Source organism: Vigna angularis, chromosome 4, assembly GCF_016808095.1.
Source record: "Vigna angularis cultivar LongXiaoDou No.4 chromosome 4, ASM1680809v1, whole genome shotgun sequence".
NCBI lineage: Eukaryota > Viridiplantae > Streptophyta > Magnoliopsida > Fabales > Fabaceae > Vigna > Vigna angularis.
The window spans coordinates 29,289,385-29,346,853 of NC_068973.1; the positions used below are offsets into that span (position 1 = coordinate 29,289,385).

At 39.9% G+C, this 57,469-nt stretch overlaps 3 protein-coding genes across 3 annotated transcripts; 1 reads left to right on the forward strand and 2 right to left on the reverse strand.

The window, feature by feature from the left end:
• Positions 1–9,433: 9,433 nt before the first annotated feature.
• Positions 9,434–10,163, reverse strand: LOC128196260 (uncharacterized). The gene is made up of 2 exons (XM_052876511.1): positions 10,155–10,163; positions 9,434–10,072 (listed from the first exon to the last, which is right to left on the reverse strand). Exons 1-2 carry the CDS (start codon positions 10,161–10,163, stop codon positions 9,509–9,511), a joined length of 573 nt encoding a protein of 190 aa, XP_052732471.1. The 3' UTR covers positions 9,434–9,508.
• A 1,562-nt stretch (positions 10,164–11,725) lies between these two features.
• Positions 11,726–16,578, forward strand: LOC108332121 (SWI/SNF complex subunit SWI3A). Its single transcript, XM_017567246.2, has 7 exons — positions 11,726–11,940; positions 12,012–12,550; positions 13,137–13,631; positions 13,966–14,093; positions 14,205–14,251; positions 15,932–16,065; positions 16,178–16,578. The coding sequence occupies exons 1-7, from the start codon at positions 11,850–11,852 to the stop codon at positions 16,355–16,357; spliced, it is 1,614 nt and encodes a 537-aa protein (XP_017422735.1). The 5' UTR covers positions 11,726–11,849; the 3' UTR covers positions 16,358–16,578.
• A 1,563-nt stretch (positions 16,579–18,141) lies between these two features.
• On the reverse strand, positions 18,142–20,034 carry LOC108330429 (pentatricopeptide repeat-containing protein At1g43980, mitochondrial). The gene has a single exon (XM_017564913.1). The coding sequence runs from the start codon at positions 20,032–20,034 to the stop codon at positions 18,142–18,144; it is 1,893 nt and encodes a 630-aa protein (XP_017420402.1).
• Positions 20,035–57,469: the final 37,435 nt, after the last annotated feature.

Sequence of the window (57,469 nt, forward strand, 5' to 3'; positions counted from 1 at the left end):
TGTGTTAGGGTGAAGTCGTGTAGGAGGTACGACTTCCTTATGCAAAGTCATTTGGACCCCACGATTTGTCTAAATGTGCAATTTAATTTTTTTTTACCCATATACATAAATCCTATCCCATTTTTGCCTATATATATATATAAAAAAAAAAAACTCATTTTAAGTATAAAACAACTACACATGGCATAATTACACACGTGCCCATTCTTTTCAAATCCTACTTTCATTTACCTCCGAAATCATCTATTTCTTTTATCTATCTTCTTGTATTAAACCCTAAACCCTATTATTTTTTCTTTCATAAACCTACCCTAAACTCGTCTTCATCGTTTGCATCTGATATTCTTCATTTTCAACCTCTCACCTTGTTTCTCTCGATCTCACCATCTTGGATGGCTATTTCTCATTTTTTTTATATTTCAACTAATTTTCATTTTCATATTTGCTATTTCAACTGAACTTACGATTCATTGCGTCAGCATATTTTTTTTATGATTTTTAAGTTTAGGTTTCCATCTGGTTTTCTCAATATCAATCTATCGATCTTTCTATGGGGGTTTAGTTATTTTTCTCCTTTCTTCAATGTTTTTGCTTATACTTGAATTGATACTTGATTTTTTTTACTAACATATGTTTTTTATTACAATTCATTGGTCTGATTTATACTGTGGTGTCATCTTTTGTTCTCGCTCTCCCTTTTCAAATCTTTTTTTTTGTTTTACTCTTTTAGGGTTTATCTGTTGTTAAGTTTTTTTATGCATTGGGTATATTTTTCCTCTTGCTTTTTTATTGGTCTTATTTTTTTTTCTTGATTTTGCATATTAGGGTTTTTAATATGGTCTTTTGTTTTATGGTTTGATTTATCGCTCTCACTCTCTCTATCATTCCACGAGTTTTTGGTTATTTTTTTTATCTCTTTTTTAATTATTTTTATTTATGATTGAACTGGTTGGGTCTATCGAGAATGTATCAATGTGGAAAAGACTCGCCCTTGAAAAGGACATTCTTGAAAATTCAAGTGTAAACCTAAATCCCACATTAAATAGAAATGAGAAAATAAAACGTTATATAAAGATGAAAAATCCATTAATCTCATATCTCATTAGTGTCTCTCGATAAACCTCTTCCATAGACCCAACAAAACTCATTTTATTTTTTTTTGTATGAATTTGGTATATTTTTCTCCGGTTGTGCTTTTACATTGGTCTGACTGCTTTTCATCATATTGAACTATAGGGTCTTCAAGGAGTACTTGGTTGTACTGTTTCATCTATCGTTGTTGATCTCTGCATATTTCCATGGTTATTTTGTTAATTTTTCACAATTTATGATTCTTTTTACTGTTTATGCTTAAACTGAAGTTGATTGTTATCCTTTTTGTTCATTCATTTGACTTCTTCATTCCGGGGTTTATGTTTTTTATTTACTTTTATTATTAATTAAACTGAAGTTTATTGCTATCTATTATTAGTTGTATTTTGTTGGTGTTACATTCTTTTGTTATTGTTAAGTGTTATTTATTTACAGGTCAAAACTTCTTTGTTTCATATAATTATTTTCTTTATTATTTAAAGTTATCCAATTCGCTCTCATTGTTTTTATACTTTATTATTATGTGTTGAGCCATTTCTTCATTCTTTATTAATATGTATCGGCTATCCAATCTTCATTATAATAACATTAACATTTTCCTTTTCATTGCTTAACTACTTTTTATTCCATTCTTCATTGCCTATCCATTTTGTTTCTTTCTTTTGCTCTTTTTTCAAACACGGTTCCATTGTTTGGATTTTAATTTCTTTTCCACATTTGTTGGCTGATTAGGTCTTGATATTATTTTATTGTGTCAATAGAATTTTCATGCCAACACGTAAAAGCAATCATAATTATTGTAGCATAAAACCAATTTATTTAACCTTCATTGGGTCTTTTATTTTTCATGTAAGTATTTACGTAATTGTTTTTTTTTCTTCAAATTTTTTGAACATTTGTATTAAATCATTTTAGTTACAAATCTTCCTTGTTCATGCCTTTCTTTGGCTGATTCATTATGTGTTGACATAATTATAAGATTGTCACTAAAACAAATATCTAGCCTACATTTTGAACATAATTTATAATAAATTTAATTTTCATAATATTAAAAAAATTCTTTATTGTATTTTTTATAGATACATTTTCATATTTTATACTATTAAGAAGTGAATTTTAAATCTAATTCAATCTCACAAAACTTTGTAAGATGAAATTTTATCTCTAATAGATGTGAGATTTTATTATTTTTCAAAATTCATTGATTGATCATTAGTTATTGACATCATTTTATTATCTCAGTAAAACAATCACAATTTAGGAATAAAAGGTCAAATTTTATAGCATTTTATTTTGTTGGTCATACTTTCGATATACATTTTTATTTTATTATTTTATTTCTTTTATTTATACATTATTTGTGTTATTCTTCAATTCCATTTTTCTAGAAATTGTTGTGTGTTTAAGCAATTCTTAGTTGGCTAATTATGTGTTGACATAATGAACAAATTATCAACACTAACAGACAAACAGCCTATATCGTTGTTAATAACTTACTATTTTCTTAAATTATATGTTACTTATGTTTATATACTTATACATATCTTTATATATTTTTATATTTCTATTTATATATTTATACTATTAATTAATATGAATATTATTATTTATATTACTTATGTATTTACATTCATACTTGTACCAGGGAATGCAGGACGCCGTACGGAACGTTCGCCCGAAGTAGAACGTTCGCCCAATGTGGAACGTTCGCCCAATGTGGAACGTTCGCCCGAAGTAGAACGTCCGTCCGAAGTAGAACGTCCGCCCAATGTGGAACGTTCGCCCAATGTGGAACGTCCGCCCAAAGTAGAACGTCCGCCCAATGTGGAACGTCCGCCCAATGTGGAACGTCCGCCCGAAGTAGAACGTCCGCCCAATGTGGAACGTTCGCCGAATGTGGAACGTTCGCCCGAAGTAGAACGTCCGCCCAAAATGGGACGTTCGCCCAAGATGGGACGTTCGCCCAGAGTTGGACGTTCGCCCAAGGATTGGACGTCCGCCCAAGGATTGGACGTCCGCCCAAGGATTTGACGTCCGCCCAAGAGCTGGACGCCCACCTAGGGTAACATCCCTGACCGACCATCATTCCCAACCGACGCACTTTGCTGATTACACGGTTAAATGCTAATGACACGTTAAAGTCCTAAATAAAGATTAAGGCATTATTGGGCCGTTCCCAGGCCCCCAAAAGGTAAAAGCCCATTACAATTCACTATAAATAAAGGTCTCAGGTATGAACTCTGGACTAACTTGAATAACGATGCATACACGCATCACAATCGCTCTGTCATATTACTGACTTGAGCGTCGGAGTGCCTTTAGCAGGTACCCGGCCCCTCCCAAACTGGGAGTGTGGAGCAGCGCTAGGAGAGGGAGGACGCCCGCCCAACTCGGAGCAGAGAGCGAGCGTCTGGATTGGAGGACGTCCGCCCGGTTTGGAGCGAGGAGTAGCGCTCATCCATCTTTGTGCCGCCCGCCAGTGCCGCTTCCTTCGGTTCGTGGGATTCAGCAGGACGTCCGCTCGGTCCGCGCATCTTCGTCGTCTGCCTGTCCGTCTTCAACAGTAAGTTTGTGTGTTTTAACAGGGTCCGCCCGGATCCAGTCGAAACATTTGGCGCCCACCGTGGGGCCGTGTGACTTTACTTACCCGGTGGTGACCACGAGAAATGAGCATCCGGCCCCCATTCACGACCGTCCGACCCCAAGTATTAGCCGTCCGGTACTGTTCAACCTGGGATAAATTTGACATCCGCAGTCCGGCCATTTGGCCGCCAAGGTACGTACTCTAAATTGTACCAATTGGCCTTTCAGACCCGCTGCTTAGCCAAATTTGGCCGTTCGGCCTCAACGTGTTCTCGGCTGTTCGGCCTCTTCTTGGCCGCCCGGCCTCAACTCACTATTGGCCGCTCGGCCTCAACATGTTATCGGCCCGCTCGGCCTCAGCGTATTATTGACCGTTCGGCCTCAACCTATCCTTGGCCGTTCGGCCTCAGCGTGATCGCGGCCGTTCGTCCTCGACATTTAAGAACGTTCGGTCTCAGCATAGTCTCGGCCGTTCGTCCTCAACATTTAAGAACGTTCGGTCTCATCACAGTCTCGGCCGTTCGGCCTCAACCTATTCTCGGCCACTTGGCCATAGCATATTTTCGGCCTTACAAGGTACGGACACATCTTTCTATAAACTTGAAATTCGCTATGTTCCCTTCATAATGCAGGTAACCGTCAACAATGGCGAGAAGGCGAAGGACCGTCCATCCCAATAAGACCAAGCTGGTGAAAAAGAGTGTTCCAACGAGAACAACTCTCAGCTTGGCCGGGCAAGAAAGCGAAGGACCGTCCATCCCAGTAAGACCAAGCTGGCGAAAAAGAGTGTTCCAACGAGAACAACTCTCAGCTTGGCCGGGCAAGAAAGCGAAGGACCGTCCACCCCAGTAAGACCAAGCTGGTGAAAAAGAGTGTTCCAACGAGAACAACTCTCAGCTTGGCCGGGCAAGAAGGCGAAGTACCGTCCATCCCAGTAAGACCAAGCTGGTGAAAAAGAGTGTTCCAACGAGAACAACTCTCAGCTTGGCCGGGCAAGAAAGCGAAGGACCGTCCATCCCAGTAAGACCAAGCTGGTGAAAAAGAGTGTTCCAACGAGAACAACTCTCAGCTTGGCCGGGCAAGAAAGCGAAGGACCGTCCACCCCAGTAAGACCAAGCTGGCGAAAAAGAGTGTTCCAACGAGAACAACTCTCAGCTTGGCCGGGCAAGAAGGCGAAGGACCGTCCATCCCAGTAAGACCAAGCTGGTGAAAAAGAGTGTTCCAACGAGAACAACTCTCAGCTTGGCCGGGCAAGAAAGCGAAGGACCGTCCATCCCAGTAAGACCAAGAAGGTGAAAAAGAGTGTTCCAACGAGAACAACTCTCAGCTTGGCTGGGCAAGAAAGCGAAGGACCGTCCATCCCAGTAAGACCAAGCTGGTGAAAAAGAGTGTTCCAACGAGAACAACTCTCAGCTTGGTTGGGCGACGAAGCAAAGAGCCGGCCGTCCATAACTTAGCCAAATCTGGCATTCAGCGACCAGCCGGCCGTCCATAACTTAGCCAAATCTGGCATTCAGCGACCAGCCGGCCGTCCATAACTTAGCCAAATCTGGCATTCAGCAACCAGCCGGCCGTCCATAACTTAGCCAAATCTGGCATTCAGCGACCAGTCGGCCGTCCATAATTTAGCCAAATTTGGCATTCAGCGACCAGCCGGCCGTCCATAACTTAGCCAAATCTGGCATTCAGCGACCAGCCGGCCGTCCATAACTTAGCCAAATCTGGCATTCAGCGACCAGCCGGCCGTCCATAACTTAGCCAAATCTGGCATTCAGCGACCAGCCGGCCGTCCATAACTTAGCCAAATCTGGCATTCAGCGACCAGCCGGCCGTCCATAACTTAGCCAAATCTGGCATTCAGCAACCAGCCGGCCGTCCATAACTTAGCCAAATCTGGCATTCAGCGACCAGTCGGCCGTCCATAATTTAGCCAAATTTGGCATTCAGCGACCAGCCGGCCGTCCATAACTTAGCCAAATCTGGCATTCAGCGACCAGCCGGCCGTCCATAACTTAGCCAAATCTGGCATTCAGCGACCAGCCGGCCGTCCATAACTTAGCCAAATCTGGCATTCAGCGACCAGCCGGCCGTCCATAACTTAGCCAAATCTGGCATTCAGCGACCAGCCGGCCGTCCATAACTTAGCCAAATCTGGCATTCAGCAACCAGCCGGCCGTCCATAACTTAGCCAAATCTGGCATTCAGCGACCAGCCGGCCGTCCATAACTTAGCCAAATCTGGCATTCAGCGACCAGCCGGCCGTCCATAACTTAGCCAAATCTGGCATTCAACGACCAGCCGGTCGTCCATAACTTAGCCAAATCTGGCATTCAGCGACCAGCCGACCGTCCATAACTTAGCCAAATCTGGCATTCAGCAACCAGCCGGCCGTCCATAACTTAGCCAAATCTGGCATTCAGCAATGACCGGCCGTCCATAACTTAGCCAAATCTGGCATTCAGCATTGACCGGCCGTTCATCACTTAGCCAAATCTGGCATTCAGCAATGACCGGCCGTCTATAACTTAGCCGAATCTGGAATTTATCATCAATCTGAAATAGGAGGACGTCAGTCAACCATCCGGCCATTTGTCCTCCAAGGTACGCCAAGTCGACCTCCAGATGGACCCAGCAATTCGGGGGCCATCTAAAAAATCCCTTCGCACAATAAAATTACGCTCGGGCTTGGGGGGCTTGTGTACTGATAGGTCCTCCCAGCATAGACCGAGCGAACGGTTAACAATGACGCCCTCCAAAATGGCAATCAGGACCAAGGTGTCTAACGAGCGCCACAAGGCCGAGCGTTCACCCTTGTTGAGTACCAAAGTCGAGCGCCCACCCAGGACGTCTATCTAAAGTAACACGTCCGCCCAAGATTGGACGAGCGTCCAATCACTAAAGAAGAGACATCCGTCCAAGATGGCATGTCCGTCCAAGATGACGAGCGTCCACCCGGCATAGGACGAGCGTCCAACCATTCAAGAAGAGACGTTCGTCCAAGATGGCATGTCCGTCCAAGATGATGAGCGTCCACCCGGCATAGGACGAGCGTCCAACCATTCAAGAAGGGACGTCCAAGATGGAACGTCCGTCCAGGATGAAACGTCCGCCCAAGACGGCGAGCGTCCAGCCAACCAAAACCGAACGTCCTCCCAAAGATGGGACGTCCGCCCAAAGATGGCAATCAGGATGAGCGTCCAACCATTTGGACGTCCGCCCAAAGATGGCAATCAGGACGAGCGGCCACCCGTGTCAAGCACCAAAGACCGAACGTCCGCTCAAGATGACGAGCATCTAGCCAACCAAGACAGAACGTACGTACCAGGGAGTGCCGAACGCCGTACGGAAGGACTCCCACGTCATCCAAAGAGCTAAATGCTCGACCGCTCAAATATATACGGATTGAACCTAGACTCCGTATAAACTCTCCTACACTAGCAAGTGCCGGGCGTCGGACGTAAGGACGCCCACGAATAAGGCCGTCCGCCCGTCTCGGTGCCCACGTCGCCCAAAGGGATAAGGGCCCATCCGCCCAAATGGGCAGAACCTCTGTTTGTAAGAGAAACTTTGAAGAACTCACATGGAATTCTATCACCACGGGACAGCCCCACACTCTCTACACTCACAAAAAGTGTTCTACAGGAAAATGCTGAGAGACGAAACGTCTGGAAAATATGTATGACCACGGCGGAAGATCTTCTCTTGTCTTAGATGCTTATTCAAAATCCTACGTACACTACGTGCACTAGGACTTGAGGGGCTTATGTACCAGGGAATGCAGGACGCCGTACGGAACGTTCGCTCGAAGTAGAACGTCCGCCCAATGTGAAACGTTCGCCCAATGTGGAACGTTCGCCCGAAGTAGAACGTCCGCCCGAAGTGGAACGTTCGCCCAATGTGGAACGTTCGCCCAATGTGGAACGTCCGCCCAAAGTAGAACGTCCGCCCAATGTAGAACGTCCGCCCAATGTGGAACGTTCGCCCGAAGTAGAACGTCCGCCCAATGTGGAACGTTCGCCGAATGTGGAACGTTCGCCCGAAGTAGAACGTCCGCCCAAAATGGGACGTTCGCCCAAGATGGGATGTTCGTCCAGAGCTGGACGTTCGCCCAAGGATTGGACGTCCGCCCAAGGATTGGACGTCCGCCCAAGGATTTGACGTCCGCCCAAGAGCTGGACGCCCACCTAGGGTAACATCCCTGACCGACCATCATTCCCAACCGACGCACTTTGCTGATTACACGGTTAAATGCTAATGACACGTTAAAGTCCTAAATAAAGATTAAGGCATTATTGGGCCGTTCCCAGGCCCCCAAAAGGTAAAAGCCCATTACAATTCACTATAAATAAAGGTCTCAGGTATGAACTCTGGACTAACTTGAATAACGATGCATACACGCATCACAATCGCTCTGTCATATTACTGACTTGAGCGTCGGAGTGCCTTTAGCAGGTACCCGGCCCCTCCCCAACTGGGAGTGTGGAGCAGCGCTAGGAGAGAGAGGACGTCCGAAGTAGAACGTCCGCCCAATGTGGAACGTTCGCCCGAAGTAGAATGTCCGCCCAAAGTAGAACGTCCGCCCAATGTGGAACGTCCGCCCAATGTGGAACGTTCGCCCGAAGTAGAACGTCCGCCCAATGTGGAACGTTCGCCGAATGTGGAACGTTCGCCCGAAGTAGAACGTCCGACCAAAATGGGACGTTCGCCCAAGATGGGACGTTCGCCCAGAGCTGGACGTTCGCCCAAGGATTGGACGTCCGCCCAAGGATTGGACGTCCGCCCAAGGATTGGACGTCCGCCCAAGGATTTGACGTCCGCCCAAGAGCTGGACGCCCACCTAGGGTAACATCCCTGACCGACCATCATTCCCAACCGACGCACTTTGCTGATTACACGGTTAAATGCTAATGACATGTTAAAGTCCTAAATAAAGATTAAGGCATTATTGGGCCGTTCCAGGCCCCCAAAAGGTAAAAGCCCATTACAATTCACTATAAATAAAGGTCTCAGGTATGAACTCTGGACTAACTTGAATAACGATGCATACACGCATCACAATCGCTCTGTCATATTACTGACTTGAGCGTCGGAGTGCCTTTAGCAGGTACCCGGCCCCTCCCCAACTGGGAGTGTGGAGCAGCGCTAGGAGAGGGAGGACGCCCACCCAACTCGGAGCAGAGAGCGAGCGTCTGGATTGGAGGACGTCCGCCCGGTTTAGAGCGAGGAGTAGCGCTCGTCCATCTTTGTGCCGCCCGCCAGTGCCGCTTCCTTCGGTTCGTGGGATTCAGCAGGACGTCCGCTCGGTCCGCGCATCTTCGTCGTCTGCCTGTCCGTCTTCAACAGTAAGTTTGTGTGTTTTAACAGGGTCCGCCCGGATCCAGTCGAAACAATACTAATAATTCTATTCTATTTTTTTATATTTATAGATTGGGTTAAATATGTTTTTAGTCCCTAAACTATTGTCGTTTTTGGTTTTCGTCCCTCTTTCAAAATAAGGTACAATTTGGTCCTCATTCTTTTCGAAACTTTGGTTTTAGTCCTCGAAAACTAACACCGTTAAAAATGTGCTAACGTGGCTAACGGTAGACTGACACACAGTATCGTCGGTAGGCACAAAAGAAAAATAATATCACTGTTTGCAATTCTCTGGTTATCTCTTTCCACGAAAAAATATAGCAAGTCCAGAAATTTCAACTTTAGAATATTAATTAAATTATAATTAGACTATAGCAAGAGATAATTAATTTACTAGTTAGGTTGGAGAACTTCAAACAATTATTTACATACAAATCAATAAAATTTTTGAATCAATGAGAAGAGAAAAAAATTATTCTTAGTAAGGATGAACATTCCTGCTCAATTCGTGGGAATTGGCGAAGAACCCGAACAGATCTTGCCGGTACGGTAAGTAGGACTTGCGTTTATCGTTCTCTTTCCTTGCTCTGTTCATCACATAATGTTTCTCGTGCGTAGACGACGCTGTCGTTTTCCCCTTCTTCACCTCAACCTTCTTCACCACCACGTTTCTCGCCTTCTCCGCTGGCTTCGCCGCCGGCGCGTGGTTCAAGAACACGAACGTGTCCTTCCCGTCGCTGTTGCTTCGCAGTTTCACGTCGCGGAATCTCCACAGCTTCGAGAATCCCGTGGAGTTGCTCTTCACTGCAGACTTTGGATTCCATTCGCAGTACGATCCCTTCGGCGGCGGAGCAGCCATAAGTTTGTTCGTCGCCGAAGGCGACGGCAATAGCGACTCTTCCGGATGTTCGACGAATAGAGTTAGCGGAGGGTGGACGCCGCCATCGTAATCATCAGAGAAGAGAAGAACCTGGTTGAAAATAGGAAACAGCGGACGAATCTGGCCGTTGTCGAAGGCGTCGTCGGCGGAGGAAAGAATCCACTACTAACCAAATTCACTAGAAAACCGAACGGTCAAGGACCGTTCAGTAACGTACGTACACTTTCTTAGGGGAATTTCATACCAGGATCATTTATATTCCAACTCATTTCTTAACATATAGTTTCATAACTTTATACATTCATATCAAAATCAATTTGCATACTTCATACAATCCATAACTCAGTAAATAATCATATTCATACTTTATATACATTCAACCACTCAGCAACATGCATTAATTATCAACGAACGTACAACGAACATACAACGAACATACAATTAAATTAAATAAGCTTCCCTTACCTCTGAGTGTGAACGAACGTCCTAGAGACGAAATTTTAGGTTCGCCTGACTACAATTCCTTCTACCCTTACGTTCAACAATCCTTCAAACTAAACCAAGCAACAGAAAACCCACAATGGCTCAGACAAGACTAAACCATGCAACCAAAACTGGGTGTGCATGTACCAGATAACGAACAATTAACGAGAAGAAGGCTTACCAGTTCAGAATCCGAAACCGTTCGGTTCAATCTGAAGCTCTGGACGCCGGAAGTGCTTCTACGGTGCCTGAACGGTGATCGGAGAAGAGAAAGAGTGAGTTTTGGTAGAGAGAAGGGAGAACTTTTAGAGAGAAGAAGGAGAATTTGAGAAACTCAGAGTTTGGAGAAGAAGATGCATGCAGAGAGTGTGATGTAATTTTCCAAAAACTCAGTTTTGCTTAAAACGAACGTCCGCTCCTCTACTGACACCTGCATTTCACTATCTAATTTCTGACTTCCCTCAGTTTGACACCTGACGTCCGTTCAGATGAGTTTTGGGTGCGTTTTTAATGGTTATAACACTTTTCTTTTCTTTTCTTCCTTCAAATCATCAGCTATAATTTAAATTTAGGTATTTTATTATTAGTATAAACTGTATTTCTAGTGATCCATTCATTGCTAACAATTTTTTAAATTTGTTAGTAATATTTTATTTTCTTTTAAATACTTTTTTATTGATGTACGCTACAATAAAAAAATTATATTTTATTAATCCCTAGAATAGTGATTTTTATAGCGCAGTTACTTTATGATGGTTTGAGTAAACCCGATTACTTCTCAGTAATTTTTGAAACATCCATAACTTCTACATAAATTCTGAATTTTTAAACAATAAATTTTAAACATTAAAATTAGTAATTCATTAGCGATCATAAAAATAGACATAATGAAAAATCAAATAACATTTTCTTTGTTTGATGTTGATTATTTATTTTTTTTCATTAAAAACACTGTCTTAATTAATATCGTATAAAAAGTAATGATCATTAATAATATTCCAAGTTTTAGAAGTCATATATTTACATGTTTTAATAACGAAGTCACAGTGAAGAAAATTAATAATGAAGAAAATTAAAAGTCATACATTTACATTTCCTTTTTTTTAAACATGTTTTAGAAGCTAACTCTGTTTAAAATATTAATCAAATAATAAAACTGAATGACAATTTGTTTCATTTTAATTCTTTTTTATCTCAAATGATTTTTTTTCCGGTGAGGAGAAAATTGTTTTTTTAGCAACATCAAAGCTGAGTTTTATATTTATTTAATTATTTAAAAATGCAATCCGTGTAAAAACATCGGATCAGATATCGGGTCGGGTTAGAAAAGTGACAATAACGGCGTGAATGATTGGTCATTGCTACAAGTGTCTGCCCCTGAAGTGATCCCCAAGGACGCCGAATCTGGCGCAATATAGCCCACGCCACCGTATTTGGGTCAGTCGGAGCCTCCGTCATGGAAGTCACAAAAGATCCTAACTCAAACCCGGGTCGCTTGGACGATTCAGATCCCGAACTCGAACTCTACACCATCCCAAGCTCTTCAAGTAAGCATTCTTTCTCCCAACCCTAATTTTTCCCTCTCCCTGTTTCCACCTAACCAGTGTCGTTTTGTAAGGATGGTTCGCGTGGGACGAAATTCACGAAACGGAGAGAACAGCATTCAAGGAATTCTTCGACGCGAGCTCGATTTCGAGAACGCCCAAGATATACAAAGAATACAGAGACTTCATCATCAACAAGTACAGGGAAGAGCCTTCCAGGAGGCTCACATTCACCGAGGTCAGAAAATCGCTGGTTGGTGACGTCACGTTTCTGCACAAGGCGTTCCATTTCCTAGAGAATTGGGGCTTGATCAACTACGGCGCCCCCCCTGCTGCAGACGCAGAGAAGGAGGAGGAGGAGGAGGAGCCGTGCAAAGTTCGCCTCGAAGAAGGAACTCCCAATGGGATTCGGGTGGCGGCCACACCGAACTCGTTGAAGCCGATGTTGTTGCCTCGCGGTGCGAAGACCAGTGCAAATGCGACCGGGGCTTCTCTCAAATTGCCGCCGCTCGCCTCCTATTCGGATATTTATAGGGATTTGATTAGGCAGAAAGAGGGGAACTGTGGACTTTGTGGTGGCAAATGTGGTTCAGGACATTACCGTTGTACCCAGGTTATTACTTTTTAAAAAAATATAATTTTTTTATGTATTAAGGTATTATTTCTGGTGATAGATTGTGCGATTCTTTGGTTCTATTTCCTCTTCATATCTGAGTGAAGGAGTGGGGGTCATCTAACATTTTGTTTCACGTAGTGCTATTTGGGGCTCTGCACTGGGTTCGTCGTGTTTGGATGTTTAAAATCTTCTACATTAACTTTATGCCCGTAGAAGTGTGAATATGGGAGGGATTTTGAGAACTGCATGATAACCTTTATTTTTCATGCTCTGAATCGAGGAGACTGTTTTGTGCTTCCTATACTTGTAAACCATTTCCACCCTTACCTATGTATTATATTCATCCGTTGGAAAATGGAGTTTATTGACTTCATTTAACATCCCCGTGGCCTCTTGAATGTATGCTGTCAAAGCATGTTTGAAGTTAATTAATTTGGGGAGATGTGTTTATCTCTCTTTTGTCTGCCTCTTAAGCTAATTTTATAAAATTCCATGTCATTAAGCTTTCTATCTGGGATTTTTCTTATATTTCTGAAACTGGTATCATTGTTGGTTATTCTATTTTTTTTTTAATATCATGCAGGATAATTTCATTATTTGTGCAAATTGTTTCAAAAGTGGGAATTATGGGGAGAAAAGGTCTGCAGAGGATTTCGTATTGAGTGAGTCAAGTGAAAACAGTGGCAAGCATGACACTGTCTGGACTGAGGGAGAAATTCTTCTCCTTTTGGAATCTGTTTTGAAGCATGGGGATGACTGGGAACTGGTTGCTCAAAGTGTTCAAACCAAGACTAAACTTGATTGTATCTCAAAACTCATTGAGCTGCCTTTTGGAGAGCTCATGTTGGGCCCTGCTCACAGAAATGTCAACGTTAGTGGTGCTAATGGTATCGTGGTGAACAATGCAAAACAAGTTCAGTCATCTTCATCTGACTACCAAGAAATTTCAAAAACAAAGGATCAACCTCCTGAGCTTACAAAAGAAATTGAGCAGAACGGAGATGCTGTGAAGGAAAGTCCTTCAAAAAGACAGCGTGTTACTCCCCTGTCAGATTCCAGTGGTTCACTAATGAATCAGGTAGTCTTGCATTTCATGTCCTTTGTTATATGTGTAACTTATAATTTTTCTAATCTGTTGCATTCCCTTTTTTCTGACTCGATGTGGAGTTACCTTATGTGTAACATTTTTGGATTTTGTGAAAGGCTCATATCATAGCTGTTTACCATGTCTAAATGCCTCTTTGGCCGTCTCATCTCTAGTATATGTTGAATGTCCAGGGATAAAAAGCATGAAAAAACATGTGCATATTGGTTGTAATATTTTATACTCTTTTGAAATAAAGTTGCTTTTGAATCAGTTACTACTTTCACCTCCTTCAGTATGACCATGGATTTTTTATGTTTTGAATTAGGTGGGACTGATCTCTAATGTGGTTGACCCTCATATCACAGCTGCTGCAGCTGATGCTGCTGTTTCAGCTCTTTGTGATGAGAATTTGTGTCCAAGGGAGATATTTGATGTTGAAGAAGATTCAGCAAGGTCTGCCCGAAACCTCTTAGTTTATTGTCATTAATGACATTTTGCTGACTAGTAACTTACTATTAAATTTAGCCATTATACCGTCCTCATACTTGTTATTATCTGTGTCAGAGATCTTGAGGGAGAAGGTTTAGAGATGGAGAGGTCCTCTATATCAGGTATTTTTTTTACGCTAAGGTGGTATTTTGATATTCTTTTGACAATCCATATAATTTTAAGTTCATTTTTTGCATACATTTGCATCCCCCAAAACTTATCTACTTTCCTAGATATGTGAAACGAAAGAACTTTGGCTCATTCGATGCAAGTTGTATGAATAATGATGATAATGGTTATACGTGTCCATCATTTTTCTACATAGCCTTTGCTTTTTTCATGGTATACTTCTCAATACTTACAATACTAGATTAATTTGTCAGTAAAGTGAGGTTTTGTAATCAGGTGGACATTGTATTAGGAAACCATATCAGGGAGAGTAAGGGTTACACAATGGTGAGTTCATGTTCCTTGTCAGATGAAGGTTTGAGTCAGTACCTTGTGATGGGGTATTATAACTATTTGGATGGGATTGAGTTGCTAGAAGTTAAATTCTTCAATTGGCTAAGCCAAAAAACCAAGGGTCTGCAAGTATATTTGCATAGGCCTAAGACACCAAAAACTGGTTAAAAAGTATTTTTTTGCCAGCAGTCAAAATATATGGATATGCTACAAGGGGGTACCGACCCACATACTAAAAATCAAGAGGACGATCAACAATTCAGGGAGGATTTTATATCTTATTTACCGTTACACTAGTAAATAGTAATAACCAAGAAATCTTCCTACTTGAGCCCATAACAAACATAAAATACGGCAACTACAGGCGAAGGAAAAAAGTCACTGTGTATACACATTCATGCCTACCCTGCCAGCTATTAGAACCAATTATCTTCTCTTCCTCCCCTTTCAAGCATGCTTCTTATTACAATCCTGTGAGACATGATCCTGGACTGAAATCCCATTGTATATACATCATGTTAATACACTGATCCAGGCTATTGGTCTTTCCTTGAAGTACACCCAAGTTACGCTCCTTCCAGAGGCTCCAAACAAATGCAGACCACAGTAAGTTGGGGGACAGAGAAGGTGAATCCGATGGAAAAGGGAAAGAGTGATTTACGTGGGATTATGATGCTTCACTTAGTTTGAGCTATTTGAGATTTTCCATAGTTTGGGATCATTCTGCTAATCAAGTTTTCCGTTAGCAAAATTGTCTCTATTTCCAGACAGGAAACACTTAACCCATTTTAGGGCAAGGGTTGCTTACTTAAGATGAGCTATAAAACTCGAGGATGAAGTATAAAACAATTGAGTAAAAGGGAATAGGTATAGGACTGCTTAAAAATAATAAAATAGTATAGACACAAAAACATAAGGTTAAGAGTAAAAAATTCAAAGATCAAGTGTTCTATTCTCGACTTGATAGTTCTTTTACCGGTTGGTTCTTACTGGGGGGTCATTTATGGGCATTGTTTTGTATTTTTCTTTCTCCGTATCGAGAAACTGTTGGGAAATTATAGTATGAAAGATTGATTTCTTGCGTATAACATGATTTTGAAGAATGAGTTTGGTCCCCAACCGTAGCATTTATTTCAATCTATCACTTGTCCTTTGCAGATGCCTCAGTTGAGGTTTACTTCGGACATGAGAAATAGAGAGCTTTAATTTTTTATTTTTTTTAAATTAACAGCAGCATGAGTATCTTATTGTTTTGGGCATCTTTTGTTGATATATGTATTTGTGGATAAACATTGTATGTATAGCTGCTTGTCACCTTTAATCCGAGCTTGCTCTTGCAGAAATACCTTTGCCACTGCGTGTAAGAGCCGCCACTGCAACTGCTCTTGGAGCTGCTGCTGCTCGAGCAAAGTTGTTGGCAGACCAGGAAGTCAGAGAGATTGAACATTTAGTGGCAACTATAATTAAAGCTCAGGTTCTTAGTTAATGATTTTTTATATCTTCATCTCCGATCAGCACCCTAATTTCTCAGGTTCAGGTCTCTAAATAGGGGTTAACTATTTTTTATTTTCTTATTTGTTAACTAGATCGATAAGTTGCTGCACAAGGTTAAACATTTTGACGATCTGGAGCTGTTGATGGAAAAGGAACATGCTGAAATGGAAAACTTAAAAGATTCTATCTTGACTGAACGGATTGATGTGTTAAGGAGAACATTTAGATCTGGAATCACTAGATGGAAGGATTATTCGTATGTAAAATCTTAGACCATGCCATGTATAGTTTTGGTGCTCGATGGGTACGATTGGACTGTCATTTTACATAAGGGTCAACAAATTACTGTAAGATTTATTTACCATTCAATATCATTTTTCATCAATGCCAATGTAGTGATGTAAAATTGATTATTTATTACACCGTAATCCAGTGATCAGCTAACAACTTTAAGAAAGTTAAATCTTTTATACTATCTAGACCTTTTCGGGTACTTGTAATTTTGGCTTCTGCTGGATACTTGTAATTTTGGCTTTTGTATATTCGTTTAAGTTGGTTCTAATGTAATTAAATTGTACAAAATTCAATTTATTTCGATTATAAAGTTCTTGTGTACACTATTACACTGCATCATAGAAAATGCCTAGTTGTAGACTTTAGTACTTAAGTCTTGAATAGGGATGTCAATGGGATTATATTTGGGCGGGTATGCTGATATTCTCATTTTTTTAATATCCATGTGTATTTAGAATTATTTTTAAAAATATTAAACAAAATTTTTTAACCATACAAATTTAAAAAATAAATTGTGTAAAAATATATAAAAATAGCAAAAAATTGTATAGTTATGAAAATCTAAAACAAATCCACGTAAAAATCTACCAAATATTTTCAAACAAAGTCCAAATTATATATATATATATATATATATATATATATATATATATATATATATATATATATATATATATATATATATATATATATATATATATATATATATATATATATATATATATATATATATATATATTGGTAAATTAAATATTAGCGGGTATGGATGTTGACGAATAAAATAATATGATACTCATACATGTTCCCTTAACATGTGATTAAAGTATGATAAATACTCGGTTACTTATTTGTATGTCATTCACGAATATTTATTTATAATATTCAATTTCTATTCATTTGAGTATAACAAGTATTCGTATCCATTATCCATTTATAATAGTTAATTCTTATTCATTGTGAATTTTATCCATAGATACTGATGGATATAATTCTTTTTACATCCCCGAGATTCTTCTTACCTGAGTTTAACTATTCTTTTATGTTTAATATGAATATCATCTTATTAATAGATGATAATATGAATCTCTGATCAAGCATGAGTAACTTGGTCCCCTCTCCAAATATATAATAGTTCAAAAATTAATTATAGTAAAACCTATATAATTTAAATAAATCCGTACAATGAATTATATAAATTTGCACATTCCAATTTCAGTCTTTATTCTAAGCCTTATGACTTCACATCATTTTATTCTTAACGAAACAATGAGCCAAAACCAGTGATGGGCGAAGGCTAGCTACATTGTGTGAATGTATGAAGGAGAGACAAAAATCAACTATTTGTAATGATTTTAATTTTTTTTTAATGTATAACTGATTTAGTTATTATTGGATCCTTAATACAATATCTATTTGTGTAAAAAATGATGCCACATTCTATCACTTATTGTTCATCTATTTTAAAACAAGTCATTATTCCATTTACATTAGAGAATGTACCAAGTGTTACAGTGTTCCTACCATTCTTTTATTATAGTGAAACTAAACGAATTCTGACATCGATTAACAACGAAGGAATGAGTATCGTGTAAATAATATTTTATGAAAACTAATAGAAATAATTGATTTAATTTGTACTTTGTAACGCTAAATCATATTTTCTGCCTCCTTCCCCCTCCTCTGGCACTATCACTTTCAGTCAACATTCATATTCCTTGCCAACTGCTACAATTTTTCTTACATTTTTAGGCCTATACAATTTTTAGAAATAGCCTTCAGTCTCCATCTCCCAGACCAGTAAATTCAACAGCAGATAAAGATCCTTGCCACCATAATGTTGTAACTGATTCGATGAAAAAGTGTATAAGTTATTTTTAATTCCAATCCAACTGTGTCCGATGACCTCTTTAGTACCTATAGTTTCCACAGCCTTCCTCATTCGAACCATGGTCTCCCATCTACCTCTCATTTGATATGTTTGAGCCAATACCAAGTAAGGTAAGGATGTCTGTGTTTCACTATCGATTATTTTCTTTGCAACTCCTTCTATAATTTGCAAGTCTCCATAAACTGCACATGCAGAAAGAATTGACCTCCAAATGCCAGAGGTAATTCTATATGGCATTGTTTCTATGATATCAATGGCTTCTTTGAGCTTGCCAGCTTTACTCAACATCGCCACAACACATTCATAATGTTCTTCTCCTGGTTTTACTCCAAATTTAATCTCCATTAATGAAAATATTTCAATTCCTTCATCAACCAATAATCCATAGTTGCATGAAAGTAGAACTGCAGTTAGTGTAATTCGATCTGGAAGCATGTCTTCTCTAGTCAATAATTCCCTAAAGAGGTCCATGGTAGAAGACACTCGCCCATTGTAAGTCAGTCCCATCAGTATAGTGTTCCATGATACCAAATCTTTAATTTTCATTTCATTGAAGATATTCAAGGCATCGTCAATAAACCCAAATTTGGCATACATGTCAACAAGTGAATTGGCAATAACTGCATCTGACTCAAAACCCAGTTTAGGAACCAAAGAATGGATTAGATTACCCACTTCAACTGGTAACAAAACCGAAACAGAACTTAGAAGAGAGCTAACCATGTATTTTGTTGGCCTGATATTCTTCCGCAAGGTCAGCACAAAAATTCGCAAAGCATCTGCCCCTAAATCATGTCTAGCATAGCCTGAAATCATGGAATTGCATAGAGCTGAATCCCATTGATCTTGTTCCTTAAAGAGCTGAACAGAATCCTCCAATCTGTTGCATTTGGAAAAGAGGTCAATAGCAGCACTGGATACAATGCTATTATAAACAAATCCCATCTTGAAACAAAAGGCCAAAACCTGCTTACCCTTGTCCAAGTCTCGCAAGTTAGAATAGGCACTCATTAACATTGAACATGTAAACTGATCGGGTAAAAAATCAGCATTTCTCATCTGATAGAACAGCTCCAAAGCCTGCTCATGGTTCCCAGCTCTTAGACAGGCCCAGATCAAAGAGTTCCAAGATATAACATCAAAGTGTTTCATAGTCCTATTCACACCAAAAGCATATTCAACAAGACCAATCTTTCCATACATTGTTATTAACGAATTCCCAAGAACTACATTATCCAAATCCATTCCACTTCTGATCATCCTACAATGAATCTGTTTAGTATGAGAGGGGCTTGGCACGAGTGACAGCACAATGGAGAAAGTGAACTCACTTGGTTTCACACCAGTGCCTTGCATTTCAACGAAAATCTCCCACGCATGACTTAAAAACCCACAAGAAGCATAACCCGAAATCAGGGAGTTCCAACTAACAACATCTCTAGCAGGCATTGCACCAAACACGTGGCAGGCCTTGCCGAGCTGGCCACTCTTCAGCAACGCTTTTAAGCAAATGTTCCAGGACGTGGTGTTCTTATGAGAAATATCGTCAAACACCTTCAATGCATCATTGATGTGGCCGAGCTCTGAGTAAAGGTTGATACAGCGATTACCCAAATAGGTGTAGGTGTTAAGACCCAGTTTGATGAAGTTGGCATGCACGACTTTGACAAAGTTAAGCGATTTTTGAGATAAACTGTGGCTTAGGAGAAGAGAGCAATAAGAAAGAGAAAAGTGAGAACCTTGCGTGTGCTTGAAAAATGGGTACATGCAAACGGTAATGTCACGTTCAGAGGCACATTTGAGAGATAGCGATAACACTCCAAAGACAAACACACGCTGAATCACAGCTTCCTCGACTTTTCATCTCTGCCTTTGATGGTGAGATCCCTTCTAACCCCACCCATGCACTGATATTGATTCCAACTCAACATCAATTTAAGCTTCACATTTACTTGTAGTTATGATATAATATATTCCAATAAAATTGTTTAATTTTGTAATATTTTTGTTCTTACCGAAAAATGAGCAGTGATCAAACTAAAGAATTCGTCTACAAAATCATGTTTAAGTATCATTGATTCACGTGTCATACATAATTTATTATATATATATATATATATATATATGAGATTATTAGTATATTTGTTTGTTATAATATTTATTATGGTATAATAATAATTGGTAAAGTATAAATGTTGTATGTATTAAATAGAATATTTGTAGGAAATATTATTTGGTTTATTTAGACTAGGTTATGGGAGAAGAAAGTACATTTTTAAACTCTATGGTGACAAAAGTAGATTTAAATAAAAAAATGGAAATAAGATATTAGAAACATAAAAAAGGAGTAACATATTAATATTATAGGTAAATATCAATTTTTGGGTAGAATCTTTAGTTACATTTCTTTCTTACCCACTCAATTGCATTTCCAATAATTCTATTCTATGATGCATCCACAGTGGCAAACCTTTTAAAGACAAGGTGCATGGCCTAAATTATTTTCGTAATTTTTTAAATTTGTATATTAATTTTTTTTAAAGTTTTTTCTTTAAATTTTCAATTTATATGTAATATATATTAGGAAGTGATGGAAATTAATTTATGTGTTTTTAATTTCTTTTATAAAATATAATATTTAATTTTAATAAATAATAAAATATAAAATCAAATATAATAAATAATAAAAATATATATTAAGATATTTGTTTATTATCTTTTAGTTTTTCACATGTTATATTTATCTTTTACTTTCACTTATTTTTTGTCTCTGGAAAAAAAATGTTAGACACAAACTTGTTTTCTTTTTCCATTCTTGAAGAAAAAAAAGTTTATCTTATCTTACTTGATAATGAAATATTAATTTAATATTTAATATTTTTTATTTTAAATCTTAGAGACAGGCACGAAATTTCTTTCGTGAACTCTCATATTGGTCTTAGGGCATACTTCTAGAGAGCTCCTAAGACTTAAACTGAGCGGGTGAGGCAGATTTCTTTCGTGAACTCTCACCTTGGTCTTAGGGCACGCTTCTAGAGAGCTCCTAAGACCAAAACCGAGTGGGTGAGGCAGATTTCTCTCGTGAACTCTCACCTTGGTCTTAAGGCACGCTTCTAGAGAGCTCCTAAGACCTAAACCGAGCGGGTGAGGCAGATTTCTCTCGTGAACTCTCACCTTGGTCTTCGGGCACGCTTCTAGAGAGCTCCTAAGACCTAAATCGAGCGGGTGAGGCAGATTTCTCTCGTGAACTCTCACCTTGGTCTTAGGGCACGCTTCTAGAGAGCTCCTAAGACCTAAATCGAGCGGGTGAGGCAGATTTCTCTCGTGAACTCTCACCTTGGTCTTAGGGCACGCTTCTAGAGAGCTCCTAAGACCTAAACCGAACAGGTGAAGCAGATTTCTCTCGTGAACTCTCACCTTGGTCGTAGGGCACGCTTCTAGAGAGCTCCTAAAACCGAAACCGAGCGGCAAAGATGAACTATTCGCAAAAGACATGATAAGGCATGAAAAAAGGCAACTGCGTTCAAAAGACATATATTCATTGCAAGAGAAAGTTCAGTACAAAATAAAGAAAAAGCGGTAAAATCCTATGTCTAAGACTTAGGGCTGAACATTAGCCCCATCGGTCTCTGCCACTACTTCAGCGGTAGCGTCAACGTTGGGGGCGGCCGAAGATGCAGGTGGAGGAACATGAATAGGAACTAGTTTATCGTCCATCACCATCATGCTTACGTCGAGACGGGGATCGTTGGTGAGAACTTGGAAGAGGAGGTTGCACTGGGCGAGTGCTTTGTCAAACTCGAGCAGATGTTCGTTCACCACTTCGTCGCCCAGAAGTTTGTTATCCACCTTCAGTCTCGTCACCTGATCTTGTAGAGAATCTCGCTCGGCCGTCAGCTTGGTGTTGGCAGCAGCGGCTTTTTGGAGGTCTAGCTTGGTGTCGTCCAGGGACCGTTGCATGCGGCGCTGGGTAGCACGGGCCTCCGCCAACAGAGTGCTGGCCTTCTTCTTGTCTTCCTCTGCCATTCGTTCGGTCTCGGCCAAACGAAGAGTCAAGTCCTGGTTGGCCTTGACAGCGGCGTCGAACCTCTCTTGAAGAGCTTGAAGCTCTGTGGAAGCCGAGGCTCTCTTGCGGGCGGCATAGGCCAGGCACATGGCTGACCGAGCAGCTAGCCTGCTGACCAAGGCCTGTTCTTCAGTAAGGAGATCGAAGTGGATGCGCTTCGTCACCCATGTGTTAGGGCTCAACGGCCCAGCAAGCGGAGGACCGTCAGGTATAATCCTCTTGGCGCATTGGGGTTTAGCGGAGGACTCCCGAGCGGCCTTTCGTTTGCCTTTCTTCTTGGCGAGGGACTCCGGTTGAGGAGTCTTAGCGGCCGAGCGGCGAGGGGAGCTGGGCGGAGGAATGTCAGCAGGGGGTGGAGGTGGCGCCTTCTGGATAGGTAGGGATGTTGCGGGATCGGCGGCAACATTCGGAGCACCGGAGGAGCCTCCTCCTGTTTTCCTTACATCGCCCCCCTCTGGGCAAACAGACGGGCGAAGGTGCTGCTTCTAGATGGATCCATTCTAGACAGATAATCTGCACGAAAAAAAAAATTTAGATAAGTTACAAATGGCTGCTCAATGAAAGACGGTCGAAAATAGCTTACCGAACACGTTAGAGGGAAGGTTTTTGTGGCCCAGGAAACCGATCAGAGCGCGACAAGAGGACTTGGGGGGCAGCTGACATAATTGATTTATCAAGTCCAGGTCTTTGGGTGCCATCCGGGGCTTAGGCCAGGAGATAACCTTCTTCGGATCTCGGGTCCAGTAGAAGGGAAATTTAGCTTCTTGGTTCGGGAAGCAGAAGCTTTGGTACCCCGCTTCCAAAGACACGACTTTAAAGAAGTGCCCTTTAAAGTCCTTGTAGGAGCTGTTGAAGAGTGTCAACAAGTGTCTGTTCCCGATCGTACGTAGGGAAACCCACGGTTTGGAGGGGTGAGGCTGTACATGAAAGAAATAAAGGAAAGCTGTGGGCGTGGGGCGAAGTGCTAAGCCAGTACAAATAGCTGAAAACGCTTGCTTGAAGGCCCAGCCATTCGGGTGCAGCTGCGTAGGAGCCACGTTGAGCATTCTCAGTATGCCCATTTGGAAGTCCGAGAACGGCAGAAGAACCTTCAGGTCCTTAAACATGGTAGCGTAAACATAAAAGAAGTCGGTGGGGTAATTACCCCGACCGTGGCAGACCCGCTCGGTCATTTGGCAGACGGCCAATTTAAAATGCGCGGCATCTTCAGCCGCCTTAACCAAATAAATACTGCCCATTAAATCCTTAAATGGGCGGCGATGATGGAAGGAGGAAGAAATCTGTCTAACCTCGTGAGGAGCCTAGTCATAGCCAGGGACGACCGACCAAGCTCTGAGTTTCCCGTCCCAAGCATCGGTGGAGTCTACGTTAATGGCGACCTCCTCCGGAGCGTCGCTATCCTCTAGGAGATCGGAGGAATTCCCAGAGGGAGAAGCCGTGGCACCTAGCCCCGGAATGGCACCCAAAGAGGAAGATGGACTGTTAACATCGTCGTCGGCATACCCCCTGCCTTCTTCACCGGAGAAGTCAGAAGACATGTTTACCTGAGGATAAGGGTGAGAAGGATGATAGCAAGCTTAAGGCAGAAGACAACGGCGATGGTGAGGGGAAGAGCGTAAAAAGCTAGGGTAAAGATGGCACTATTTATAGAGGGTAAAAAGCTTTGCACCCATCAAATCTGAAGCGTCAAGCGTCAAGAGATCCGACGGTCTGGGCGACCTGACGGTTCATTAGCAAAGAGATCCAACGGTTCAGACGATCTGACGATTCATTTTTCACTTTCCCGCCTAAATTTTACATTCGTGACTCTATGAGCTCCCATTCTTGCAAACGTCGATGATATAAGGGAAGACGCGAACCGATCGGAGGCCATCTCAAAACCCTACGCAAAAAATATTGCTAGGGCTTGGGGGACTTGTGTTACTACCGAGTAGGGCCGACCGACCGGACAGGTAAGGGCGATGCAAACCGATCGTTCCAGATCGGGGGCCAGGGTAGCACTTACAAATTGTCCAGCCGTTGGCTGGAGACAACTTTTGAATAACCATGAATGTGTAATTAGTGGTGTAACGGTTATTGTCGAGCAGTTAAGGTGAGCATTGATCGTTATTAAAGAGGTAAATTAATGGATAAGATTCTTCGAAACCATATAAATAACAAACGAGGGAGAAGGTAAACTCTCTGATTTCTGATTAATTTTCACTAGACTTGTAGGGATAATTTCTGACTTGAGCGTCAGAGTGTTTCTTGCAGGTCACCCCCATCTTGATATTGAGCGAGGAGTAAGGAGTGAAAGAGGAAGCGAGAAGGACCGATCGACGACGGAGGAGCATTTCCGAACGGGTGAAGCAGGAGTTTCCCTCGGTCTCTTTCAACAGAAACATGTATATTATTTTTTATAAATATAGAAGAAAAAAAATTCACTGTGTTCTTTTATAATCAGTTTTTAGTTATGGTTTGATAGAGTTTTCTTTTCGTAATAACGACTCTAAATTTTCAATTAAATTATGGTAAATTTTTTTATTTATTTTAAATTTAAAAATTATAGGTACATGGACAAAAAGAATAGAATAATCAATTTATTTTTTAAAAATAATTAAAAGAAAACTATATGTTCATAAAGATGAAAAAAAATCATTTTTTTACATACTGAAACATCATACTAATAATATAATTATTTAATAAGAAGAGCGTTTCCTTATATGAAAACAAAATAAATTTAATTTTTTTTACATATTCTAAAACATCATACTAATAATCTAATTATATAATAAGAAGAGCATTTTCTTAAAGGTTTAAAGGTTTAAAGAATGATAGGTGAAGAGTTTGATATTAATTTCTTAAAACATAATCTAAAAAAAGTTCTCAAAATATCCAATAAAAAAAGGAGAATTAGAAAAAATTATTTAAAATGAAATCTATATCAAATACAACTTTGTATTTGTATCGTACGATATCCTGGGCACCACCAGGCTGATCCACTAGGCCGACCATTCATGCCGATCCACCAGGCCGGCCATCCAGGCCCATATTTAGGCCGACCATCCAAGTCGACCATTTAGGCCAACCACCAGGTCGACCGTCTAGGGCAATCATCCAGGCCAACCATCAGGCCGACCATCCAGTCCAACCATCCAGGCCGACCACATGGTTAAATTATAAACGATAATGCCTCATTAAGCCCCTAATAAAGGTTAAGGTGTGATTGGGCCGTCATTAGGCTGACGAAAGGTAAAAGTCCATCACAACTAGTATAAATAAAGGTTCTAGGTATGACTTTAACCACGATGCATAATACACACGCATTACTTGTTGTGCTGACCGCTCGGTCACTTTACTGACTTGAGCGTCGAAGTGCCTTTAACAAGTATCTCCCCATTCGGCTTGGAGAAGGAGGAGGGAGAACGAAAGACTTGGAGTGCAAGGAAGACTAGGGAGCCCGTCCACCCGCTTAGAGAAAAGCCTGCCCGGTCTTAGCGAGAACGAGTGACATCCGCCCGCTTGGAGCAAAGCCCGCCCGGTCTTCAACCTGAAGCGCTTCGAACAGAGTCCGTCCGTCCGGTCTTCGACGTCTATCCAGTCTTAAGTACAACTGGGAGTGTTTTAGCAGGTGACCTCCAAACCCTACCAGAATATTTTGGCGCCCACCGTGGGGCCGAACGGGTATACCCATTGTAGCCATAAGGAACCAGTGAGAGGTGCTGTAAAGGACATCGAGTGTTCATACTCATCCATTCGGCCTCGGCCAGTCGGCCTCGGCTAGTCAGCCTCAAGCTCTCCGCCAGTCGGTCTCAAGCTCTCCGCCAGTCGGCCTCAACCTCTCCGCCAGTCGGCCTCAACCTCTCCGCCATTAGGCCTCAAGCTCTCTGCCAATCAGCCTCAAGCTCTCGATCATCCGGCCTCCACCACTCGGCCAGGTACTTAACCAAATTTGGCCTCATGCATCCGGCCATCCGGCCTCAAGTGCTCGGCCATCTAGCCTCACGGACTTAGCCAAATTTGGCATTCAGCATCTCGCCATCCGGCCTCAACTACTCGACCCTTCGGCCTCAATTGTTCGGCCCTTCGGCCTGAATTGCTCGACCCTTCGCTCTCAATTGCTCGGTTGTCCATGGCCTCACAGGTACTTAGCCAAATTTGGCCTCCAGTGTTCAGACACAACCGTTCAGCCACATCGTAAAGGAAATCCTGGCCAGCCTCACCATAGGTCGGCGACTGCGGATCTTCACCAAAGGGAATCCCGATCGGCCTCACTGAAGGTACGCGACTGTGGATCTTCACCAAAGGAAATCCCGGCCGACCTCACTATGGATCGGCGACTGCGGATCTTCACCAAAGGAAATCCCGGCCGGCCTCACTGTGGGTCGGTGACTGCGGATCTTCACCAAAGGAAATCCCGGCCGACGACTATGGATCTTCACCAAAGGGAATCCTGGCCGGCCTCACCGTAGGTCGGCGACTGCGGATCTTCACCAAAGGGAATCTCGGCCAGCCTCATCGTAGGTCGGCGACTGTGGATCTTCACCAAAGGAAATCTCAGCTAGCCTCACCGTAGGTCGACGACTAATCGAAGGATAAATAGCGTATCTAGCTCAGCCGACAAAGGCAAGACCCATTTTTCCAACCACCCATCATAATCAACGAACGGAGAGGAAAAAAACAAAAATAATCGAAGAATCCGTCTTTATCAGGAGTAGCATGTGCAGAACCCCTTCGCATAATCAACATCATGCTCGGGCTTGAGGGGCTGGTGTATCATATGGTCTCCTAGGCACCACCAGGTCGACCATCCAGGCCAATCACTAAGCCGACCACCAGGCCAACCGTCCAGGGCGATCATTCAGGCCAACCACCAGGCCTACCATCCAGGCCGACCACATGTTTAAATTATAAACGATAATGACTCATTAAGCCCCTAATAAAGCTTAAGGTGTGATTGGGCCGTCATTAGGCCGACGAAAGGTAAAAATCCATCACAACTAGTATAAATAAAGGTCAAAGGTATGACTTTAACCACGATGCATAATACACACTCATTACTTGCTGTGCTGACCGTTCGGTCACTTTACTGACTTGAGCGTCGGAGTGCCTTTAACAGGTACCCGCCCATTCGGCTTGGAGAAGGAGGAGGGAGAACGAACAACTTCGAGTGCAAGGACAACTAGGGAGCCCGTCCACCCGCTTGGAGAAAAGTCCGCCCAGTCTTAGCGAGAACGAGTGACGTCCACCCGCTTGGAGCAAAGCCCACCCGGTCTTCAACCTGAAGTGCTTCGAACAGTGTTCATTCGTCCGGTCTTCAACATCTATCCAGTCTTAAGTACATCCGGGAATGTTTTAGCAAGAGACCTCCAAACCCTACCGGAACAAACTTCAAAACTATAAATTTTAAATATATTATTTTAACTTTCTAAATTTAATTGTCAAAATTTAGTACTATGCTAGATATTTTCAAATATTTTACCAATACTATTAATGAAGTATTTAATCTATATAAAACAGTAATATTTCTATGAAGATAATAATTATAAATTTTTTATTTTAACAACGTTTAATATACATGATGTTAATTTAAATTCTCAATATAAAAAATTATATATTTATCATGTTTTTATATTTTTTAGTATATATTTTTGTCACATTCTATTATTTTTAAAATATCTATTAACATATCAAATACGTCTCATATTATATTATAAATATCCATGCATAGTACATTCTATATCAGTGACAACAAAATATTCTATTACAAAAACTCAACAGTTAATTCATGTCTTTTTATTTTCAAAGTATAATATCTATTTTGGTTCAACATTTTTTCAGATATTCAAAGTTATTCAATATTTTGTAAAAACGGTTCAAGTTTGTCCTTTTTGCTGGCATCAAAATCGTTAACGGTGTAATTGTCTCCTTGACCAAAACTAAATGACTTGATCAGTTAGTGATTACGTGACAAGCTCATTCAACTATTCGTCACACTCCTCCTTCTTCTACAATCATGTAATCCTCATCACCATTAACTAGCCATAGTGAATATCGAGCCACATCGTAGCCTCCATCGCAACAACCTTCATCCCGCCATCGCAACTTCTCCTTCATTCCACCTCTGATTCGCGAAGCCACCGTGAGCGCCCCCATTCAACCATGAAGCTTACCGCAAACCCTCATTCAATCCTTACATCAGCAATTGAAATATCTTTGCACCCGAACTTGCAACCGAACCCTAAAATTGCGAAAACCCCAACATCGCAAGAAATCAAAATCGTGAACCATAAAACGCGAACACCAACCACCCAGTTTTGTCCATCATCTCCTCCGCAACAACCTTCAACCCAACATGCGAATCAAAACAGAAGCGCAACAGAGACTACGTTGTCGCTGTTGATCAGGTCAAGCACCACCACTATGTGTTGACCTTATTCTCTTCTTTTCTTGATTGATTTAAAGAAATTTAATTGTTCTTTAATTATGTTATTAGGTTATACAAATTAGGAAAAATTGGGGAAGAACTTGAAGCTTTGAAACAAACCTTTTGTAATTCTCTCTAATTGAAATTGTAAATGTCTCTTCCTGGCTCAAAGTGAAATTATGAAACTCTGATTCTGATATTATGCAAGAAAATATATTAATATGTTATTCTGAGAATAACAAACAATCAACATTGTATAAATTACAAAGTCAAAGCAACTTTCATAATAAATTCTAATCAAACACGAAGAATTGAAACTAGCAAAACGAGTAGGTAAGACGAAGAACCACAAACCCAATTTCAACACCAATTTCAGCAGATTCTTCAACTCTAAATCGCCCTAAATCACGAATTGATTTTAACCTAAAGGTTATTTCATTTAACCCTCTGTTATAACTTTTTCACATCATTAAGTTTTATTTTTAAAATTTACACCTAGTGTGTCACGTAATGAAAAAATGAACAACTCATTCAGTTTTGGCCAGTGGGCAACTATGTTGTTAACGTTTTTAACCTCGTAAGCAAAAATGATCAACTTGAATCGTTTTTACAAAATATAGGATGTTATCACTTTGAACAAACCTAACAAACTGAGAGTTATACTATACTAATAAAAAAACAATTTGAATAATCTAAGATTTTAATTTCTAAATGAAATTTTAAAACCAAAAAAATTAACTTTTGGAAAATTTTATTCGAAACGAATGGAATGAAAGGTGGGTTTTGTGGATCGATTACATAGGTTAATTAGAAAAAAATCTCAATTTGTATACATCTTTTGAATCATAGAAGAAAAGGAAAAATCAAATCACAATTCGAAAATAATAAGAAAATAAAAAAAATCTAAAATTACACTTAAAACTAACTCTAATGCTAACATTATGCTACAGTGACTAAAAATAAGTGTCTAATCTATCTAAATAGCAAACTTATTATCTAAGCAAATTCTAAATTCTAAATTCTAAATTATACAAGAATGTTAAAAACTGAGATAACTAGCACAAAACACCACAACTGCAAAACTTTACTAGTCAAACCTCGAAAATGCATCTTAAACTAGTCTAAAAACTAAAACTGCACAAGAATAGTAATTTAAAGGTTTAAACCCTCATTTGGTCATCGTATTTGTGTGTCAATCTCAAGTGGGTCATTGTTTTTTTTCGGTCTTGTCAACACTCAATTTCGTCCGGGTTGAATTTATTTTCATCAAAGGGAAAAATAAAATAAAAAAATTAAAAAAAAAATAATACAAAAAAAAGGGTATATAATAACAAAAATTAAAAAAATATAAAAAAAAATATATACAAAAAAAAAAAAAAAAGAGAAAACGTTCATCCTCAATGCCGTTCGTCCTCAGGAAACCGTTCGTCCTCTACATGGCACGATCGTTCGTCCTGCTTTGAGCGCGTTCGTTCCATCTTGAAATTGTTCAACCGTTCGTCCTTCCCCACTGTTGTGACGTTCGTCCTTTGCACTGATTCGACCGTTCGTCCTTTGCACTGTTTGACCGTTCGGCATTTCGTTTCTTTTAGGACGTTCGTCCTCATCTTCAACCGTTCGGTCATCAAACGTTCACTATTCGACCGTTCGGCCATTTTATCATTTTGGACGTTCGTCCTCCTCATCAAGCATTCGGTCATATTTGTTACCGTTCGGTTTTGTGTTAGTGAACGTTCGGTTTTGAAGTTATTTACACTCATTTGAACGTTTGTTTTTTGGTGTGTGATTGATTATTAGCGTTCGGTTTTGGGGGCTCGTTATTGTTGTACGTTTGATTTTGAGCGTTCGGTTTATATTGTTTAATGAGCGTTCGGTCTTCACTTGAACGCTCGGTCTCATTTGAACGTTCGGTCTCCATGTGTTTGTCTTCAGCGTTCGTTCGTCTAGCGTTCGGCCCAGCAGCAAAAGAAAGTGGTAAGGCGTTCGTCCTAATCACTCCCATCCTCTGCCGCTCGTCCACCTCAACCCTCTGAGTGCTCGTCCTGATTTCTTTGAGCGTTCGTTCTCTTGTTGCGAGAACGTTCGTCCTATTTCTCTTCTACCTTTCGTCCTGAGCGCTCGTCCCCGATTTTCGAGCGCTCGTCCTGAGCGCTCGTCCACCTCAACCCTCTGAGTGCTCGTCCTGAGTTCTTTGAGCGTTCGTTCTCTTGTTGCGAGAACGTTCGTCCTATTTCTCTTCTACCATTCGTCCAGAGCGCTCATTCTGAGCGCTCGTCCACCTCACCCCTCAGACAACGCTCGTCCTGAGCGCTCGTCCACCTCACCCCTTAAATACCGCTCAACCCCAATGCAAAAGGAAATCATCATCCTCATTTTCCAACCTCGGGATATTCATCTCGAACACCACCTCCAACATCTATCTCTTCCCGAGAGCTCATCGTTATCCTCAGCCTGGTACCACCTCCAGGATTCATCTTCAACCTATCCTCACGGCCTTCATCTCCAACACCTCTTTATCCTCTCAATGAGCAATTCGTGCTATCCTCCGTTGCTTCATCACCTTTCCATCCTTTTGTTCCATCCATCAAGTACCCATTCGAAACCAATAAACCAATGCTTTTTTGAACCCATCACCGAGAACATCACCATCCAGCATACCACACGCACAGAAGGATGCCCACAGTATGAAGATGAAGACAAGATGGAGGGGCCCTTACCCTATTTCCTCACGCCCAAGGACTGTTGCTCAGCATGCAATGGAATGTGTACTCACGGATTATTTCTGAATAGGAGGAGGGGCTCACGGGTTTTGAAGTTTTTTTTTTATAAAATTTTGTTTCTTCTTCACTCATCAGGGGAACTCACTCATCAACCACACCCCCCAACACCCGTGATCATCTCCAACAATGAAGGCCACGACTTAACTTCAAACTCTATCACCCACTGCCGTAGCCATCTCCAACACATTATTTCCACTCCAGCCATCACTCTGCTCCTGAAACCCATCCCATAGAACCCATCGCCATCGTCCTTTTCCTCATCATTCCGCATCAACATCCTCATCTCGGGACCAACTTCATTCCAGCTCCCAGCCCGTAACCAATCAACCTCACCTCACGGCCAACGCTTGTTACAACCATACCTCCCTACCATCACTGCACAGGCGTTTTTGTTCATCCCCTCAAACCTGCATGAAATAGGATCCAACAATCTTATCAAAAAAAGGGAACAAGAGACATCTCTCCGACAAGAGAGGAGAAGGAGAATCCAAGAGGAGAAACGTTTTAAAGCTGCGCAGGTATGTTTTTTATCTAAACTCTCAGCCTTTTCTGTGTGAACGCATGCCCTCTGTTTAGATATGAATGAATGAGGTTGAGTACGAATGGATGATGTCGTATGTATGAAATATGTTTGATCAGTACGTACTAGTTTGCTTCACCTGTGACTTCACGGTTTGATCAAGAGCACACACCAATATGTATTTTCAATATCCAGATTCACTAAGTGTAAGTAATAATAGTTGAAGCATGCGTGAACTGAAGGACAGCCATACACTCACTGAACAGAGATCTCTGGGAAAACCGATTCCTCCATCAAGCACACCACGGGAATCTACTATTCCCCAACCATCATCTTCATTCACTCATTTTTTTCTAGCATCTGTCCACTGTAACCATAGAAACCTCAACCTTTGAATCCTCTCACCCGTAACCGCCTCAACTCAATCTTCATCCATCACTTTCATCCCCAACGCCACCTCCATCATCTTCAACCTATACCTCACGGCCATCACCCCTCACCTCCAACGTCCATCATCCTCATTCCTCTCCATTCTCTGTCAATACCGAAAGAACCCCAAGAAACAACTCACGGCCTAACCTCCGAACGGCCAACATCACCACCAACCACCGTAAGTATCACCAACATCCCTATAGCACCTCCACTGTCAAACAGCCTCCATCCCAGACACCATCAACTTCTTCTCTCGTCACCACGAAACCCCATTCACCTTCATCATCAATCAACTCAACACCACCGTGAAAACCCAACCTTCACGCTTCCACTTCAAACTTCCACCATCTTCATATTCATCTTCACCATCTTCAACTCCGCCATCCACTATACCTCCGGCGTCTGCCCATCGCCCCGTGAACCCGTCATCCTCCTCCACGCCATCATCGCCGTTCCCCACCTCATCATCTTCATCTCCAAATCAGTCCAAATCAGCCTTCACCTTCGTCATCACCGAACAACATCCACACACCTAGCCCATTGTACAGTCAAGAAAACAACAAGATGAAAGAGAGGAAGATTTGGAACGAGTGCTGGTGACGTTAGGGTCAGCCGGATGGCGTGGTGCCTGTCGGGGAGCAGCGGCCGTTTGGAGAAGAGGAGGCCGGCGTGTGGTCGCGCTTGAGGGGGGAGAGACCCTAAGTCTTTTTTTCTTTTTTTCGAATGAGTGAGAATGGGAGGAAAGGGGCAGAACCCCTAGTGTTTCAGCTGAAAGGAAGGTCTCGGGCCTGGGTCCAGACCGTTTCTCCTCTGCCACCCCCATTTCTTCTAAGTCGAGCCTTTTTTTTCACTTGGGTTTTGGCCCAATCTGTTATCAGAATTTAATCCGGTTGGCACCCCTTTGTTTCGTTTTCACACCCCTTCTTCCACTTGGGTTTAGGCCCAATTCGTGTATAAAGGGAAAAATAGCTTAGGCACCCCTTTCTCTTATTTATGCACCTCCGCACTTTTTGCTATTTACTTATCATTTTTTTATTTGTCTTTTATTTTTATTTTTTCCTTTGGTTTCCATTTTAAATATTTATCTACCCTTTTTAAGTATATTTTTATAAACAATGAAAATATTAATAATAATGAATTTGACAAAATCCCAAAAATATGTTTTAAAGGTTTAGGCACATGTGTGATCGCACGCATCGTCCTTGTGCCAAAAACCTTTTCTCTTTCTTCAAAATACCAAAAATACGTTTTAAAGGTTTAGGCACATGTGTGATCGCACGCATCGTCCTTGTGCCAAAAACCTTTTCTCTTTCTTCAAAATACCAAAAATACGTTTTAAAGGTTTAGGCACATGTGTGATCGCACGCATCGTCCTTGTGCCAAAAACCTTTTCCCTTTTCTTCAAAAAAATACCAAAAAAATATAAAAATCCTCAAAAACCAAAAACATTCACTTTTTCAAAACTACAAACAATATCGCCTTGCCAGAACTACGTGATCCTTGATTCTCCATCAAAAGTGGAGATACGTAGGAGCAAGGCCAGTCCTTGTCAGGCTCACTCTCCCAAAAATCCAAATCATTTTCCAAACAATTTTCTCAAACAGTTTTCAAAAGAACTACGTAACCCTGATTTCTCATTTTGAATGAGAATACGTAGGAGCAAGGTCAATCCTTGTCGGGCCCCAAAAAGCTAAAAAATATTGTTTGTTTCTTTTGAGTTTTATTTTAAGGGGAAGTTAAATACTTTGAAAACCACATCTACATTCGCACATTTAGTTAAAGGTACTGCCTTAGGGCAGGCGTTGTAGGGTGCTAATACCTTCCCTACACGTAACCGACTCCCGAACCAAGAATCTGGTTCAATTTGACCATGCCTTATCATTTTATGGTTTTTCCGTAGTTTTCCAGAATAAACTATGGTGGCGACTCCAAAATCTCTCTTTTCAATATATTATTCTCTTTTTTATTGGATCGTCGTCCCGTCGCGATTCCGGTTGCGACAGATGGCGACTCCACTGGGGACGTGAGGAGAGTCAGGCCATTTAATTAGATGTGCGAATTCAATGTGGTTTTTCTTTGTGTTCTTCTTCCCTTTTTTTTCTTTATCCTTATTTGATATTTGTCATAATTGTATGTGTGTTTGTTTTGATTATATTGAACCCTAGGGTAGAAAAACATGTTATATCTGCCTGGGAATTTTCTGGTTGTTTTGCAGGTGAGGGTTTGGGGTGTACAATTGCATTCTCCCTTCACACACACACAATATGCATATCGTGAGTGGGGCCCTATACCCGGGTCTGAGCGCAACTTAGAAATAGAGGGGTTGTGTAGCGGTGTCATTTGGGACATACTTCCTGTTTGGCTATCGTGAGAACCCCAGCCAGAGTCTGTTCTTTTCATTTGTGTCTCCACATCTAGTTGATTACTCTGACTGTTGTGGAGAAACAGTGAAAAGAGCCATAGCTCTGGTGGCCTGATTTAAGCATTAGGAAGCTATCCTTGTGAGTGCATATATTTGGCCTTAGAACTTTTGTCATTCAACCTTTGATAAGGCACAAAAGGGAGAGATGTGTTTTCCTATAACCCTCATGTTCGCTTAATAAAAATCACGCACCTTGTACATATCATCATATCTTTTTATCTTTTTTTCTTTTGCTTTTTCCTTTTTCTTCGCTCATTGTTTTTCTTCATAGTCTTGTCACATTTTTGTGGATTCTAGTCAAAAATTATAAAGTTGTGATTAAGGCCCTTAAGCTAAAAATGGAAATTAACATGGAATTTGAGTCAAGGGGTATAAGAATTTGGTGAGTTTGTCAGAGGGGAAGAATTTGGGAAAATATTAAACGCAAGTCTTGAGGCCAAAGCTCTATACAACTAAATCGGGCAATATACCCATGTCCCGTCCTGGCTGAAGTTTATGGGACCCTTAATCGTTGTTACGAACTTAAAGAGGGAAAAATGTTATGTTGTCTACCAGTGGTGTATTTGTGGTTCATTTCCCGTGAGACTGGAGACGCCTTAAATTCCCTGTACCCCATGGTCGAATTATTGTAGTATGTAATCGATTACAAGGACGTTGTAAACGATTACCCGAGAGAAAATTGGATTTTGTACAAAAAGTCTATCACAGGTACTCAGTCAGGTGAACATGGGTCACCATTGGAAAAAGAAGTGACTTTTAGGCACTTTTGCGCTTGTCTTAGGCTGTTCCTTGTGAACCACATGTGAAAAGAGTAAATGAATGGGCGCAACTTTGTGCAAGTTTAAATGAAGAACAAGTTAAATGGTGTGTCCCTTGGGAGCATAGATCGCAGATGACATATCATTGCGGGAGGTATCCTAATGTACCCCTCATGGGTATTAGGTGTTGTATTAATTGCAATCCTGTGTTAGCGCAAAAAATAATTTGAGTATCCTGAGAGGATCGCTAACACCTGCATCTCTCGCCACATTGCAGATCATATGAGGAATGGATCTTCGCTGAAATGTTCCATCAAGTTAAAGACAATTGGGGGCAATGTTGTTCGCTTCAATGAAAGGCCCAAGATCATGAACTGTTAATGAAAGTTTCCCTTAGCCAATGAATCACAGAAAGGGTTAAGACAATCAAGTTGTAATTTCCCTTACCCAAATTGCGAAAAGAAATTTCAAAATGATGAGCAGTGGATAGAAGCAGCAATGACAAAACTGGAGAAGGAATGTTTCCATTTAGCTAAGAGGGAACATAAAAGATTGATGAGTCAGATGAAGAAAGAATATGTCGTTGAACAAGGACAAGTTAAAAGAATTGGAAGAGAAGTCTCTCACAGCTAGCTTCCCTTGCCAAGGGAGCCATTGAAAACTTCCTTAAGTTCTTAGTTGACGTTGAGTCTGTAATATCAATCATCAACCCGCCTAAAGGGGATTGAAACATTCCTCAATTACTGCGAGAAGCTGATCAGACAAATGAAGAATGTGATGACTAAAGCCTGCGATGGTTGACCAAGAATTCCTATGTCTCGCATTTTGGGAACTTCTGAATGATGAATCACCTTATTGACTCAGTTTCGTGTTAATTTCCAAATTATACCGGGGCAATTATTTTCACAGCTTTATAATTTCTGACTAGAGATTTTAAACTGCGTTGTGTGTTCTTTTCATTCAAAAAAAAAAAACTAAAATACAGCTAAACATCTAAGATACCCTAAAGGACTCGAACCAGTTCACAAATCTTGGAGAACCAAAAAAAAGGGAATGAAAGTCGATACCCAACAACTAAAGGAACAAATGAGCTTAATCTTAGAGGCCCTAAGCGCCTTACAATGACTTGAAGATTTGTTCACACCACAACTACAATAGAGTTTGAGTGGCACAAATTTTCCCTCCTTATTGGTCTTTCCTCGTATTACACTCCGCCGTGAGAGGCAGACTCGGGTCATGAAGCCCACAAAAGACCAAGGAGAACACATTTGAGAGAGGAAACCAGCTGGGGACAACCACTTGCATGGTCCTTTGGGGAAATTATTAAGCCAAGTATTGTGAGCACGATGAGGACAAAACTGCCTGAGTTGAAATCTTCTCACCAAGTCAATGTTGAGGTTGTCAGGCACAAATTTGAGGTGCTAGAAAAATTGTGAAAGCCATAAAAGGTGGATGAAGCGTCAAGTTTGAAGGTGTTGCATGGACGCTCGTCGCCAAGTGAGCGGACGCTCGTCACATAGCGAGCGCACGCTCGTTCCATAGCGACGCTCGTTCAGCGCGCAGAGGACGTTCGTCCAGAAAATGGACGCTCATCCAGAAAGTGGACGCTCGTCCACGCTCGTGCATAACGCTCGAAACGCTCGTCCACGCTCGTCTAGAACGCTCGAATCGCTCGTCCAGCAGAGGACGTTCGTCCACGCTCGTCCAGTCCAGAAAATTGGACGCTCGTGTGACTCAATTAATTGAACCCTTCTCTTTAAAAGATGATTCAGAGGAGTTGCAAAAGCAGATCTGGACGGAGAAGAGACTAGGGGTGACGCTGTAGCAGCTGCTCCAAGGGCTTCCATGGTGGAAAATCACCAATTTCCACCATCTAATCCATCATTCCTCTCTTCAAGTGACAACGAGATCGTTGACACATTCCTAAATACTCTGTGATCACCCTTCTGTAAGACCATGGTGAGCAGTGTTTTCCTAAGCTTCTCAAACTTGCGATAATCCAAGAAAGAATTGAAATTGGTGTGAAGACTGGGAAGATTGTACAAGGTCTTACAATGAGAACGAATGTGATCAAATCTGGTTTAAGCCTCGGACAAGGAGAGAAGAAAGAGCTCAATCACATCCTACGGCTCAAATACCGTTTGTCCTACCCTTTGAAAGTACTCCGAGACAAGATTGGACTCAGCCCAAACTCAACTTCCCACCAAGCTGTCGGGTAGAAAACGTTTGATCAAGAGAAAGGGCCTACGAGTTTCACTCCTATTCATATAAATTGCTTCCAAGTCTTATGCATAAAAAAGGTTGGTCTCCACTTGTTACATGGAGCCTCTAAAACCTCAATACCTCAAGACTCATGATACAACATACACAAAAGGTGATTACCACGGAGCGGCCATCGATCGTTCCAAAAGTACTGGTGGTTCAAGCGCGAAGGCAAACTTTGATTCATTCAAGATATTTAAAGTTTGAAGAAAGTTAATCCAGCACTGTGGCGAGGCGTGAGTTCATCTCTACGAATGCCATGGACGAGTGAAGAGGACTCTCGGATTGTTTGGAAAGCATAAGCTATTGTAAAAGTTGGAACTGATGTTGTTTTGCTCGAGCTTTAATTTGTCTCACTATGAGGTTTACGCTCATTGATATCATGCTTTCATCCATGTGAACTTTCATTACTTGGTATCTCCAAGGTTTACTGGAAATCATGTCCTAATAGGGTGTCGCCAAACAAAAAAAAAAATGATGATATATAAAAAAAAAAAGGAGGTTTGTCGAAATTTCAAATTGTGCAAATTTGTTTACGATTTCTTTGTTCTTCTCTTCCCATTTCTTTGTCTCATATGCATAATGATTTCAAAATTGTGTTCTTCATGCTCATGGCGTTCATTTCATTCGAAGTCTTTTTTCCGTATTTTCTTTGTAAATAATTTATTTTCTGTTGAACCCGGTTTTCCATTATTTCGTTTAAATTAGAAATTTTTGTTTAGACCGAAGAAAAAAAAAACCATAAAAATCTAATTTCATTTCATCATCGGAGCAGGAAATTACAGTAAAGGTCGGATACACTCATACGATCTTGGCATTTGATAAATAAGGTAAAAATGCATAAAAAAGAGAAAAAAGCAGATATAACAAAGAAGTGCAAAGTCACAAATTCAAATAAAAAACAAAAAAAGAGCAGAAAATAAACAAAAGCAAATAAAAGATTGTTCAAGGTTCGATCACTGGTGATCGTTAATTTTACAGACCATGAAAATAAAAAATAAAATAAAAGGAAATTCAGCGAAAAAATTCCCGAGCTGGTTGCGGTGGTCTGAGGGAGAGCTCCGTCGAGGGAGCTCTGGTTCGGAAGGTGAGATGCATGGGTGGAGCGATTTGTCGTCCGTCCCTGTCGTCGTCAATGATGATCGGAACGGGGAACAAGTTCAGCAGCCTCGGCGCCCTCATGATCACCCAGTCGTATTCTTTCCAAAAAAAAAAAAGAAACAAAAAATTTTTGTCAATAATAAGAAGAAGAGTAATTTTCAAAAAATAATAAAAATAAAAAAAAAATAAAAAAAAATGGAGGTGATCAGGGTACTTACCATACATGTATAGCGGCAGTTGTGAAAACTGAGTGCCAGTAGGGTCTATCTCCGCTTGCCAGCGCCTGACCCGATTGCCGTGGTTGTTAAACCAGCAGTGCACATTGTATTCGCTGACATCTGCGAAAACCCTTAGTCGAGACGCAATTTCGACGACTTGCGCTCTACTGGGATGTGTGACCCCGTAATTGTAAATATTGGTCATCATTCTGACCTGATCGTCAGTAGGTCTCCACCGCTGACTGCTGTACCTCTCCATCTCCATCTCGTTCATCTTTCCTCTCTAAGTTTTCTAAAACAAAAAAAAATAATAATAAAAAGTAAAAAGAACAAGAACATAACAAAAGCATAAAAAAAAAAAAAAGTATTTTCAGTGTTTTCTTTTTTCGTTTTTTCCTTTTAGTTTATTTTGTCCGGTCAGTCTTTGTTATTTCAGTGTCCGGTCTCGGATCTGTTTCACGGTCCTTGCAAGAGGGTCCTAAACGGATCTATGTCCTTTTGTCCTTGTCCTTTTGTCCTTGTCCATTTGTCCATGTCCGGTTCATACAAATAAAATTCTCTTTTTAAGTTTTCTGATTTTATGGGGTACGTGGCGTTGTTCTACCCGATTGTCTCTGCCATACCTTCAATCGAAGGGAGATTAACGTCTGGTTTCCAGCCTATATACCCCTTAAGTTAAGACAGTTGTGTTTTTAAGTGTTTTAAGTTTTTTTTTTTTTTTTAAAAAATTAAAAAAAAGAGGAAGAAAGAAGACTCAGAAAGAAAAGCAAAGAAGGGCAAGACGGAAATAAAAGCAAGTGAAGCAGAAAGCTAAAGAGTAAAAGGCAAGAACAGAAAGCGTAAAGGGAAAAAGAGCAGAAAGCATAAAGAAAGGAAATATAAAAGGGAACGGGAAGAAGAAAAAAGCAGAGAAAGCATCAAAGGGCAGAAAAACAAAAAAATGAAGGGCGAAAAGGAAAGAAAAACAGAAAGGGGAGAGGGGAAGGAAAGCAGAAACAGAAAGCTAAAGAGTTAAAAGGAAAAGAAAGCATCAAAGAGGAAAGGAAAAAGGAAGAACGAAAAAAAAACTTAAAGGAAAGGAAGAGGATTAAGATCTTAGAGGACTTACCTGGAAGCAGAAGGGCTTACAGAAGCTCGTCACAGCACTGGGACGCCTCCGAAAGCACACGGGGGCAGAGGCTCCTCGCAGAAATCCAGACACTCAAGGAAGAGAGAGAAGAGAGAGAAGAGGGAGAAAGAGAAGGATAGAGAGAGAGCGAGATCGGGAAAATGTCGCTCAGACGCCGAAGGGGTACCCGTTTTATAGCTGAGCAAATCCACTGTGGCTACAGTTCCGGTCGCTGCAACCGTCTGGTGTCGGTCTGATTTCTTTCTGAGTTTTACAAAAAAAAAATAATAAAAATAAAAATAAAAAATTTTGAAAATCTGAAAACGGGTATGGTTTTGTTGGGTCGATCCGGCCCAATACCAGACTTCTTGGATGATCCGATTTCACCAAAAAAATAATGAAACAAAAAAATCAAAAATGATAAATAGAAATTTTTCAAAAAAAAATAAATAATAAATGGAGTGATGTAAAATTTGAAGTGTTCAAAATTGTTTTCATTTGCATGATAAAGGACATTTTTCAGGTTCATTGGGCCTCATTGCCATGTTAGCCTTCTTTGAACCCAATTCTTTCTGAAATATAAATTTGAGTGAAGAATTATTTTGGCATGTTTGTAATTTCACATCACACCATTTTGTTTGATTTTTATTCCTTCTTCTTCTGCATTTTGAATAAATATAAGAATAAAAATATTGAAAAAAGGGAACAGTGCTCGAGCCCATTAGGCCCAATGGCCTTCGTGGTTTTCTCTCGAGTATACTTCTTTTGAAAATATATTAAAAGTATTTTGTTTTCGCATTTTTGCTGTTGAATGATGTTTTGTACCTTTGTTCAAGTTGTCATGTGTGATTTTCTTTGAATTTTAAAAAAAAATCTCATTAGGCCCTTTCGGCATATGTGGTTTCTCCTGAACCAGTGCATCTGAATTTCTGGAAAAATAAAAATCCTTGTTTGTGTAAATTTTGTGTTTTCAATTCATGATCTCCCTTTTGATTTGTGTGAATAAGATATTTTGTGCTGAAAAATAAAGATAGAGGAATTCAGACCTTGTTTGAAGAATTTTTGTCATGGCTGTAAGAAAAATAGTTTTGGGCCCATTGGGTCGAGAGTGTTGTGAAGCTTTCTTTAATTCAATTTTCTGAAATCCTCTGATAAAAAAATAAAAAAAATCGATTTTCTTTAGCTTGTTCCATAAAATATGAAAAAATGAAAAAATATTTTCCTTTGTAACTCTCCTCTGTCAAGCTTTCACGGCTCAGGTCATCTGATCCATTGGGTCAATGTGCCTGGTAAGTCCAACTTCCTTCTATGTTACTTCTCCTCAGGGCCGATCCGATCCGGATTTTCCCGTGTCAGAAAGTAACCAAAAAAAAAAACATTTTTCAAACATTTTTCTAAATCAAGTTTACTCATATCAATTTTTGCATCGCTCACCAAACCTAGTTTCTGCACTGGTTCCCAAGCCTTTGTTTCCATTTTAGCTAAGAATGCCCATTTTTTCATACTGGCCTGCAAAGCTTAGTTTCCATACTGACCCGCAAGGCCCAGTTTCCACAATGGCCAAAAATCTCAATTTCCACAACAGCTCATAAATCCCATTTCCCATACTGGCCTGTAAAGCTCAGTTTCCATACTGACCCGCAAGGCCTAGTTTCCATTGGCCAAGAAATCCCAATTTCCCCAATGGCTCACAAAGCCTATTTTCATATCGGCCCGCAAGGTTTAGTTTCCAGGCTGGTCCGCAAAGCCCAATTTTCAAACAAAAAAAAAACAACAAAAAAAAATCTGTTTCTCAACTAGTATCATCATTTTCATTTCATTTTACTTTTCTTCATGCATAAAAAAAAAAGTACACAAAATTTGAGTCTTTTGTTTTCGATGCAAATCATCCATTTTATGAGATTTCAAAAAATATAATGGATGTCATAATCTCCTGGAGTCAAATGATCAAATCACATATTCTTAAGGGATATCTGTGTGTACATTGCTTGAAAACATCACCCTTTAGCCTTCGCTATACCAATAGATTGGCCCAATCATGTTCTTGAGCCCAAATGATAAACACCAAGCTTTACACTGGGGCAGATTTTCCATCCTCCACTGCTTTCATTTGGGAGATCCTGAAGCCCGGAAAAAAAAAAAGAAAAAATAAAAAAGGAATGAAAAATGACTCTCTTGAGATCATTTAGTCTTTGTCTCTTAATTAATCTTTTGAAAATGAAACAACCAATATTTGAAATGACGTGTGGCCATTTTTCTTCATCCAAAAAAAAAAAAAAACAAAAATATATCCTTTGATACCTAATTTGAGCCAATCAGAAATTTCTTTTCAAAATTTTACCCAAACAAGGGTTACCATCACGGTAGAAGTCGACTCAAATTGCAAGAGGAACACACTCAGTGATCAAATGAAGAAAATTCCTCAAAAGTGAAGTAAAAATACAAAGAATCACAAAGTGATGGCCAACAAAGAATGAAATTTGAGAAAAGGGCAAAGTAGTCAAAACAGTTTCGACGAATAACTGATACAAAGTATAGATGGTAACCATTGTTTTTTTCAAAAAAAAAATACCCACAAAAATTTATTTGAGCCTTTATATCTTTTCTTTCAATATCCTTTAGCCCAAGCCACATTACGAGCCCAATAAAAGCCCACACAGATTGAATACTGGTTGCTTAAATTTTCATAAAGCTTAATTTTGAGACAAGACAAAAATGACCAACAATGCAGTCAAAAAAAAAATGAGTGATGAAAAATAATTGTCCACGGATGAAGGGAACTCCCTTTTGATTAAGATTTTACAAAGGAAAATCAAACCGTTTGGGGCAATCTTTTCAAGCCAATCCTTTCCATATCCATCACAAACTCCTGAACACATTCAAATCCCATTCAAACTCTTCCCTCGGGTCCCAAAATTGGGGCAACTTTGTTTGTCTCAGATTTGTTACATTTGTATATTCGGTTCGTACCAAGACCGGGGCATCCCTTGTTGGGCCTCTCAGATTTTGTCCGCACCAAAATTCATAGATCCACCCTCAAAACAGTGGCAGACACTTTGGGGCTTTGTATGATTTTGAGTCCATTTGTAAACCCAAAGTGGGGGGGGGGGGGCAACTTCTTATGGAACCTCGCTTAATTGACTAATGCCCAAAACCAAGGCGTGACTTTCATATGCTTCAGCCCATTCAGAGTATTGAGCAATTTTGTTAAATCTCAAATTTTTTCATTTGAACATTCAAAGCTCATACAAAGACTAGGGCATCCCTTGTTGGGCCTTGCATGATCTTGGTTCGCCCCGAATTTCAAAAATCCATCACAACCAAATTTGGGGCAATTTGCAAATCCCACATGATATTCTCACTCCCTGATTCATGACTTGTTCCCTCACAATTCACAGATACATTTATCCATGGAAATACTTTTACCATGCTCCAAACTGGAGCAGCTTCTGGGTATCTACTACCTCACATTGGCCTTTGTAGCCGTTTTAAGGAGTAAGAGGCTCAAGTAGCCAACCCGATACTCTCCAAATCCTTCCAATCATCCTCCACATATTTTAACCAACCGCTGATGTCAAGCATGTACACACTAGTGTCTCGTCAAGAAATGCGTAGCACACAAACTTCATTTTGCACAATTGACTTTAAAATTGGACATCCATTGAAAGGAAATTGGAAGTCTAGATCGTCATAAATTTGATGATTTCAAAGAAAGCAAATTGACTCAGAAAAAAAATGTCATAGTTTCATAATCTACCCATACATCATGTACATATTTTCATCAAACTTTGGATTTGCCTCCATGTATATTCATCAAATTTCCTTCCTTCAAAAAGACAAAAAAAATGCATCAAAGTTTTCCTCTCTAATTTCAAAATTTCATCAAATTTTTCTTCTTCAAAAAAAATCAGCATGCATCAAGGTTTTCTTCTCCAAATTTCAAAATTTACATCAACCAAGTTTCTCTTGCATATCAAGATTTCAAATCCTTGTACAAAAATGCAACACCTTGTTTCTTAATTTCAAAATTTTCCAAAAAAAAATCAAAAATCAAAATCAAAAAAAATTTTCAACATCTCAAAATTTCAACCAATTCCAATTGTCAATTTCAAACCAATCAAACATTTTTCTCTCTGCCATTTTATCTCGGCCATCTGCAAGATAATGGTCGAAAGCACCTTTTGTTTTGTTTTTTATCTCGGCCATCTGCTAGATAATGGTCGAACACACTTTTCAATTTTGTTTTATCTCGGCCATCTGCTAGATAATGGTCGAAAGCACTTTTCTCTTGTTTTATCTCGGCCATCTGCTAGATAATGGTCGAAAGCACATTTCAGTTTGTTTTATCTCGGCCATCTGCAAGATAATGGTCGAGCGCACTTTTCAATTTTGTTTTATCTCGGCCATCTGCTAGATAATGGTCGAGCGCACTTGTCTCTTGTTTTTATCTCGGCCATCTGCTAGATAATGGTCGAAAGCACCTTTTGTTTTGTTTTATCTTGGCCATCTGCAAGATAATGGTCGAAAGCACTTTTGAATTTCGGTGTCTCGGCCCTCTGTAAGACAATGGTCGAGCCCAATTTTACTTTCTGTCATTGGTATCTCGGCCCTCTGTAAGACAATGGTCGAGCCCAATTTTACTTTCTGTCATTGGTATCTCGGCCCTCTGTAAGACAATGGTCGAGCCCAATTTTTACTTTCTGCCATTGGTATCTCGGCCCTCTGTAAGACAATGGTCGAGCCCAATTTTAATTTCTGCCATTGGTATCTCGGCCCTCTGTAAGACAATGGTCGAGCCCAATTTTAATTTCTGCCATTGGTATCTCGGCCCTCTGTAAGACAATGGTCGAGCCCAATTTTAATTTCTGCCATTGGTATCTCGGCCCTCTGTAAGACAATGGTCGAGCCCATTTTTAAATTTTCTCAAACGACCCTCTGCATGGCAATGGTCAAGTCAGATTTTAATCTTTTTCAAATGACCCTCTGCATGGCAATGGTCAGTACATATTTTTACTTTTTTTAAACGACCCTCTGCATGGCAATGGTCGAACCCAATCAAATTCAAATTTCTCATTCATTTAATCTTGTTGATTTTATTTGAAAAAAAATGAAAAAAATTCTGTGTTTGTTCCTGATTCTTTTTCATTGAAAATTCTCCGTTTCTCCTTGTGTATTTTGATATCCGAACGAAATTAATATTTCTATCTTTACTTATCTTTTACTCTGATAATATGAAAACATTGTTTATCATATGATCTAGTAAAATCTAAGTAAAGAGGGGCCGACACTCAATTTCGTCCGGGTTGGTTAATAAATTTACTTTCATAAAAAAAAAAAAATATTTCCTCGTTCACTGCATCTGTAGCATTGGTGGACCTTCCACGAGGTTGTCACCCTTCAATTCTCAGTATTGTTTGTTTGTTTTATTCTCCGTTTGTTTCTTGGTCATCTTGAAATCCAGACGAAATTGGTATTTCTATCTTTACTTATCTTTTACTCTGATAATATGAAAACTTTGTTTATCATATGATCTAGTAAAATCTAAGTAAAGAGGGGCAGCTGTCAACACTCAATTTCGTCCGGGTTGAATTTATTTTCATCAAAGGGAAAAATAAAATAAAAAAATTAAAAAAAAAATAATACAAAAAAAAGGGTATATAATAACAAAAATTAAAAAAATATAAAAAAAAATATATACAAAAAAAAAAAAAAAGAGAAAACGTTCATCCTCAATGCCGTTCGTCCTCAGGAAACCGTTCGTCCTCTACATGGCACGATCGTTCGTCCTGCTTTGAGCGCGTTCGTTCCATCTTGAAATTGTTCAACCGTTCGTCCTTCCCCACTGTTGTGACGTTCGTCCTTTGCACTGATTCGACCGTTCGTCCTTTGCACTGTTTGACCGTTCGGCATTTCGTTTCTTTTAGGACGTTCGTCCTCATCTTCAACCGTTCGGTCATCAAACGTTCACTATTCGACCGTTCGGCCATTTTATCATTTTGGACGTTCGTCCTCCTCATCAAGCATTCGGTCATATTTGTTACCGTTCGGTTTTGTGTTAGTGAACGTTCGGTTTTGAAGTTATTTACACTCATTTGAACGTTCGTTTTTTGGTGTGTGATTGATTATTAGCGTTCGGTTTTGGGGGCTCGTTATTGTTGTACGTTTGATTTTGAGCGTTCGGTTTATATTGTTTAATGAGCGTTCGGTCTTCACTTGAACGCTCGGTCTCATTTGAACGTTCGGTCTCCATGTGTTTGTCTTCAGCGTTCGTTCGTCTAGCGTTCGGCCCAGCAGCAAAAGAAAGTGGTAAGGCGTTCGTCCTAATCACTCCCATCCTCTGCCGCTCGTCCACCTCAACCCTCTGAGTGCTCGTCCTGATTTCTTTGAGCGTTCGTTCTCTTGTTGCGAGAACGTTCGTCCTATTTCTCTTCTACCTTTCGTCCTGAGCGCTCGTCCCCGATTTTCGAGCGCTCGTCCTGAGCGCTCGTCCACCTCAACCCTCTGAGTGCTCGTCCTGAGTTCTTTGAGCGTTCGTTCTCTTGTTGCGAGAACGTTCGTCCTATTTCTCTTCTACCATTCGTCCAGAGCGCTCATTCTGAGCGCTCGTCCACCTCACCCCTCAGACAACGCTCGTCCTGAGCGCTCGTCCACCTCACCCCTTAAATACCGCTCAACCCCAATGCAAAAGGAAATCATCATCCTCATTTTCCAACCTCGGGATATTCATCTCGAACACCACCTCCAACATCTATCTCTTCCCGAGAGCTCATCGTTATCCTCAGCCTGGTACCACCTCCAGGATTCATCTTCAACCTATCCTCACGGCCTTCATCTCCAACACCTCTTTATCCTCTCAATGAGCAATTCGTGCTATCCTCCGTTGCTTCATCACCTTTCCATCCTTTTGTTCCATCCATCAAGTACCCATTCGAAACCAATAAACCAATGTTTTTTTGAACCCATCACCGAGAACATCACCATCCAGCATACCACACGCACAGAAGGATGCCCACAGTATGAAGATGAAGACAAGATGGAGGGGCCCTTACCCTATTTCCTCACGCCCAAGGACTGTTGCTCAGCATGCAATGGAATGTGTACTCACGGATTATTTCTGAATAGGAGGAGAGGCTCACGGGTTTTGAAGTTTTTTTTTTATAAAATTTTGTTTCTTCTTCACTCATCAGGGGAACTCACTCATCAACCACACCCCCCAACACCCGTGATCATCTCCAACAATGAAGGCCACGACTTAACTTCAAACTCTATCACCCACTGCCGTAGCCATCTCCAACACATTATTTCCACTCCAGCCATCACTCTGCTCCTGAAACCCATCCCATAGAACCCATCGCCATCGTCCTTTTCCTCATCATTCCGCATCAACATCCTCATCTCGGGACCAACTTCATTCCAGCTCCCAGCCCGTAACCAATCAACCTCACCTCACGGCCAACGCTTGTTACAACCATACCTCCCTACCATCACTGCACAGGCGTTTTTGTTCATCCCCTCAAACCTGCATGAAATAGGATCCAACAATCTTATCAAAAAAAGGGAACAAGAGACATCTCTCCGACAAGAGAGGAGAAGGAGAATCCAAGAGGAGAAACGTTTTAAAGCTGCGCAGGTATGTTTTTTATCTAAACTCTCAGCCTTTTCTGTGTGAACGCATGCCCTCTGTTTAGATATGAATGAATGAGGTTGAGTACGAATGGATGATGTCGTATGTATGAAATATGTTTGATCAGTACGTACTAGTTTGCTTCACCTGTGACTTCACGGTTTGATCAAGAGCACACACCAATATGTATTTTCAATATCCAGATTCACTAAGTGTAAGTAATAATAGTTGAAGCATGCGTGAACTGAAGGACAGCCATACACTCACTGAACAGAGATCTCTGGGAAAACCGATTCCTCCATCAAGCACACCACGGGAATCTACTATTCCCCAACCATCATCTTCATTCACTCATTTTTTTCTAGCATCTGTCCACTGTAACCATAGAAACCTCAACCTTTGAATCCTCTCACCCGTAACCGCCTCAACTCAATCTTCATCCATCACTTTCATCCCCAACGCCACCTCCATCATCTTCAACCTATACCTCACGGCCATCACCCCTCACCTCCAACGTCCATCATCCTCATTCCTCTCCATTCTCTGTCAATACCGAAAGAACCCCAAGAAACAACTCACGGCCTAACCTCCGAACGGCCAACATCACCACCAACCACCGTAAGTATCACCAACATCCCTATAGCACCTCCACTGTCAAACAGCCTCCATCCCAGACACCATCAACTTCTTCTCTCGTCACCACGAAACCCCATTCACCTTCATCATCAATCAACTCAACACCACCGTGAAAACCCAACCTTCACGCTTCCACTTCAAACTTCCACCATCTTCATATTCATCTTCACCATCTTCAACTCCGCCATCCACTATACCTCCGGCGTCTGCCCATCGCCCCGTGAACCCGTCATCCTCCTCCACGCCATCATCGCCGTTCCCCACCTCATCATCTTCATCTCCAAATCAGTCCAAATCAGCCTTCACCTTCGTCATCACCGAACAACATCCACACACCTAGCCCATTGTACAGTCAAGAAAACAACAAGATGAAAGAGAGGAAGATTTGGAACGAGTGCTGGTGACGTTAGGGTCAGCCGGATGGCGTGGTGCCTGTCGGGGAGCAGCGGCCGTTTGGAGAAGAGGAGGCCGGCGTGTGGTCGCGCTTGAGGGGGGAGAGACCCTAAGTCTTTTTTTCTTTTTTTCGAATGAGTGAGAATGGGAGGAAAGGGGCAGAACCCCTAGTGTTTCAGCTGAAAGGAAGGTCTCGGGCCTGGGTCCAGACCGTTTCTCCTCTGCCACCCCCATTTCTTCTAAGTCGAGCCTTTTTTTTCACTTGGGTTTTGGCCCAATCTGTTATCAGAATTTAATCCGGTTGGCACCCCTTTGTTTCGTTTTCACACCCCTTCTTCCACTTGGGTTTAGGCCCAATTCGTGTATAAAGGGAAAAATAGCTTAGGCACCCCTTTCTCTTATTTATGCACCTCCGCACTTTTTGCTATTTACTTATCATTTTTTTATTTGTCTTTTATTTTTATTTTTTCCTTTGGTTTCCATTTTAAATATTTATCTACCCTTTTTAAGTATATTTTTATAAACAATGAAAATATTAATAATAATGAATTTGACAAAATCCCAAAAATATGTTTTAAAGGTTTAGGCACATGTGTGATCGCACGCATCGTCCTTGTGCCAAAAACCTTTTCTCTTTCTTCAAAATACCAAAAATACGTTTTAAAGGTTTAGGCACATGTGTGATCGCACGCATCGTCCTTGTGCCAAAAACCTTTTCTCTTTCTTCAAAATACCAAAAATACGTTTTAAAGGTTTAGGCACATGTGTGATCGCACGCATCGTCCTTGTGCCAAAAACCTTTTCCCTTTTCTTCAAAAAAATACCAAAAAAATATAAAAATCCTCAAAAACCAAAAACATTCACTTTTTCAAAACTACAAACAATATCGCCTTGCCAGAACTACGTGATCCTTGATTCTCCATCAAAAGTGGAGATACGTAGGAGCAAGGCCAGTCCTTGTCAGGCTCACTCTCCCAAAAATCCAAATCATTTTCCAAACAATTTTCTCAAACAGTTTTCAAAAGAACTACGTAACCCTGATTTCTCATTTTGAATGAGAATACGTAGGAGCAAGGTCAATCCTTGTCGGGCCCCAAAAAGCTAAAAAATATTGTTTGTTTCTTTTGAGTTTTATTTTAAGGGGAAGTTAAATACTTTGAAAACCACATCTACATTCGCACATTTAGTTAAAGGTACTGCCTTAGGGCAGGCGTTGTAGGGTGCTAATACCTTCCCTACACGTAACCGACTCCCGAACCAAGAATCTGGTTCAATTTGACCATGCCTTATCATTTTATGGTTTTTCCGTAGTTTTCCAGAATAAACTATGGTGGCGACTCCAAAATCTCTCTTTTCAATATATTATTCTCTTTTTTATTGGATCGTCGTCCCGTCGCGATTCCGGTTGCGACAGGTCTCAATCGGGTTCATAAACTTGTAAAAATGAGTCAATTAAGCCCTTTCCGTTAATTTATCATTGACGTCGTCTGTCTGTGATGACGTGGTGCATAGAAAATTAGCTCAGTTATAATGATTTAAATACGTGGATATTAGTATTTAAAAAAAACCTTTTTATGTGGCAGGGAATGAGGGAATTAGGGACTTTTATTGTGGGTTTTGTAACTGAAACATAAATACTTAAAGGGAATTAGGGATTTCATGAGTTAGGGATTTTCATTTGGTGAGTGAGTGTCAGAATTAGGGTTGGGAAGAATTTTCGAAGACGAAGACAATCACGTGGTGGTGGACGAACCGAATTGAAAGTGGAGACGACTTAAGGTTAGTTTGCTATGTTTTCGCGTTTACGAATATGTAGTGATTTTGCTCTGTTTATGCGTTGTGGTCCCGATTTTGTTGAATTGTGGTCCCGATTTTGCTATCTTTTTGCGTTTAGGTTATAATGGGTTTGCTATGTTGCTGCTTTGTTATTCTGTGATGGGTCCCAATTTTGGTATGTTATTGTATGTTCAATTGTCTACACTGTTGTGGTCCCAAAATTGCATTTGTGAATTGTTTAGAAGTAGTGGTCCCCTTTTTTGTCTGAGTGTTTCCTTAGCAGGGATGTTAGTTTGTTCCCCTGTCCCCTTCATGTGTGACTGTTTCCTTAGTTAGTAGGGAGTGAAATCATAAAATCCCCCCCAATGTACAGGTGTTAAAAGCTTGTGCTTCAAACATAATATAGCATGGATGAATGTATTAAAGTTGTGGTCCATCATTGTGGCCATTTTGTTAGTGATGATAATGGAAATTTAAAATTTGATGGAGAGATAGCAGAATGGTCTTGTGATCCAGACCTGTGGTGCTATTTTGGAATATTAGCTTCAGTGAAAGACTTGGGTTATATAGACATAAAAGAACTTTGGTACAATTTAGGAGGCCAGTAAGTGGTGCCAGATAAGTTAGAATTATTGACTGATGATAGGGGTGTTATGCATATGCTGAATATTGCAAGATTAAATGGTGAAGTTCATTTGTACGTGGTTCATAATACCATGGAACCATAGATAATAGAAATGATTGATTGAGTTGATGGTAACTTGGCAAAGAATTGACCTTGCTTGATTTCACTTTCTAAACTGACATACAATTGGCAAAGAATTCCACTTTCCCTGTTTTCTAAAATTAGAACACTCAGATCCCTCTTGTTGTGCCTACCTAAGTATGATAAACCCTCACACAATCCCTTAGTGTAAGAAGTCCATCAAACTTGCCTTAAGTTTCAAAACAGTGAATCCAAACACACAACTCCATCCCTGGTGAATTGCACATCTGGTTTGATTTAGTTAGTTCCACTACTGAAATCTCATCCCTAAGAACTTTCAATAACTGCATCAAGCTCTAAGGCGTACCTCGAAACAGGCATTAAGTTCAAACTAAATCAATGGAAAGTCTTAAAAGACAAAAGCCAACTGGAGACAAAACAACATTCAAAGTCAAAACAAATAACAAAGTCTAAAAGAGCCATAAATGCCCAAATTGCCTTGTGTTGGAACACAAGTCCCCAGCAACGGCGCCAAAAACTTGTTGGCTGCAAAACCAATGGCAAGTGCATCGGTCGCAGCGTAACAAGTGATAAATATTGTTCTCTCCCAAGGGACTTGTGCAACACATGACAATTCTTCCTTTTATAACTCAATTAGACATCAAAGTGCACAAAACAACACAAGAAACTCTTTTTGGTATTTTATCAAACAATTGGTGTGCAAGAAATTTAACATAGTGTATTTACAATTTGTCAAGACTAGAATTCATCCATTTCATTCTCATGCATTCACAAACGTCTCCATTCCATCCAATAGGTGTTCAATTTCAGTTCTAGGTTCAATTCATATTTCTCAATACATCAAGAACCACAATTCATGCATGGGTGATCAATCCAAAGCAAACATTAAGCATAGAAATTGAATACTAACATGAATTGGAAAAGCATATAGCATTAACATCACAAAATACATAAGAATTCCATGTTTTACAACTAATCTCAACAAATAGGAAAAGCCCTCCATGGTGGAGAACTTAGGGTTCTACAAAATTGAAGAGATAGGGAAGAAATTGGAACCAAAGAGAAGATACACAACCTTTCCCAAGGTTCTTGGCAGCTGCTCCATGCTCCATTTGCGCCTCCCTTTCGCATCTCCATCTCTAATTTGTGACCCATCTTCTTCCTCAACCCAAAAGGGCAAAAATCACCATTGATGAAGCTTGAAGACCCAAGGAGGAGTGGGAGAGCTTCCCAACACCCCAAACAACCTCCAATGGCTTCTCCAAATCTCTCTAGGTGAAGAATGAAGTGTAGGAGGAGAAGAATGCCCAAAAAATCGCGAGACCCATGTTTAAATAACCCATTTTGACACATCAGCGTCGCCACCGCTCAGCTGCACCCCAGCGGCAGCATTCCGGAGAGTAGGGCGCTCAGCTGCACCCCAGCTGCAGCATTCCAGAGACATATAGCTCAGCTGCCGCTTAGCTACTGCTCAGCTACAAGTAGTTTTGACAGCATTATAAAATTCAAGATCTTGTGCGATTCCAAATGCTTCCAACATGGGTATTTGCTTCAAATTGATCTTTTATTGTCCCAAAACATGTTCCCTTGAGTTCTTGCTTGTTTTCCTCCACTAGAATTATTTCCTATTCATTTATTTCATACATTCAAACAAAGAGATTAAAGGTAAAAACAAGCATATACTAAATAAAAGGTGGGACCAAAAAAACATGTGCTCTCTGCAAAAAACTTGGACACAACAAAAGATCTTGTCCACAATGACCTACAGCACCAGATGTGCCTCCTGACCAACCTAGTGAACAAACAGAAGTCACAATGCCTCCAACAACAACAGATGTGCCTGCTGACCAACCTACTCAACAAACACAACTCACAATACCTTCACCAACATATGTGCCTATTATTCAGGAGTCTATTGTGTCTCATTCTGATCAATGAAGTGATATTTAATTCCATTGTCTTTTAAATGTCATGTAATCTGTACTGATGAAGGAGTAATGTAATATCAGTTTTTTTTTTGTGAAATTTGTATTGATGAAGTCATATTCACTGATGAAGTAATATCAGTTTTTTTGCTGTAATTTCATAATGTAAGACAGTTGTTATCAGGTTTTCTTTTGCTGTAATTTGTACTGATGAAGTAATATCAGTTTTCTTTTGTTATGTTATGCAATGAGTAAGACGAAGTTGCTATCAGGTTTTTTTGTTATATGATAATGAAAGACAATGTTTATTCATGTGGTGATCATATGTTTATGATGGTTATTGACCATTGCTTTACGATGTTACTTTTGCACTTTCTTTAACTTATTCTGCCCATATGAAATTAAATAAATCAAATAAGACAGTATTAAACATCATTAGAAGTCACCTTTATAAATAAAACAGACAATAACATTTCAAATATCAAATTACATTACAAAAACTTCCACTAAGAAATCAACCTAGTTTCATCAACATTGATATCACAATTACATTACAAACATATGTAACAAACACCATCCCCATTAACACCTTCATCCACTTCTCCAAAATAACTACATTTTTCTCCAAACAACCTATTTTCAGTTTTTCAACATCTCTTTCTTCCATCTTCATCAGACTTTGTTCCATCTTCATCAAACTTCCACCCACTTCTTCATTTCTTGCACTTGCACTAGTGTCTTCTACATTCACCACATTTCATTCATCAATTACTTCTTCACTACACCACTGAAAGAAGTTGCATCCAACGAAATCTTCATTCCCTGTGGAAGAAGAAAACGATGATGATGGCAATGAAATCAAAACTCTCACCCTGTGGAAAAACAAAACCACAAAAAAAGTCACATTTTTGCTTCCATTAAACTTACCTTGAAGTTAAGACAACCCCAAAATCTTTTGCCCTTGTTTTTAGGGGTTCTGACAATGCGAAAGACTACAGGCCGACCACAAAAGCAAGTAGGTTTTACACCCAACCTGCTGCCACTGGTAGAACTCTGTTGAAAGCCCCAACCCATGCATTTGCAAGAAGAAGATGAACCAGACATTTCGTGATCTGAATAGTGCTTCCAAAACTCTTCCTCCCCAACACGAACATGTCTAACACTTTGGAAGTCAGGGTTGCTTTAAATATTAAGTGTTAGGGTTAACAACATAACACGTGTTTGCCATGTGGAATGCTTCATTATACAACAAAACACCCATCTAATTTGATACACGTTGTCTCGTCAACTAAAACAAATTACAACTCAGCATCAGCAGACGGCGTTAGTGATAAATTAACGGAGAGAGCTTAATTGGCTCATTTTTACAAGTTTATGAACTCGATTGAGACCGAAAAAAAACGACGACCCACTTGAGATTGACATACAAATACGATGAGCAAATGAGGGTTTAAACCTAATTTAAACACTTAAGCAACTATCTAGACAAGGCACATAAAAGATTAAAACTAAGCTAAAAGTCAGAAATAACAAAAGAAAAAAGAAATCTGATATGTGCAGACCCAAAATTTCACTATTTGGCAGCAAAAACTAGGCATAATAACAAGTAATCTTAAAACAGCAACCAGAGTCTATCTAAACTAGTTTCTACAAGTTTCAAACAATCAACTAAGACTAAATACAAAAAAAATTAACGAAAACTATACAAAATTATAAATTTCACATGGACAAACAAACCTAAGAAATGCAAAAATAGCATACTAACTAGTAGCTAAAAACTAAAACTGTACTAAAACAAAAAAGTAAAATGCAACGTAATTGTTTAAATAAGTTTTGAATGGTAAGAAAGGACTAAAAACAAAACAAAAAGCTACATATCTACAAAAACTCACTAGTGAAAGCCTAAAAATATACTACAATTAATAAGAATAAACTAGAAACATGCAACTAATCTAATGTCCACTATTAACACTACCAAAACAGTAAAATAACTATGCCAACAAATTTTAATTCATCTAACTAACTTAAAAGTATCCTTATTTACTCCAAAAAAAACTAAGGATCCAAAATATGACTGTATGAACCTAAAAAAGAATTAAAACAACACAACAAAACAACGAGAAAAATAAAACCAGGATAAACTCTGAGCTAAACTCAAAACAGCAAAAGAGATTCTACTAAAACCAATTCCTACAACTTTGAAGCATTAAAATAAAACTAAAACCAAGGTTAACTACTAGAAACTATAACGGAACCAAAATTTAGCATGTGCACTACTTTTATCTAGCAAAAATAAGACAAAAAATATTAGCTCTCAAAATTGAACTCTACAAACTGTCTGGAATTTTTGAAATCAAACTATAACCACAACAGAAGTCCAAAAATTAATTTCTTTCACTCAAATTAAAAATAATTGAATTTAACTCAATTGAATAACTATAGAGAAAGTTATAAACCAAACAAAAAACGAGATTAAATCTATCAATATTTAAAATCTAACTATTCTTTATGAATATGCAGAATTAAAATATCAAGCTAAGCTAGAAATATCAACACTACAACACTAAAAGAAAATGGAAAGGAAACTATTTATACAAGTTCTAAATGGTATAAGTGTAGGAAAATTGAATACAGCTAAAAACAACAACTAATCTAAAAATTCAACTATGCAAAAAAAGAAATATACTACTAAACAGAATAATGCAGAGTCAGATCATTAAATAATCATAAACTAACTATTTAGATGGAACCTAATTCAGTAAAACAAAAAATTTAGTTAAAATCTTGAATGAAAAATAAAAATAGAACCAATATGTAGCTTTAATAGAATAGTCTTTAAATCTCTTGAACTACAATGTTGTCTACCACTTTAGTGAATCTGTGTTAGCAAAAGCATAAATTAAAACCAGAACTAGTTAGAATCATTAGGTATTAATCCGTATGAGTAAAACAAAATCAGAACAATGTTAGAAGATTAAGTGCAAGAATTAGTAAAGGTCGTTAAAGTTGTTAGTCAAAACTAAGTAGGACAACAAGAATCAACACTAGACTAAACTAATTAATTTACCAATCTGAAACAGCATTACCGCATATACTATACTTCAAAGACACTCAAAACAACAAAAGAATGTAATGAACAAGTCTTCAATAGAAAAATAAAATTCCAAACAAGACTTAACTATTCAGACTAACAAGAAAACTATAACTAGCAACCAACACAGTGAAAGAAACTACAATAACTAATAAACTCAATCTAAGAAAGTTTGAATCAATAAAAGAAAACTAAGAAAAGGGTTAATAACTAAAAACAACAAAACAGTATAAATTTCACTCTTAAAACCTGGAACACTATACTAAAGCACAACAACCACAACCCTTACTACCTAAAGATTAAAGTTACAACTACAATTAGTAATAAAACCTGTCAATAATATTAAATCAATGAAGGAAAATAAAGAATCAAACCGGATAGAAAAAAATCAAAGTTAGAAAAGTAAAAGCAGAATTAGAAAAAAAAAAACATACGAAAACCTAGAATGAAATTATAGAAAAACACTAGAAAGGGTTGAATAGTGTTATGAAAAAAAAATTTCGTAGATGGACATTTAATAACCTTGGTGGCAATTAGACGATCTATACAGGTTGTTAGACACTTGATTTATAAGGCATTGTTTAAACCACAACGTTTAAAGATAAAGTGTTTTTTCAAGTGTTTAGCAAAACTACTGTAGCATTTAAGAAAGACAAAATAATGTTTGATAACAAGAGCATTTATCAATAGTTAACTTCGTAAGCAACTATAGTGTTTATAAATAAGGTGTTTTGTAAAGCTAAAACAATAAACAGACAATTATTTTATATTAGTTCACTCAACTGAGTTACGTCCAATTCTCCTCTAAGACCTCTTAAAGGGTTCCACTATAATCTCAACAAGATTACAACTGAGTATTAGCATCACTCATGGTTACACTAGTCAATCTTGATAACACTTGTTATGCTGACTAGAACTAAGTATTAGACACCACTCTTGACAATCCTAGTAACACAT

What these genes read in the sequence shown, in the direction of transcription:
- LOC108332121 (XM_017567246.2), top strand. Translation starts at nt 11,850, where the DNA reads ATGGAAGTCACAAAAGATCCTAACTCAAACCCGGGTCGCTTGGACGAT. An exon ending in GTTGAAGAAGATTCAGCAAG is followed by an intron (nt 14,094 to 14,204) that starts GTCTGCCCGAAA and finishes TATCTGTGTCAG; the next exon opens with AGATCTTGAGGGAGAAGGTT. An exon ending in GGAGAGGTCCTCTATATCAG is followed by an intron (nt 14,252 to 15,931) that starts GTATTTTTTTTA and finishes TTGCTCTTGCAG; the next exon opens with AAATACCTTTGCCACTGCGT.
- LOC108330429 (XM_017564913.1), bottom strand. Translation starts at nt 20,034, where the DNA reads ATGTACCCATTTTTCAAGCACACGCAAGGTTCTCACTTTTCTCTTTCT.